The sequence below is a fragment of the Callorhinus ursinus genome, unplaced genomic scaffold (assembly GCF_003265705.2).
Source record: "Callorhinus ursinus isolate GAN/ISIS: 27379988/994484 unplaced genomic scaffold, GSC_fseal_2.0 scaffold4, whole genome shotgun sequence".
Lineage (NCBI taxonomy): Eukaryota > Metazoa > Chordata > Mammalia > Carnivora > Otariidae > Callorhinus > Callorhinus ursinus.
The window spans coordinates 24,414,461-24,486,549 of NW_027397066.1; the positions used below are offsets into that span (position 1 = coordinate 24,414,461).

The window sequence follows — 72,089 nt, forward strand, 5'->3', positions numbered from 1 at the left end:
TTGAGAGAGAGTGATAGAGTGCACAAGTGGGGTAAAGGGCAGAGGAAGAAGCAGACTCCCCACCTCCTCACTGAGCAGGGAGCCCAATGTAGGGTTTGATCCCAGGACTCTGGGATTATGACCAGAGCAAAAGGCAGATGCCTAACCGACTGAGCCACCCAGGTGCCCCTCAAGTCTTAATATTCAACCCAATTTGCAGTTAAACCATGCTCCCAGATGAGAGCCGGGTCAACTGAAATTCTTCTAGGTCCTGCTTCAAGTCCAAAAGATTTTTCTTTTTTTACTTTTCTTTTTATATGAGTATGGTTAACACACACTGTTATATTACTTTCAGGTATACAGCATAGTGATTCAACAGCTCTGTACACTATGCTATGCTCACCACAAATGGAACTAGGATCTGTCACTATACAATGCTATTACAATGTTATTGACTATGTTTTCTAGGCTGTAACTTTCATTTCCATGACATATTCATTCCATAACTCTATCTTTCACTCCCCTGCATCCTTGCATCTCTGAAATAAATTCCACTTGATTGTGGTGAATGATTTTTTTAACGTATTATTGAATTCAGTTTGCCAATATTTTGTTGAGGATTTTGCATCTACGTTCATCAGTGATATTGGTTTTCAGCTTTCTTTTTTTGTAGTATCTTTGCTTGGTTTTTGTAACAGGATAATGCTGGCTTTTTAGAATGTGTTTGGAAGCTTTTCTTCCTCTTCAATTTTTTTTAACAGTTTGAGAAGAATAAGTATTAACTCTTCTTTAAATGTTTGGTAGCATTCACCTGTGAATTCCTCTGGTTCTGAACATTTTTTTGGTAGTTTTTTGATAATGATTCAGTTTTATTACTAGCAATTGCTCTATTCAAATTTTCCATGGAAATAGATTCAGTTTTAGAAGATTGTTTCTAGAAATTTATTTATTTCTTTGAGATTTTCCAGTTTGTTGGCATTAATTTTTTTTTATAATCTTTTGTATTTCTGTGCTTTCAGTTGTAGTTTCTCCTCTTTCATTTCTGGTTTTATTTGAGTCCCCCCCAGAAGATTTTTTTGATATCATCTATAGTTGGGATTTGAGTCAGCCCAATAAATGTCACCTCTATTTCCTACCAAATTTGAAACTAATTGGGAAACACTCAGGATTCAGAAAAAAGTAAATGGAAATGGAATCTTTATTATAGAAAGCACAGAACCAAGGGCTGTTTTGTAAATATGTGGCATCAATTGTCCTCATGGTACCAAATGAAACAATATGTGTCTGATCACAGGCAAGCATGGATAATGACAGACACATCTAGAGGGGTGAGCCTTTTACTTTTTAAATTAACTTTACGACCAAGAAATGTGTGCTCTCTACAGTCAGTTATAATCCAAAACAAGGAAGAAAATGGGTTGAGTATGTATACTCATGACCTGATCCCAAATTACCAAAAGTATCATTTATTTGCCTTCAAGGAATGATTGGGAGAGTAGAGATACACAGGAGTGAGTGTTAATTGATGTCTCTTTGTAAGGAAATATGGAATAAAAAAGAATGGAGACCCATACAAACACTAGACTAAGATTCAGCACTCAAAAAGCTTGTTTTAACTTTCTCCTATGTGTACCCTGAAAAGTATTCCAATTTCTTCTGAGATAATGGACCAACTTCTACAATAAGAGTCTGGTAGCCTTAAATTGTGCCTACTCCCCTCGCTCCAAATTACTAAAGATCCATATACCAGGACAGGGATATTTTGAAAATGGAGCCAAAAATGACTTCAGGCAGATATAGGAGTCAAGAAGAAAAGAAGATGGTGCTGTTACTTTTAAGCTAATTTCCTGGCTGAAGCCAGGGCAGAATCATCCTGGCTACATGGTTAACTACAGAGTGTATAGTTGGAAACACATGGAGTATCTCATCGGTGAGGTTTCACTCTTATAGATGATGTTTATCCATTTTCAGACCTTGAAAAAACATATACATATAATATAAAATATAAAATTCCCTAAGCCCTAAATAGCATTTAATGCGTTCTGTTCTTAAAGCTGTCAGAGGGACAAAGATACGCAGGAGGCTGGGCAATAAAGGAAAAAAATAGGAAAATACTTTGAAGCTCATCTGACTTTTTTTTACTCTCTACAAAACAAAGGTATCAACCCTCTTTGTAGTCAAAACAAAATGGCCCCTGGCTATCTTACTCTTCATTATTTGCATTGAATATTATTTATGATTCATGACATTAGCAGGTAAAAGCTACTTATATCAGAAATAGTTAGCAATTTGAGTTTTTAGGTTTGATTGATTTGGTATTATTCATATTATGAAAAATGCGGTAAGCACATTAAATAGTGGTTCAATTTTCTTCTTCAAAAGATGTGTATTCCAAGACCCATTAAAACAAAAATAATCCATTTTTGTCAAACAGAATTTGTATATTTCATAAGAAATCACAATAAATTTTGACCATTTCAATAAAATACTCTTGTACTGAACAGTTTACTCCTTCCACAAACTGATAGTGCAAAATCTGATCAATTTATTAATAAACTAAGTCTTCTTATGTAACACCTATTTTTTAAAATGTCATAACTGTATTATATGAAATATAAATGTTTTTAGAAAATGTTTTTAGAAAATAATTTCTGAAATAACCAGGTTGTTTTAGATTTTCAGCATAGGTGAAAATAATATTGAGCTTCTTGAAAAATGCAGATACTTTCCATTTCCAGATATTTGATTCAGTGTTTGCAGTGGTGACCAGAAACCTTCAAAATGTTAGCCAGTCCCACAAATGATACTGTCCTTGTTTAAGCTATAAAACTTGCTAAGAGAATGCCACCTCCTTGTCTGGGATAAGATTTTACCAAACCTTCGCTTGGCGTGCTCCTTCTGCCAATCCTCTAAAGGTCACATTAATGCTAACTCTTCCGAGAGGACTTTTCTGACCATTCATGTCACTTTCTATCACATCTCCCTGTTTAGTTTCTTCATAGCTCTTGTCAATAACAATATATTTTTTCCTGTAATGTATATGGTTGAATCCCAGTACCCTTAATAATACCTGGTGTATAATATGAGATCAACAAATATTCATTTGCTGAATAATGAAGTAGAGTACAAGATGATAATTAGAAACACTAATCATTGGATGAGAAAAATTTATCTTTCTTACTAAAAGCCAAACATATCCATTACAAGAACCCTACACTCACATAAATGAAAATACAAAATGGGGATACGAAAGCTTAACAAATCATAACCACACCCCCAAAATGTTTTGGGGTTCTTTTTTATCATTATTATTAAATATCATACATAGTGCTATGTTTTGCTCATTTCTCATTTTATGATTTGGAGCCAATGTCAGTAACTCACCCATGGCCTTTAGAATTTTCAGTGTGTTCTGACCAACTTCTAATTGCCAGTGTTGGCATCAGTGTGCTGAGATGTAAAATTTGGGCATGCAAACCCCAGTTCCCTTGTCCCTCAAGTGGGACATTCTTGAAATATGTTTTACACAATTTATCTTGGGTGCTGTCCGCTATGTCCCTTATTTACCAGATTAATATATAAATGCACAATAACTCTTACCGGTGATTGGCTGGATTGCTGAGTATGAACTGATAACTCATATACAAACTAATAGCTGAATTAGAATAAAGTTCCTCAATGAATTAACCAGAGTTGCTGGATACTGGTGTTCTGGTAATTTTATCAAGCCATGGAATAAGCAATGCTGAAGTGTCTTTTAAATCATGCAATGAAATAGATGCTTGATCCACTTCTAAGTCAATCCCCGTCTATCTTTGAAAATACATCTAATTCCCACCAAACTTTCCTAATTTTTCTAAATCTTTTAAATGTCTTCTCATTTCTCCCTAAAGTATCTCTGTATGAAAAGCAACCTGGGTATCTTTTTTATACTGTTCTAGTACTTACCCAAACACACTTATTTTATTTAGCATTTCTTATCTATATTGCCTAAGGCTGCTTTGTGATTATGTGTATAGTATATAAGACTGTAGAGATCACAAACTTTGATTATGTAAATCACAAAACCCTTCAACTAATTATTCTTTGATTAATAATGTACCATGAAGTAAGTTCTCAATATTTGCTTGTGGTCGACAATTATGAGGACAAGGTAAATATCTGAAGAGTTGACCAGGGTGCTGGGAATATTTAGTAATGAAAATAAGACCCATGTGTCCATGGCCTATCCACAATGCATCAAATTACAGCAATATCTGACACTATGAAGCAGCCCTCCATGACAAAAAAGGTGAATGTAAGCAAATAAATAAGCTTTTCTTTCTATATTTGGGAATATTATGCTTGAACTAATGTTCTTGAAATGTATTTATTAGTGTATCTTGGACCTATAATATGCCTTAAAAATACAGATAATGGTCTACCCTCTGAACATCACTAAGTACATATATATGTGTATATATAATGTACGTATATGTAAGTGTATATATACATACATTTACTTATTTGTACATCCACACAGCCACACTCACAAACACACAAAGGATTCATTATATATATTTATTGACTTATATATAAAACTTCTCTTTTTCATATGGATACCATCATAGTGGTATCCTATTTTTAAACACATTATGCATCTAAGAAAGACTGTGTTACATATATCCATATGTGAGTGCCTAAGTGATTATTGATTGTTTTTTGGAAATAGGACTATTATCCCATGATCTGTTATTTCTAGATAGAGACCATTCTTCCCTACTGTCTTCTGAAGGAGAAAGTAGAGTATGTGTGTTGGTGGGGAAAAGTATATGGCAAGTACTTTTGTAAATTAAAGAATGAAAGTTCATCTTGCTGGTTCCTAGAGAGAGATGTGATGCACAATTTATCCATATTCAGCACGGGAAAACATTGAGGAAAAGCTTTAAATATTCTATAGTTATTTTTGTTAAAGGTAACATGTTATAAGTGACTTTTTTATTATTGTATGCTTTTTGGAAAATGAATTTCCTCATCAAAGAAGTTATCTCTGCCTTGGAAAACAGCTTGCCATCAGGCACATTCCCAGGATACTTACAGGCCTGCTTCATTAAAGAGAAAAGCTCCAAATACCAGGCGTTTTTAAATTTCTTTGGATGAAGCTTGAGAAGGGTTTGATTTATTTCAGATTTTACTTAATGACAAACAGCAGAAAGATTTCATGGTTCCAAATAGGTTTAGGCTCAACAAGAGCAAACTTAAGTCTGCCTGCACTTCCTTAAGTGGTGACCTCAGAGCTCAGTCTTGTTTAAGATGTGATCCTACTATGGGCAAAAAATCTTCTCCAACAACCCCAGAATAATAGGTAGCAGAAATATCTTAATCTACAGAAGACAGCTGTCCTTTGAAGCACATTACTATGTCTAAGAGTTAACGAGTAAACTAGGTGCAAGGTGAGAATATAATATCTTAGAACTAAACTCTGGTTCATGAATATTCAAAGGATGAGAGGATAAAAGCAATGTACAAACTAAAGAGCAGAGAGAGAGAATTATGATGTTTAGACGCCTGGAGAAATACACAAGACAAGAGTATCAACATAATGTAAAAAGGCAGGGCTCCCTTGATCCCATGCCTGTCACTTATAAGTAGCATGACCTTGGGAAAGTAACTTAACTTCTCAATATCTGTATCCTTGGTTGCAAAATTGGGTTAATAACTGAACCTACCTGCCTGATAGGATTATTAAGAAAACTTACCAAGATAAAATATATAAAATTATTAGGATTATCTTTATTATTTCATACTATACTTTTATATTATCATCATCAAAATTATTTTAATATTAGTACTTAAAAGTGATCATTATCTTCACTTCTCAACATATAACTTCAGTTATTAGTCTCTTTTTTATTTCTAATGCCTATTTTAGTTCAGTCTTTTAAGTATAAAGACTAAAATTTTGTGATCCTTTTATTTTTAGTTTTTAATTGAAGTACAGGTGACATACATTATTTCAGATGTACAGCAGTGCTTCAGCAAGTCTATACATTATGCTATGCTCACCAAAAGTGTGGCTACCATCTCTCAGCACACAACACTAATACATACCATTGACTATATTCCCTATGCTGTACCTTTTATTCCTATGGCATTCATTCCATAACTGGAAGCCTGTATCTCCCACTCCTGTTCATACATCTTTCCTCATGCCCCCCAGCCCCCTGCCCTCTGGGAATCAACAGTTGTCTGTATTTATGGATCTGTTTCTGCTTTTTGTTTGTTTATTCATTTGCTTTATTTCTTTTAGATTCCACAAATGAGTGAAATCATATGGTATTTGTCTTTTTCTGACCTAATTCACTCAGCATAATATGCTCTAGGTTTATCCATGTTATCACAAAGAGCAAGAATTTAACCTTTTTTGCAGCTGAGTAATATTTCATTATATATATATATATATATATATATATCTCCACTTCTTTATCCGTTCATCTGTCACTGGTCGCTGGGGTTGCTTCCATGGCTTGGCTAATGTAAATATTGCTGTAATAAACATAGAGGTACATATATCTTTTCCAATTAGTGTTTTCATTTTATTTAGATAAATATCCAGTAGTAAAATTACTGGATCATATGGTATTTCCATTTTTAAATTTTTTGAAGAACTTCTGTTCTGTTTTCCACAGAGGCTGTAAGAGTTTACATTTTTACCAACAGTGCATAAGGTTCATTTTTCTCCACATCCTCACCAACACTTTTGATTCTAGGCATTCTGACAGGTGTGAGGTGATACCTCACTGTGGTTTTGATTTACACTTCCCTGATGATCAGTGATATTGAACATCTTTTCATGTGTCTGTTGGCCATCTGTGTATGTCTTCTTTGGAAAAATATCTATTTAGGTCCTCTGCCCAATCTTCCTTATGATTGTGTTTTTTGGTGTTGAATTATCTAAGTTATTTCTTTATTTTGGATATTAACTTCTAATTGGATATATCATTTCAAATATCTTCTCCCATTAAGTTGGTGCCCTTTCTGTTTTGTTGATGGTTTCCTTTGCTGTGTAAAAGCTTTTTATTTTGATATAGTTCTACTAGTTTATTTTTGTGTTTGTTTCCCTTGCCTGAGGAAACATCTAGAAAAAGGTTACTAAGGCCAATGTCTAAGAGATTACTGCCTATGTTTTCTTCTAGGAGCTTTATGTTTTCCTATCTCACATTTAGGTCTTTAATCCATTTTGAGTTTTGTGAGCATGTGTGTATGTGTGCAGTGTGTGTGTATATGGTGTAAGTGGTCCCATTTCATTCTTAGGCATGTAGCTGTCCAGTGTTCCCAGCACCATTTATCGAAGAGACTGTCTTTTCTTGCCTCCTTTGTTATAGGTTAAATGATCATATAAGCATGGGTTTACTTTGGGGCTCTCTAAAATGTTGCATTATTTTAAAGGGTTAATGGCACATTTCTTGAATAGATACAAATAACCCAGATGAAACGCCTCTTACACTTCTCCCAAATAACCCACTTTTAACAACCTATGAATTATAGAGAATTGGATAAACCTAAAAACTTGCTTTGCTATTTTTTAAATCATATTTAATTAAGTTGAAAGCTAAGATTCTCTAATTCTGAGATAAAGTTGAAAGATCCATGGGAACATATTTGGGTAGTTGAAGACAACTTAGCCATTTTACAAATTATGAAACTTAAATTTTAGGACATTATCTAAGACCTTACAGCTAATAAACTAACATCAGAATTCAAACACTGGCATTTAGGCTACAAATTGCAAAGCAAAGCTAGTATGAGTAAATACCAATGACTTGTCTCACAATAATTTGGTAATTTTTTTTCCAGAGTGTGGCCAAGGATAGAACATTTATCAGAACTTAATTGCAGGGAATATCAGAATTATGTGTTTTTGTGAAATCCATTAATGCAATATAAATGAGATAATCTATAACCACTGATTGATTCAATATTTTCTCTGTCATTTGTTTGTGAATATGGGGGATGGAGAATAAAAGTTAATAAAATTTTATTCATGTAGAAATGCAATACCATTCAGTTTCAATATCCCAAACAAGTGGTTCAAAACAGATTGTCATATAGCAAATTACTGGTAAGTTTGTCTAGGACAATGATTTCTGCTTTTTGTCATCTTAGCAATTATACTCACCCTCAGGACCTTGAGAGGGAGATATGCTTATTTTCCTGCTCCCAAAGACATGTAACAGATTGATTTAAAATCACAGGTATATAGAATCAATATGAGGCTTTTCAATAATACTGAAATTATATATAGTTTTAAAAAGAATTTTGCTCTCACAGGGAACATAGCATTTATGAGATAGAAAACATAGTAATAGAAAGAATACCTTGCATTTATTTGGCATTCTTTTTGGTTATTTAGAAAATATTAACAAAATACTGCTTTTCAAACAATGGTAGCACAAACTAATAATCATGAGAAAGAGGATTGTTTGTTATCCATTATGATTATTGTTTTAGTTAAATATACATACATTAAATAGCTTAACCAAGGGCATATGAGAAATTCCAAATTGAACCATTGTTTAACTTTTGAAGCACCAAAATTATATTTAAAGATATCTTTAGAATTAAATAATTTCATATATTTTGTACTGAATTTTTTTCAAAACAGCAGGCCAGTGATAATTATTTTTGCTTGTTTTAGTTTAAATGGGCTGTTCATTTGAAGAACTCTTGATGGTTTAGGTTATACATTTTAAATATGTCCCTGATTGACAACTATAAGGAAAGGAAAAAATGATCACTTAACTGGAAATTGCACAATAACGTACCATGCCCATATGAAGTGATTTTATTTATTTATTTATTTATTTATTTATTTATTTATTTATTTTTAAGATTTTGTTTATTTATTTGAAAGAGAGAACAAGCATGAGTCAGGGGAAGGACAGAGGGAGATAGAGAAGCAGACTTCCAACCGAGCTAGGAGCCAGACATGGAGCTCAATCCCAGGACCCTGAAATCATGACCTGAGCTGAAGTCAGACGCTTAACTGACAGAGCCACGCAGTCGTCTCTGAGGTGATTTTAAAAGCTGAACATGAGGGTGCCTGGGTGGCTCAGTTGGTTAAGCGACTGCCTTTGGCTCAGGTCATGATCCTGGAGTCCTGGGATTGAGTCCCACATCGGGCTCCCTGATCAGCAGGGAGTCTGCTTCTCCCTCTGACCCTCTTCCCTCTCATGCTCTCTATCTCTCATTCTCTCTCAAATAAATAAATAAAATCTTAAAAAAAATAAAAATAAAAGCTGAACATGAGTTGTTCTGTTTTAAAATCACTGTATGATGGAATTTTTAGAATGATTATTTAATATGTGATGACAGGGATTTCTGCATTTATGGTAGTCATACAAAACACACTTTTATTTCATGAATTTTAAAATTATTTTTTTCTTTGCTATTCAGGGCCTTCTGTGGTTCCATATAAACTTTAGGAGTGTTTTTTCCACTCCTGTTAAAAAAAATTGCCATTGGAATACTGAGAGAGATTATATTACAATAAAGTCATCTGTGTCACTCTTTAGATAGAAAGACATGAATGAGATTGTAGTTGAATCCATAAAATGTCAACACATAAAGCAAAAATCCTAAAACATATGTATTAAAGCTGTGTCTGGGCGCCTGGGTGGCTCAGTCGTTAAGCGTCTGCCTTCAGCTCAGGTCATGGTCCCAGGGTCCTGGGATCAAGTCCCACATCAGGCTCCCTGCTCTGAGGGAAGCCTGCTTCTCCCTCTCCCACTCCCCCTGCTTGTGTTCCTGCTCTCACTGTGTCTCTCTCTGTCAAATAAATAAATAAAATCTTTAAAAAAAAAAGCTGTGTCTGCCATTCTGTAAGATATTCCAGTATCTCTGATATTCTGGGTTACCATGACAGCATGCAATTTGTACATTACTTTGTACTTAAGAATTTATTTTTTTACCCTCATCTGCTTTTTCTAAATATTCAATGATAATCTTTCTCTATTTCAAACAATAAAACTTGTGAACACACTTAAAATTATTTAAAAATTAAATCTAAATATAATTGATAATAAATTATATAATATGGTTATATAGTAATAAGAAATTATATAGTTAACAGAATATATAGTTGTTATATTGTTATTTATTTAATAATTTATTATGATTTAATAAAAAGCAAAAAATTAATAACAAATGTTTTACTTTTATAGAATACTTCTGTATTATTAATAGTATAAATAATTCTAATAGTTAACAATAGCCCCTGATATTTAATAATTTAGTCCCTACACATGTGCACACACACACACACACACACACAATAAAACAGAAACTTGGCACCATTAAATACTCCTTTTAAAAAAAAAATATTTATTTATTTGACAGAGAGAGAGACAGCAAGAGCAGGGAACACAAGCAGGGGGAGTGGGAGAGGGAGAAGCAGACTTCCCGCCGAGCAGGGAGCCCGATGTGGGGCTCGATCCCAGGACTCTGGGATCATGACCTGAGCTGCAGTCAGACGCTTAAAGACTGAGCCACCCAGGCAACCCACCATTAAATATTCTTTAAAAAGAAAATGGCATATCTAGAAACACATCATTATTTGTACATTTATATTATGAATGACATTAGCACATACTCCAATTAATGTAAAATATTAGCAAAGTAGACCAACATTATCAGCAAATTAATACTGTGTTATCTTAAATTTCAACTACCTCAGTCTTTCAAAAGTTTGACATCAGTGTAAGAGAATTTCGAAAGATTTTCATTATTGATCTTTTAGTTTAAAAATCAAAGTTCGTAAAAGATGAGTTTATTTAAAAACAGTGTAAATGTGACTAAATTCATACATTTAATAATTAACTAAGAAAAAATTAAGAAGGAATCCTTGGCCTTAAAAAGTCTGGTAAATCTGAACTTTAACATTCATGTTAATATGAATCTTCATTTAAGTTCTTGGCATAAATTTCACCTCTTCAGAGAGAACTTCCCAAACTACATTTTTATATTTACTTTCATCAGTTTTTATCCACATGCTTTTGTATTTTGTCATTACATTTATGACTTCCAGAAATTATATCACACGTTTATTTATCTATTCCCTATGTTCCTTATTAGAATGTAAGTTCCATAAGATTATGAATTTTCTATTCTCTGTCTTGTTCTCTATGCTATCTTCAGGGCTTATAAGCATTCTTTTTTTTTTAAGATTTTATTTATTTATTTGACAGAGAGACACAGCGAGAGAGGGAACACAAGCAGGGGGAGTGGGAGAGGGAGAAGCAGGCTTCCCGCTGGGCAGGGAGCCTGGTGAGGAGCTCCATCCCAGGGCCCTGGGATCATGACCAGAGCCGAAGGCAGATGTTTAATGACTGAGCCACCCAGGTGCCCCACTTATAACCATTCTTGGTATTCAATAATTCAATAATTATTTTCTATATGCTGTTTTAAATAGTCATTTAAAAAAACTTAAGAAATCTCACCCCAAGTTTTTTGTATATTTGTTGAAAGAATTCTTTTTAAATTTTTTATTTTTCATCTTCACTTAGTCAACATATAGTACATCATTAGTTTTTGATGTAGTGTTCAACGATTCATTAGTTGCATATAACACCCAGTGCTCATCACAACACATGTGGAAGAATTCTTTAGATGTATTTAGTGATGCCATATATTATTCATATGTGCATACAAAAAAAATAGAAGAAAAGCACTTTGGTTAAAGTATTCTTAAATCTTCTTTGCATTCAAAGCTCAACTAGTCTAAATAACTCTTTCTGATGAAGAATGGTCTAGGTTCAGGTTTTTTTCTCACGATATGGTCCTCAGTTCCATCAGGAAGGTGTCTCCACATTTTCTTACACCGTGATGACATTCATTCTGCTAGTATTGATGCTGACATTTTCTGTATTTTCTGTATTTTACCCAAGAGCATCAACGTAGGATTTTCAGATAATAACAACCAGGAATCATATTGCTTTCTCAAAGGATCTTTAAGTGGTTTGTTTGTTCATGAAACTTAAAAAAGTTGTAGATGTCCACTTGTAACACTAGAAATAACAGCTTGGTTTAACCATGAACCAGTGATAAGAAATGACATCAATAACTTTTAATAAGCAAGAACTGTTGTAAGAGATCATCGAGTAAAGTAAACATCCCAGTTTCATAGGTGTTAAAATGTGGAAAACATTTAGCTTACATTAATAAAACATTATAATAATAATATGGCATGTACAATATTGTAGGACTCACCATAGACCACTACGGAGCTATATTTGTTGCTGTATGTATATATTATTTTGCTATATATAGTCTTTTACATATAAATATAAATATATATATATATTCTCATTAAATGCTAATGATATTATTTGGAGGAAGTGGCAACTATCATTGTTGGACAAAAGGTAATGAAGGCCCCGTATTTGCCCAAAACACTTTCATAAGGAAAATGATTGAAAATGTATGGCTAAAAAGCAGGACTTTTTTTCCCCCCAAAAAATTCTTTATAAATGACTTGTACCCACTTGTTCTTATTCTTCATTTTGTTCTGACCAACAAAATCCCTCAGTTATGCTAATTAAAAGTCATAAAATGAATTAAGTGCACCACCGCATAGTGAGTCCAAAAATGAGTTTCCATGTATGGTCATCAGATTTATTCATACAAAAACCTGAAGCAAAACCACTCCAGAAGGAACTCTATCTTCCCAAGCCCAGCCCCTGCAAGGAGAGAAGACTGGGAAAAATAGTATAAAAATGAGTGGTGAAGGTTATTAGAAATCGACCATAATCTTATGTGATGGCCACGGGTAATACTGGCCTTGTTTAGAGCTTTTAAGGATGTATGGGAAACAAAAACAAATAAAAACACTTGGACTATCTCCCAACATCCTGTTCCTCACCCCACTTCTCTGCTAAGAAAATCCTACATATTGTAATAAGGAGTGCCAATGTCCTGAGAGAAGATGACATCCTAAATACAGGGAGTGAAGCTTACTCAGTCAAAATTGCTTCTTTTGCCAGTGATTGGCTTAGAAAAACTATAGGGAGAAAATACTATAGGCTTTGAGAAACAATATTCCTCCTGATAAAAATAGAGAGTAGCAAAATCGATATCTACTCATACTTCTTCCTTGCTACTTTCAGATATTGACTGAGGACAAAATGTTGAAAGTCTAATGACGTCTTATGAACACAGACTAGCCAGCATACTGGGCAGAACAAAAAAGTCCTCATTACATCACTGAAGCACTCTGTGATATTTCCTACTTGTAGAATTTCTGTTAAAGAAAACGTACAAGTGCCTACTGTTTAAGCCAAAATTATTATAGATATGCTGTAACTTGAAAACAATGCATCTTAACTGAATTAGCTGTCCACTTTAAAAATCAGTTCAGGATTCAGTCTGTTACCCTTCTCCATTCCCTCTTTCCACCAGGAAGCAGTTTTTATCCATAAAATCAGAAAGACTTTGAAGCTGTAGGATACATATAAATGATGGCTATAGTCTTTCCTTTCTCTTGTTTGCCCACTTTTAATCTTATCTGGTACCCTTCTTTTCTTTACTTCATTTACTTTCACTGCTTCATTTTCATATCATTTGTCTTTCCTATCAAGTAACAGCAATTTATATCACCATATTTGTTTGTACCAGATAACAAATAGTTACTGGTGCTAACCCAAATAGTAGAAAATTCAACTATCATTGAATACACATGTATGGTATACAATTTTGTGAATTATATTTATCTTTGCAATTATGGTATTTTTGCCATAATATTAACATCACTTAGATCCCTTCTGCCTGTGCCAGTTGAGGACAGAGAGAAGTCAGAGATATATACAAAACATTCAGAGGAAAGCCAGAGCATATCACAAAATGCAATTTATCAAACTAGAAAGTTAATAGGAATCACTTACTCCAATTTCCTTATTCCTTTCACGAGAAGACTAAGGATGAGAAAGGTAAAGTGATGTCAGTAACTGCTAGTAGTAAAGTCAAGAAATCAATCTAGGTTCCTAATTATTGATATGGTCCTATCTAAATTGCATTATACGGCATACTTTCAAACAGAGTATGTTGGTTGCCACTTGTTTTGCCTCGTTGATAAGCCAAAGCAAATAAGCCTTAACCAAGTGAAATACTAAATAAAGAGATGGATGCATAAATGTGGCACAAAATGAGTAACACTCAAAGACCAATTTAATTTAACTCAAAACGGTGCAGGTGAATTTTCTCTAATCTACCCTTCTCATTTTCTTATTTCCATATTTCCTCTCAATGTTATCTTATTTAATTCTAATTGTTGTTAATTTCCTCTGTGTCTATTTCTATTTATTTAACTTTGTTCTCTCTATTCATGTACAAATTTAGCAAATATGTAGGCCAGATATTGTTCTAGGACCTAGGAAAATACCAGTAAATAAATTGACAAATGATTCTTTCTCATGTATCTTTTACCCTAATGAGAAAAATAAATAGTAACAAATACGTAACAATGTTAGGCATTCTCAGTGGGCCAGGCACTGTTCCAAACACTCTAAATAAAATAACATCACTACTATCAGGCGCTATTATTATTTTTATGGTGGAGGGAAGTAAGGCACAGAGTGGCAAGATAAAATTGTTCAAGGTCACAGACCTAGTAAATAATGATACACAGGAAATATGGCTCTAAAATCTGTGCTCTTGAGAGCACTTGGCTTCTTTGAATGAGGTTTGAGTGTTTATTTGTATTCCGGGATTGGGCAGTGGGGAGAAAAGGGGGGAGAAAAATGAGTTTTTATCTTCTTTGTTTTCATATAATCTTAGAAAAGTAGCAAGATACTTGTATTTCAGTCCTTACCTCCTCCATAAATATATCTAAACCAATTTTGACAAATTGAAACTAAGCACCAAATCATTTATCTTATTTTCCAGAAGTTCCCCAGATGAGTAGTGTTGCATTTAGATTAGGATTTATATACATTTTAAATCATAATTTAGCACTCATTCCGTTATACGTGGGGTGATTAGATGCCCTGGTTTGTCTGAGCCTGCCATGGTCAGCAGTGTCTTATTCTGATTTAATTATCAGTAATATCTCCTGTTAAACAACAAAATTCAACTGGAAAAATTTGAAAATTCAGTTGCCTTTATTCAACAATTCATGAATGGGGGAGCCTCCCATCTAGCAAATAGAAAGGAGATCTGAAGAGCTATACAAAATGGAAGGTGTTTATAGGCAGAAAGGGAGTGAGACAAGGAAAAAGTGCAGTGGTTTAGCCACAGTCACCTTAAGAACTGTAAAAAAAAAAAAAAGTAAGTGTGGAAGATTTGGATGGCAAGAGAGGAAGAGTTTCAATGTAAGGCAGAATGGAAAGTAAGAGCATCCTCACAATATGCTAACATTTGAATTTGACCTTGATGAATAGACAGACACTTGCTCAAGGGGGAAAAGAAAAGAATAGGCATGAACATTGATAAAGAAGAAAAGAAAGGTGAAATCAAGAGAATGATTGAAGTTGCCTGACAAATGACTGTTCAGTTCATGCTTTTTTGCTAAACTGCTCCTAAATCTTTTGTTTTTAATATCTTCACAGGCAATGATTCTTTTTTTTTTTTCAGAATGGTTCTTTTTGCCCCCAAAACATTCCAAATTAATGCACTATATAAAGTGATATTTCAACAATATAATTCTAAACAGACATACTCAACAATTAACAGAGGTTTCTAGTGACAAGATGTCTAGCTTGTAGAATATCACTTGGAATACCTTTGAATTGCATACCATGGTTGGATAAGCCCCAAGCAACTCACTTTCCTCCGTCTATGCCAATCAAGACAGGTAAAAACGTAGCATTTTCTGCAACCCTTCCATCTCTTTTGTATATGCATTATTTCCGACTATTCTGAAGGGATCTGTCATTTGGCCTTTATCTTATCTTAAGCATTTTTTTATATGTTGTAACGATATTAAGGGTATTTTTTGTGTCAGAATAATGAAGACACTCTAAAAGACTGAAAGAATAAACAGAAAAGAACATAACTTCCTAAGAGTGATGCCTTGGTTGTTGTTATCCACCAACCACAAGTCATCTATTCTTTTTTTGATGAGTAAATCACACCTTCAGTATACATCATGAACAAAAATGTATAAACATCTAATTAATATTTTGATGCTTTTAACAACTACTGTAGGACCAGCGATTCTTAGCATGAAGAGATGCTAAATACAGAAACTTCTTCCAAAACTATACCTAGGCTTATGGCATCAGTGAAATTATTTTCATGAGGGCATGAGTGTAATGAGCTGAACTGAGTAATTGGGAATTGGAAGGTCTGCACTGGAAAATTATTTTTGTGAAGAAGATTCCTGAAAACAGGGATTTTGTTTTATTAACTGCTGTGTCATGGCATTTAGATAAAAACCTGGCATGTATTAAGCACTAAATAAACCCTGATGAATGAACTCATGAATACCAACCACAACAGTTAATATCTCAAGCCTTCCGTCTCCTCTTCTGAAATGAGGTGGTCAATTCAAAGAGTTCTAATATCTCTGCTACATCCTATATTCTGTATTTGAGCTAACAAAACAATGTTAAATGTTCTTTTTGTTGCCCATTCTTTTTTTCCTCACAGTTTTCTTCTTTCCTTGTCTTCTTTTTCTCTTACCTTGGTTTATCTCCCTCCAACACACACACAAACACACCTATCATTCTTTTCTTTTTTCTTTCTTATTAACAATAAAAGAAAGTAGCTCCATCTTTTACAATTTAAGGGGCATGAGTTATCTTTGCTTGGAAGCAGGAGATAAAGAGTGCCCTAGAAAAGGGGAAACATAGAGTCCTTCCCTGACTTTCAGAGAATGCACAAAATATAGAAAACACTGCTCTTCACATAGGAAAGAAAAAACTATCAGTTCTGAGACACAGGGAGGTTTTGAGATACTATTTTCTCATCTTTTCATTTGCTATTTATTTTTTGTTCCAAAAAGTTCTGGCAAATTTTATGTCTCTTTCATAAATGTGAGCTTTTCCCCTGCCACATGCTGCTATATTTGCCTCATTCTATTACAGCTTTTTAACGCGATAGAACCCTGCAGCTGGGTTTCAGATTATCTTCCTATGTTAGTTTGTCTAGAACGGAATTTACAGCACCATTTCTGTTCCTGTTTTCCCTTACCCCCTGCAAAGTCCAGCAGTTGATGAGATGTACACTTATAATAGGGTACTCAGTTTTTAAGCAGTAAAGTAAAAATTAGTAACCAAAGAAATTAATTGTTAAGAAGGGTTTTAAATTTTTATTGCTATCTCTAATTTTGAGAGAGATCTTGAATAAATCCATTGTATCACTGAAATTATGCCATATGGTAAATGTCTGCTTCTTTGTTTCCTATATAGGGGTATTATTTCAGGCAAAATCAGATATGTGGACCAGTCCTCAACGGTCACAGCATTTAGTTTTCTCTTTCTTATCTATCTTAATGTAATTATTACCAACTTATCTATGCCTTTGAATGCACTTAATACCAGGGCATTTGGACTTAGAAACGACAGAATATTTGAACTGAATTGCATGCAAACAGTTAATGAATAGAGGAAGACCTTAAAACCTCAAATGATGTATCAGAATAAAGGCAAAATAATTTATTGTAGGTGACCACGTGTGACTGACAATTTCTACACCCATTAATTTCCTGCTTTTTTATGTAATTTTGAAAATTTGTATGCTGGTATGCTTTTTTCTTTCTTCCATTTTTTTAATTCAGTAAAAAATTCCTTCACTGTTTTCTTAGAAATAAATAATTCATACAAGTGAGTCATCACAAAAGATGACTCCTCTGCTCTCTTCTGTCATTTTTTAAACATATATTAATATATTCAATGCACTAATGGTGACTATTGCTTGACCCCTCACCCTACCAACGACTTACTGCTAATTTTTTTCTTATTTCCTATTAGCTGTTTTATTTTTTTTTTCTTATTTTACCTTTCTTTACTCTTGTTACTTTAAGTTTGGTTCAAATCCTTCTCCTAATAATTTTACCCAATTGTACTGAATTCCTAAGTGGTCTTCTTTTCTCTAGTATTTCATATTTTCATTCCATCTACCAGTCTACCTCTAGGTTCACCTTTTCCAGTGCTACTCATATTACATCTCCCCACATTCAAAATTCTTTTATACTTACGCATTAAATAAGTCCAACCTTTCAGTTATGTAACTTTTATTAAAGCTATATTTCCAATTTTTCTTATTCGGTTTATTCAGCAGTAGACCTTAAAATAAAGATCGTAGTATAATATTTGAGAAGTGATCAATGAAACAACAGTAGAGAATGAAAAGTGGGACAAAATGGAAGGTGGCCAATAAAGTGTGCATTAGCAAGCAAATTGTCACTGTTTGCAACTGGTATTTATTGATTCAAGGGGAGGACTTTGAGGATTAGTGTAGAATGGGTTCTTCTGTGGTTTTCCAGACAAGGGGCAAGAACAGGGTTTCTTATCCATCGAGTGGATATAATGATAGTAATGATAAATTTAGTCAATAGTTAATCTTTATTTGGCTCTGTTAGGTATACTCATATACATTACTTAATTTAATATCACAGAAAACTGTGAGGTTGTGATAATAGTCCCCATTTCACAATATTTGCAGATGTTGAGTTACTTGTTCAAAGTTAAGTTTCACTTTCAAACTTTAAAGTCAAATCTATTTGTAAACTATTGTTAATATTTCACCACTGTTCACTGTGCACTGCTTTTGCTAATGAGTTTCAGATCTTCACTGGAATCATAAGAAAGTACCATCCGTTTTGTTAATTCATATAACATTCAATGGCTGTGCATGTGATGCCTCAGGTGATTTATTCTCTCCTCTATTTCCAGAATAAGTTTATCAGTCTTAGTTTTGTGTGCTTAAATTGCAAGCTTTCTTGGACAGTGACAATATTCTCCAAATTATTGATAATATACAATTTAGTATGTAATTATTTTCTATGATATTGCTCTATGATATAGATAATAATTAATTTCACCTTTTGTATATTACTGAAAAAGTCAATCTAAGTATCTTTATGGGTCATTTTCAATACAAATTTTTCTTTTTCTTTGAAGATTTTGTTTATTTATTTGAGAGAGAGCATGAGAGACAGAGAAAGAATGAATGGAGTGAGAGGCAGAGGAAGAAGCAGGCTTTTCACTAAGCAGGGAGCCCAATGTGGGGCTCGATCCTGGGACTCCAGGATCATGACCTGGGCTGAAGGCAGATGCTTAACCAACTGAGTCACCCAGGTGCCCCTCAATACAAATTTTTCTAATATTATTATGTCTACTACAATTTTTTTCAATTTTGTATATATTGGATTACATGTTTTCTGTAGTAGTTTTCATTCAACTCAGTGATTCTAGTGTATGTGTATATAAAATATATGCATATATATAATGTTATGCATCTATTTTATTAAATATATCAAGATTAGAGGGCATTCTTAATGGTTTAAAAATTTAAGTGTTATTAAAATATACTAATATTTATTAATGTCAGCAATAATTCACTATGTATCCATGTAGTAGTCATTTTCTACAAGTATAAAGAAGAAATGCAGCAAGAGCATGAAAAGACACATAATCAAATGATTAATAGATATGTGTAAAATTTTTAAAGAACTTGGCTTCTTTCCTCTGTTTAACAATGCTTATGTTATTTATAAGATAATGCAAATATTCCCACATTAATTCACTACACTATCCTTTAAAAATATGAGAAATTGTTAAATGGGGTGAAAAATGCAAGACATTTTTAAATTAAGCTATTATACTAAGTTTATGCAAATATGAATATTGCTAACTAAATAATAATTTTTAACATATTCTTTGAAATGTTCATTTCATCAGCATGCATATTCCTCTAAGAATCCTCCATTTAATATTGTTATTTAGAGATAATGTAGTAATATATTACATATATGCAGTCAGTGCTTCATTTAATGTTATACTTTATCATGAGACATAAGAGAAAGGTTCTCGATTTGGAGCCATTTTCAAATAGTAATAAAATATCCACAATATTTTTTTTTGCATTTGTGCAGTTTAGATGATCAATAAATATTATCATTTAAGTCCTGAAAATAATTGATAATATGGGTTTCCTGTACCAAACCTAATTCCAAGAAGAAATATTTTCAAAGAAAAAGTAGCTGCAAAACAGATTTTCTTTAGCAATGATGTTTGTATATTATCTACTTCATTCCCATCCCCAAAACCTGTTCAGACAGCACAGTGATATGAGCATAATGCTGGAGAGTGAGCTAAAATGTTATCACTATGAAAGCAGGGATTTTACCTAGTTTCTTCATTGTGGCACCCCTAATATCTAAAATACTGACTGAAATATAACAAGTGCCAAATAAATGCTACTGGGTTATTATTCCTTTGAAATGATACATTCACATATATTCATGATCAATATTACTTGACATATCTTCTTTTAAAATTGATTGTCACTAAACGATTTTATACCAATTACTTTTTTTCCTCTCCATTCATGCATTTTTAAGCAATATATTGAGTCTTAACTTTATGTAATGCACTATTGCAATTCCTGGAGATTTAATGCCGATTTAAATTGACAAACACCTCATAGAGTCTAAAATCTATTGCAGGAATATAGACAAAAACAAAACAGAAAAACAAAAAAAAAATCATGGTTGATGATATATCTAGGAAGAAAAATAAAGTTAGAGAAAGGGAGTGCTGGAAATAGATTTCAAGGAAAAATTTTTCGAAAGGCTAGACAAGGTCTAAGAAAGTGACCATTGAATAAATATCGATATGAAATAGGTTGACCCATAGTGATATCTTGGCAAAGAGCACTCCAGATAGAGAGAAAGAGAAAAATATCAAATTCTCAAACATAAACATGTGTGGTGTGTCCAAGGATCAGCCAGAAAAATTCCTGTGGCTGGACTAAAATGAAAAAGGGAGAAGTGGAAGATAGGGCTGACTAGTGATTATACTCTCAAAGCCAGCTATTGATTTGGGAGTTTCAAAAGAATGGACAATTTCATATGCTTAAGCTTCTACAAAAGGGAACAACTGTTTGCTTTCCATAGTGCCATTTTTTGGGTCCAGATGGATGCCAGTAAACATGAAGAAATTTGAAGTGGCAGAGTTGCACTGGTGGTCAAGATTGTAGACTTTGAAATCCCAGGCATGTAATTGGTAGATTAATCTTTCTGTGCTTTGGTTTTTCTCAATTCCAAAATGGAAACAATGATTTTGCCTCGTGAACTGTTGGAGAGTTAAATGAAATAGTCACGTAAAGTTCTCAACACCATGTCTGGCAAATAAATGCTCTAAAAAATATTGACATCTGGTATTATTTTAGAGTTTTAAAAGTAGTAATAATAGAGTAGCAGTTCGAGTAACTTATGGTTGCAGAATTTGTTTGGGTGGCTTCTGAGAGTCATAAAAAATGGTAATGTTGTAAGCCACTAATGCAAATGTTTTATTGATATTCAGAAAAAAATGAAAACAAAAACATTTGGATCTAATTAACTACACCCTATGAAGCATATTGGTGATGCAAAGGGTTTATAGACTTTTGAAAGAGAAAATTATGAGCCCTAGGCAATAGAAAGAGTTGAGTAAGAGCAAGCCATGCTAAATGAACCATGTAACGGAGTTTTTAAACAAAAAGTTCTGAGAGATGCTATAAGAAGTGCATATCTTAATTTTATGGATGTATTTAACTAAAGTAATTGAAGACCATGATATTATCTTTATAAATGAGAAATGTGAGCCTATGAGTAGACTGATAGTCAGGGTTGTCTTAGGTTGGATCACCCGAGAAACATTCTGAGACAGATTTCAGTGAAGGTGGTTTTTCTGGAGATTGTTTGGGGGAATGACAGCTGTAAGGAGTGAGGGTAGCAGGGTTGAGTAGAGGAGGAAATAGAACTCCTGTGATACATTTGCATTCAAGGCCTCGGCCTGATTCCACAAGGAGCTCTGAATCTAGGATGGATGTTCAGGGTTGGTCTGAATTGAGACAAGGAGGTCAGGGCTTTTTAATCCCACTTCAACCAGTCATAGATGTGGGCTGCTCTGGAGGGGAGGTTGTAACCTTGGGACCAGCAGCTCCTTTAGACAAAGGCAGTTCCCAGAGAGAGACTCAGCCTCCTCTGTTACTGAAACCTCTGGAAGCTGAGGAGGTGGGTTGATGAGAGACACGTTTTTAAAGAGCAGATAGTAGAGACAGTCTCACTAATTCCTCCATATGGCCTCCAAGGCTCTGTCTTGGCCTTTTTCCAGCACCTCATTTGTAAAAAGTTCAGATTGCAAAGAGTTCAGATAATCAATCCACCAATCAATCATTAATCAAGGGCATACTACTGTTACAAAAAATGATTATCTTTATAGTTGGCTGCTAAAACTAGTAAAATGACAATTAATAAATGTGAATGCAAAGTGTAATACTTCATTTGAAAAACTAAATTGCAAAAATAAGACAGCTTAATTGCAGAATATAAAACAAAACAAAACCCTGTCTGTATAGGTACTGTATGCCAACTTCTGGCTTACAAATCTTTTTAATTTAATTTTATTATGTTATGTTAGTCACCATACAATACATCATTAGTTGTTGATGTAGTGATCCATGATTCATTGTTTTCATATAACACCCAGTGCCCTTCTTAATACCCATCACCAAGGTAACATATCCCCTTACCCCCCCTCCCCTCTATACCCTCAGTCTGTTTCTCAGAGTCCATAGTCTCTCATGGTTCGTCTCTCCCTCCGAGTCCCCCCCTTCATTTTTCCCTTCCTTCTCCTAATGTCCTCCATGCTGTTCCTTATGTTCCACAAATAAGCGAAACCATATGATAATTGACTTTCTCTGCTTGACTTATTTCACTTAGCATAACCTCCTCCAGTCTTAACCATGTTGGTATAAAAGTTGGGTATTCATCCTTTCTGATGGCTGAGTAATATTCCATTGTATATATGGACCACATCTTCTTTATCCATTCATCTGTTGAAGGGCATCTCAGCTCTTCCCGCAGTTTGGCTATTGTGGACATTGCTGCTATGAACATTGGGGTGCATATGGCCCTTCTTTTCACTACATCTGTGTCTTTGGGGTAAATACCCAGGAGTGAAATTGCTGGGTCATAGGGTAGCTCTATTTTTAATTTTTTTGAGGTACCTCCACACTGTTTTCCAAAGTGGCTGTACCAACTTGCATTCCCACCAATAGTGTAAGAGGGTTTCCCTTTCTCCACAACCTCTCTAACATTTGTTGTTTCTTGCCTTGTCATTTTTTGCCATTCTAACTGGTGTAAGGTGGTATCTCAAAGTGGTTTTGATTTGAATTTCCCCAATGGCTAATGATGATGAACATTTTTTCATGTGTCTATTAACCATTTCTATGTCTTCTTTTGAGAAGTGTCTGTTCATGTCTTCTGCCCATTTTTTGACTTGATTATTTGTTTTTTGGGTGTTGAGTTTGAGAAGTTCTTTATAGATCTTGGATACCAGCCCTTTATCTGTAGTGTCATCTGCAAATACCTTCTCCCATTCTGTGGGTTGCCTCTTTGTTTTGTTGACTGTATCCTTTGCTGTGCAGAAGCATTTTATCTTGATGAAGTCCCAAAAGTTCATTTTTGCTTTTGTTTCACTAGCCTTTGGAGATGAATCTTGAAAGAAGCTGCTGTGGCTGATGTCAAAGAGGTCACTGCCTATGTTCTCCTCTAAGATTTTGATGGGTTCCTGTCTCACATTGATGTCTTTCATCCATTTTGAGTTTATCTTTGTGTATGGTGTTAGAGACTGGTCGAGTTTCATTCCTCTGTATATAGCTGTCCAATTTTCCCAGCACCATTTATTGAAGAGACTGTCTTTTTTCCATTGCATATTTTTTCCTGCTTTGTCAAAGATTATTTGACCATAGAGTTGAGGGTCCATATCTGGGCTCTCTATTCTGTTCCATTGGTCTACATGTCTGTTTTTGTCCCAGTACCATGCTGTCTTGGTGATCACTCCTTTGTAATATAGCTTGAAATTGGGCAACATGATGCCCTCAGCTTTGTTTTGTTTTGTTTTGTTTTGTTTTCAACATTTCCTTGGTGATTCAGGGTCTTTTCTGATTCCATACAAATTTTAAGATTATTTTTTCCAGCACTTTGAAAAATGTCATTGGAATTTTGATCAGGATGGCACTGAAGGCATATATTTCTCTGGGTAGCATAGACATTTTAACAATGTTTATTCTTCCGATCCATGAGCATGGAATGTTTTTCCATCTTTTTGTGTCTTCTTCAATTTCTTTCATGAGTGTTCTGTAATTCTTAGATTATAGATCCTCTACCTCTTTGGTTAGGTTTATTCCAAGGTATCTTATGGTTTTTGGCGCTATTGTAAATGGAATCTTTTCTCTAATTTCTCTTTCTACAGTTGCATTGTTAGTGTATAAGAAAGCAACTGATTTCTGTGCATTGATTTTGTAACCTGTCACATTACTGAATTGCTGTATGAGTTCTAGTAATTTGGGGGGTGGAGTCTTTTGGATTTTCCACATAAATTATCATGCCATCTGTGAAGAGAGAGAGTTTGACTTCTTTGCCAATTTGAATATATTTTATTTCTTTTTGTCGTCTGATTGCTGTTGCTAGGACTTCTAGGACTACATTGAACAATAGTGGTGAGAGTGGTTGACGTGTTCCTGATCTTAAGTGAAAGGTTCTCAGCTTTTCCTCATAGAGGATGATATTCACTGTGGGTTTTGCATAGATGGATTTTACGAACTTGAGGATTGTTTTCTCTGTCACTATACCCTGAAGAGTTTTAATCAGGAAAGGATGCTGTATTTTGTCAAATGCTTTTTCTGCATCAGTTGAGAGGACCATATGTTTCTTCTTTTCCTCTTATTAATGTGCTCTCTCACATTGATTGATTTGTGAATGTTGAGCCACCCTTGCATCCCAAGGATAAATCCCACTTGGTCATGGCAGATAATCCTTTTAATGTATTGTTGGAACCTATTCGCTAGGATTTATTGAGGATTTGGGGATCCATATTCATCGGGGATATCAGTCTGAAGTTCTCCTTTTTGATGAGGTCTTTGCCTGGTTTGGGGATTAAGGTAATCCTGGCCTCATAGAATGAGTCTGGAAGCTTTCCTTCTGTTTCTATTTTTTGAAACAGCTTCAGGAGAATAGGTATTATTTCTTCTTTGAATGTTTGGTAGAATTCCCCAGGGAATCCATCAGGCCCTGGACTCTTGTTTTTCAGGAGTGTTTTGACCACTGCTTCAATTTTGTTACTGGTTATCAGCCTATTCAGGTTGTCAATTTCTTCCTGTTTCAGTCTTGGGAGTTTATGTTTCCAGGAAGTCATCCATTTCATCCAGTTGCTCAATTTACTGGCATATAGTTGTTGATAATAATTTCTAATAATTGTTTCTATTTCCTTGGTGTTAGTCATTATTGCTCCCCTTTCTTTCATAATTTTATTATTTTGGGTCCTTTCTCTTTTCTTTTGGGTAAGTCTGGCCAGTGATTTATCGATCCCATTAATTTTTTCAAAAAACCAGCTTCTAGTTTCATTGATTTGATCTACTGTGTTTTGGGTTTCTAATTCATTGATCTTTGCTCTAATCTTAATTATTTCTCTTCTAATGCGTGACTTAGGTATCGTTTGTTGCTTTTTCTCTAGTTCTTTAAGGTGTAGAGTTAGTTGGTGAATTCAGGATTTTCTATTTTTTTTGAGTGAGGCTTAGATGGCTATGTATTTCCCCCTTAGGACCACCTTTGCAGTATCCCATAGGTTTTGGACAGATGTGTTTTCATCCTCATTGGTTTCCATGAATTGTTTAAGTTCTTTGATTTCCTGGCTGACCCAAACATTCTTGAGCAGAGTGGTCTTTAGCTTCCAAGTGTTTGAATTTCGTCCAAATTTTTCCTTGTGATTGAGTTTCAGTTTTAAAGCATTATGGTTTGAGAATATGCAGGGAATAATCTCAGTCTTTTGGTATCAGTTGAGACCTGATTTGTGACCCAGTATGTGGTCTATTCTGGAGAAAGTTCCATGTGTGCTCGAGAAGAATGAGTATTCTGTTGATTTAGGGTGGAATGTTCTGTATATATCTATGAGGTCCATCTGGTCCAGTGTGTCATTCAAAGCTCTTGTTTCTTTGTTGATTTTCTGCTTAGAAGATCTGTCCATTGGTGAGAGTGGACTATTTAGATCTCCTACAATTAACGTATTGTTATCAATATAACTCTTTATTTTGGTTAACAGCTGACATATGTAGATGGCAGCTCCCATGTTGGGGGCATAGATATTTACAATTGTTAGATCTTCTTGTTGGATAAACCCTTTAAGAATGATATAGAGTCCTTCTGTGTCTCTAACTAGTCTTTAGTTTAAAATCTAATTTGCAATTGCTACCCCAGCTTTCTTTTGAGGTCCGTTAGCATGGAAGATGGATCTCCCTCCCTTCACTTTCAGTCTGGATGTATCTTTAGGTTCAAAATGAGTCTTTTATAGACAACGTATGGATGGATCCTGATTTTTTATCCAATCTGCAATCCTGTGCCATTTTATGGGAACATTTAGGCCATTCACGTGAGAGTGATTATTGAAAGATATGAATTTATTGTCATCATATTGCCTGTGAAGACCTTGTTTTTATAGATTGTCCCTGTACATTTCTGTTCTATATCACTCATGGGGTCTTTCTCCTTTTATAGAACCCCTCTTAATATTTCTTGCAGGGCCGGTTTAGTGGTCACATATTCTTTCAGTTTCTGCCAGTCTTGGAAGCTCTGCTTCTCTCCATCCATTCTAAATGACAACCTTGCCAGGTAAAGTATTCTTGGCTGCATGTTCTTCTCATTTAGTACCTTGAATATGTCTTGCCAGGTCTTTCTGGCTTGCCAGATACCTGTGGATAGGTCTGACCTTATTCTCATGTTCCTCCCTCTGTACATAAGGAATCTCTTCCCCCTAACTGCCCTTAAGATTGTTTCCTTGGTTCTAAGATTTGTGAGTCTTACTATTACATGCTGCGGTGTTGTCCTGTTTTCCTTGATCTTGGGAGGGGTCCTCTCTACCTCTAGGACACGAATGTTTGTTTCATTCCCCAGATTAGGGAAGTTCTCAGCTATGATTTGCTCAAATATATCTTCTAGTCCTCTCTCTCCCCCCACCCCCTCAAGGATTCCAATAATTCTGACATTGGAATGTTTCATGGTGTCAGTTATTTCTCTGATTCTATGTTCATGGATTCTGAGTTGTTTTTCCCTGGACTCCTCTTTTCCTTTCACGTCTATTAATTGGTCTTCTAAATCACTAATTCTTTCTTCTGCCTCACTTACCCTAGCTCTTAGATTAGATTGGATCTCATTGATAGCATTTTTAAGTTCTGACAGTTCAGCTTTCATTTCCGCCCTTAGAGACTCTATGTTGTCATTAATTGATTTCTCCATTCTAGCTATCATCTTCACAATTGCTGCCCTGAATTCCATCTCTGACATCTTGGTCATATCTGAATCCATTTGTAAATCTGTGGCATAAGTCATAGTCTCTGAGTCTTTCCTATTTTGGGTGTTCCTCCTCTTAGTCATTCTGTTGAGGGGTGGTTGAGGGAATGTATAGAGTCCAAATTATTGACCACAACCCAAGCAAGATGCACCTGTTTTCTGGGGGCCTTAGGGTTGCTGGCCTCTTGTTTTCCCATCCTGTCTTCTGGTGGAGGGTCCTGCCATGCTGTTACCTAGGCAATGCTGTTTGGGCAGAGTTGCCCTGCCCCCTGTGGCAGGGGATGGGCTCAGTGAAAAACGTTTTTTGGGGGGCTTTTTTTCTCTGGCGCCTTTCCCTGGTGGCTTTCCATGTGTCTTCTGAGGGTCAGAGCAGAAGAGACCATTTTCAGCCCTCTGCCTCAGAGCAGATAGATTGCAGTCTATTCTTCAGTGAGCTCTCCAAGCCACACTATCTCTGTTTCTGTCTGTGTTGCTATAAACTGCAGTCCTGGGTTATGTGCCTCTCAGCAGTGCTCCCAGTTCTCTCCTCCAGGTCGGGGCATGTCTCTGCCCTTTGTGCTTCTAAAACTGCCAGCCACCCCCAGTTTGCGCACCTGGCCCTGCCGCACAGGGTTTGTGTCTGGGGGACTGCCCTAAAGTCTTTTTCCCGTAGCTACTGGTCTGCAAGTCTGTGCCTGGTCCCCAGTGCAGGAGGATATCACTCCCAGTGGTGTAGGATCCCGATGGCCAGGCCCCCTCCCACTGCCATTTATCTTCCAATATCTGCCTGTGGAATCATGGCTCCCCACTTCGTACCTCGAAACCAACCACCAGCAATATTCTGTTTCTAGAGATCCAGATCTATCTTCTTTCATGTCAGGCTGATTTCATGGATGTTTAGCTGGTAGATATCCAGCTCAATTCCAGGGACCAGTTGGAATAGGGTCCCCTACTCCTCCACCATCTTTTTTAGTCTCCTGGATTACAAATTTATGATGCACAAAGAGCAATGTAACATTCAAATTAAAGAACATCACTCTCTTTATATACTTCTCCTAGTCAGAGCACTTAAGGAATACCCCTTCAGTTTGAAAGGAATAAAATCTAAAACCAAAAAAGTGACTTTAGAGCCTGCACTCTTAACACTAGACCACACTGCCTCTAAATTTGAACAATCCACATCTATAGCCTTCAGTGAATATAACCTTAACCAAATCACCTCTAGACTGATCTAAAATCTTTCCTAAAATTTTTGTTTGTATTCTGCCATGCTCATATTTCTTATTTTGATGAGATGAACTAGGCACTTTAAGTGTACTGGGATTATAATAATTTTATTTTATATTATAATCATTATTATGCTGCTGTAGTAGAGTATATAGAATATATCACATTATATTATTATTATTATATTGGTTTAGTACTGAGTGTGTATATTTTCCTTTTGTCACTTTCCTGTAGACTATGTATATACATTATAAATATTGTCTCATGTGAATATTATGTTTCATGTAAAGGAAGGAAAATAAAATACAAATCAGTAAAACAAAGAAAATATAATTTCCCACAACCCCAGTTTTCAGAGGTAGTCATCATTGGCACTTGGAATAAATCTTTGTGTGTGTGCATAAAAAATATCATGTAGTATAGAGACTTTGTAAATTGATTTTTTTCCCACTTTGCATGCCATGAAATTGTTCTTTTTTTTTTTTCTTTCAAGATTTTATTTAAATTCAAGTTTGGTAATATATAGTGTAATATTAGTTTCAGGGGTAGAAATCAGTGATTCATCACTTGCATATAAAACCCAATGCTCATTACAAGTGCCCTCCTTAATGCCCATCACCCATTTACCCCATCCCTCCACCCACCTCCCCTCCAGTAACCCTCAGTTTGTTCCCTATAGTATGTGAATAAACATTTGGTAACAGTATTATCTTAATGACCTTGAATTTACCATAATATATTAAAAAATGGATGTACCATTTATGCATTCACTACTGCTATATATTTTTTATTTCTACTTTAATGCTTTTACAAGCAATTTTAAAGTTAAAGATTTTTGTGCCTCCCTATTATTTCCTTAGGATACACTCACAGGAATGTAATTGTTGAGTCAAAGTGAATCAATGTTTTCAGGAATTCTTTTTAACATTTCTAGTTGCTGATATTATTGGTAAAATTTGAGCACTCCTGCATTTCTACCAGCATTTTTACTCACTCTTATTTAGTTGAAGTCCACTTAAACTGATAGTTTAATAGCAATACCTAATACTCAATAATTTTAACATCCATTGAATTCTGTAGTTGGTCCCCTGTAGAGCCTCTCAGATCTTCCCGCCAGGATTTCAAGACTAACTCCCCAGCTGCTGGGAATGTTGCCAGCAAGACCTTGTGGCCATTAACCTGTTCAAGGAGTTGCTGGTGGTGGGAGACCCATCTTGCCCAATAGGCTGGTGTGTGTATGTCACAGGAGTAGCCAGCATCTGGTGACTAGCTGATATTGGGGTATCAAATACCACCCCTGCTAGTGTAGTAGGCTGAGGCCCTTTTCTACTACCCATCTTTTGTTTCTCCCACAGGTGTTCATCTTAAAAACACTTCCTAATACGCTTCCTCAATGCTAATCTCTGTCTCAGAGCTGGCTTTCTGGGAGCCCAAACTTCAAAAAGGACCTACAATGTAACAGGTACAGTGTTGTGCTTCACATCCATTCTCTCAATTATTTTTTTTAAGATTTTATTTATTTATTTGACAGAGAGAGAGAGAGCGAGAGCAGGAACACAAGCAGGGGAAGTGGGAGAGGGAGAAGCAGGCCTCCTGCCAAGCTGGGAGCCCGATGTGGGACTCGATCCCAGGACGCTGGGATCATGACCTGAGCTGAAGGCAGATGCTTAACGACTGAGCCACCCAGGCAACCCCCATTCTCTCAATTAAATAACTCAATGAAATAGGTGATACAGTTATTATATTCAATTTACAGGTAAAATAATCCCCAGCTATTTAAACAACTTTTCTGAGGACACGTCTTCCAGCTGCTGGAGCCAGGATTCAAAACTAAAAGAAATCCTTTACAATATTTAAGTAATCTCAAACAATATTTAAATCATTAAAAACTATAGATTGGACTCCAAAGCCCATGTTTTGCACTATGTACTATACTTCCTCCAGACTTAGGGTAAGCAACACAAATTAATAACCTTAGCACATTATGAACAGTGAATAATGTTTGTGCTCCATGTCCTCCAGGCAGATTTAGAGGCTTGCTAGCCTTTACATCTTCCACTTTGATTAAGAGCTAACTATTTACCTATCAGTCACTCTCACCACCTCTCCAGTTCTATAGAGTAGTTAGTAACATCACACCCGATACATAAGGGAGCTCTGTAAGTTAACTGCATGTGAATAAATGAATGAATGCATTTGCACATAGTCAGTTAGACTTATTTGCATTCAACCAGGCCAATGGTCTAGTCTAAACAGAATTCTATCTGGTTTGGCCACCAGGGAACAGGCTGTTAAATAGTCATTCTTTCATGATCTCATCTCAGATAAAAAGTATAGCTATTTTATGACTGAAGAAATTTTATGGATAGTAACTTTTATTGTGTTGCTAAGTTTTGTATAGATTAATATCCCCTCTTTCCTAAACTTTCCACTCTCTAGTTTCAATATAGACTCCTTTATGAAAAATGTGTGCATATCATCTTACCATTTTTCACTTCATGTACTTTGATCATGTCCACTTTCAGCTTTTGTTTTTTAGCTCAGCCATACGACAAATAGATTCCAGCAGTCTGGAAATCACCAGGCACTATATTAACTAACAAGGATTCAAAGTCTTGAAAATTGTGTCCATACTATAAAATATCTTATACTTGCTCTTCTTTTATTGTTTCTTTTTATGCAAATTATTACAACAGATTTTAGAAAATTATGCCTTACATATTGTTATTTTGTTTGCCACCAACTTTTGTTTTGAAGGTACTTAGAATATAATTACCATCTTTTCCAACAGTATATTTCAGAAATATTATTTTAGGGAAAAATATAGTGATAAGTTAGTCTCCATAATTTGGCAATATGCTAATTTGATGATAAGCCCTTTTTATGAGGAAGTTTTTTTTAAGAATTATTTATTTAATTTAGAGAAAGGGGGAAGGGGCAGAGGGATAGGGAAAGAGAATATCAAGCAGACTGTGCTGATTGCAGAGCCAATTTGGGACTTGATCCCACTATGCTGAGATCATGAGCTGAAATCAAGCTGAACAGACTGTGCCACCCAGGTGCCCTTGGAAATAAGATTTTTTAAAATAATTCCATAAATGTGTCATTAAAATTTTTCTGAATGATTTACTACTACTCACAATTTGTAATGACTGTCCAATTGAGGGTATTTACTTATGGAAGAAAAAAACAATTATTATTTGACTATATAGTAAAATTTGACTATAAATAAAATTACTTTTTAAAGAAAATTTGAATGCAAGTTTGAGTTCTCAGAATTTGAGACCGAAACAAACTAAAAAGAGACAAAGGAGCCAATGTAAATCAATAAGTAACAGTGCTGGTCACTAGAACTGGCTTTGCTTGAACAGTTTCCTAGTTGCAATCCTACAACCAGTGCTGTAATCTCCACAAGGATTTGGTGGTTCAATTTTTCACTTTATGCCTGGCCGCATGTCATAGATTCCACTTTTCATTATATCCATGTGTACCTTTTCAATAAATGCCCTGTTAATTTTGGTTATTTTAGTAGACTGTCTTCCTTGTTATCAAAGCAGCACAACAAAGAATGCATGCCATAGTAAGTGCATCATTAAATGCTACAAGCTTAAAATATGATATTTTATTGCAAAGGTAGATTTTACATATAAATAAGCTGTGATAGTGGCAATGGTTGCATGCATACTTTCTATCAAAGAATAAATCTAGGTATGTTAAAGTGAGGTTAGCTTCCATCTGGAATCACACTACTTTCACATCTATGATCTTATCAGTGCTCACTATTGAAGAACGGTCCATCAGTTTCCTGAGGCTGCTGTGACAAATGACCATAAACCAGGTGCCTTAAAACAGCAGAAACATTCTTTCATAGTTCTGGAGCTGGATGTCCGGAATCAAGATGTCAGTAGGGCCATGCTCCCTCCTTAGGCTCTAAGAGGCAATCTTTGATCTTCTCGCTTCTGATGTCTATAGGTATTTTCTGCCTTGTGGCTACATTGTCTCTCCTCTTCTCTCTCCAAAACTCACTTAGCCTCTTTTTTTTTTTTTTTTAACAGTACTTTTAACACTAAAGTATTCTGTTTGTGCTGAAGTATTTGACTTTTCAAATTTCCATCTATCTCTAAGATTCTTAACAAATGATGCTGTTGGTAGGGTGGGTTGGTAAGGTGAGTATGGGTAGCTAAGATAGGAGACTCAAATTCGTAAACCAAAGCATATGTCAATGTGTCATGAATTTATTTCTTTTTTAATGTTCTGGTCAGCCTGAGAGCAAATGACTCAGGATTGCAAATGGGCTTTGGCTTAGAACATATCCTGATTTGAGATAAGTGAAATGACCGCTAGGATTTAAAATAAAACTTATTAGCTAATGCACACTAGTCCACTTGGAATGTTGCCCCATTTCTGAGAATGGCTCTGGATATGTCTTTAATGTTTAAGAAAAATATATCCTTGTTTTCATATATATTAATATCTTTATTGACAGTGTTTCTAGTGAAGTCAATCAGTCAATACAAAGACAATGAGTATGAAAATAATGAGTGCAAGACTTTAGAACTTTCCTTTAAAATAAGATTTGGTATTAAGTATCAATTTTCCCCTTAACTAGCTTAAAACATATATTTTAACAGATAAAATTATACTGTATTTAATATATAACATAAATAATATAAGAAAACTTTCAACTGGGATGATTGATAGCGTTATGAAAAGCCCAGAATTCTTTACTTCATTGTTTTCTTTAGTTTGTTATTTTCCTTCCGTATTCTCTAGCTTTTGATATACTTGGTATTTTTTACTCTTCTGACTAGCTTAAGTGCCCTTGTCAACAGTTCAGTTGTTGAATGAGGCAAAGTGTTAGTTATAGTGTGAAAATCTGGTGTGCTGTCAGAAAAGGGCAAGCCATTAACTTGTGAATTTTGACTTCCAGTGTTCCATAGCTCAGTAATGCCTGAGAGCCTCTCTTGAATTACTATTAAGGGTAACATGGCATATGCATTTATGAAGTTTTGTAATTATGTATGATACAAACCTTCATCATATATAACTGCACTTATAAAGTGTTTGTGGTGGTGTTTTTTACTTTAAAAAAAATGTCAAAGGCCCTGGTAACTATAATACGGATGCTATTTTCAGAGATATAATTAGGGACAAGAATGCATACTGTAAGAAATAACCTAAAATATCCTATGCCATAGAAGGCCATTTTCAAATAATCTAGATAGGTTTTGAAGTTAGGAACAATCAGAGTAAATTATGTTACTGATACAATACATCTAAGTCAAAACCTTTGTATAAATAAAATGCCAGAGTATATGGAGGTTCATGACCTTACTTCAGAATAGAGTGCCTGGAAACTGCATGATCAGTTGTCATCAAAATGGCAAATATTCTATAAGGACAGAGTAATTATGTGTTATTGTTCTGTCTCTTCAACCATGGCATTTTCATTAGACTCCATGGTTATATGGAAATTATTCCAAGAATTTTTAGAAACTTCAAAACATTTGTGGTATATGTAATCTCTGTCATTTAAAGACATTTAAGTACCAAATATTATGTAGTTTTTAGGATTACTTTAAGCTCCTATTTACATAATGTAAGAACGTATGGGGCAAGATTTTTCCATAGAGTTTCCAGTAGAAAATCATAATGATAAATGTTTTAAATTTAACATCAGTGGTCTAATGTTGTGATTCTCAATCTTGGAATTATTGACATTTTGCACTGCATAATTCTTTCTTGTAGGGGATGTCCTGTACATTCCAGGATGTTTAGTAGGAATCTATTCACTAGGACCAGTAGCACTATCCCCTTAACAGTTTTGATGCCAAAAATGTCCCCAGACCTTCTCAAATGTACAACTGTGGTCAAAATCATGTCAGTTGAGAATCTTTGGTCTAAGCAATGTGGGATAAAACTTTTTTTAAAAAAGCTGAAATAAATGTACAGAGAATGTCAATTCTTGTTCAGTTTCTTACTTAAAATATCTTTGCATATGATTTCTCCCTCTTTCTCTCTCTGTTGCTTCACTCGGAAGATAATACTGAACTAGAGCAATGTTTGTCTTTTTTTTTTTTTAAAGATTTATTTATTTATTTGAGAGAGGGAGAATGAGAGAGAGAGTACATGAGAGGGGTGAGGGCCAGAGGGAGAAGCAGGCTCCTTGCCGAGCAGGGAGCCCGATGCAGGACTCGATCCCAGGACTCCGGGATCATGACCTGAGGCGAAGGCAGTTGCTTAACCAACTGAGCCACCCAGGCGCCCTAGAGCAATGTTTTTCAAACTATGCTCTTCAGATGTTCAGAGTTCCCACAAATCTGATTTGAACTTAATTTTAAATATGTTTTTAAGTAATATTAAGTATAAAAGTGAAAAGTGTAGAAAAGATTGATTCCCATATATATCCATAAAGCAAATTTAATATTTTGTAAACATTCATTTATGCCACTGAGTATTTTTGTGCTGCCTTTAGAAATTAGACTTCTTCCCTATCTCTGTGCATATAATACTACTTCTCATAAATATGTAATGGAGAAGAAAGGGTGGCATTTTGTATTCAATTGTTTTAAAGACAGATGACTGTATGCTCAGTCATCTAAACTTGTACTGAGAAGCTCACTGTGAAGCACATGAAAGATTACTAAATTCTCAGGGAATATGTGCTCTTTGCCACTTGTTAGTTGAAATTCACAAGTTTTTTTTCACTATCAATTGATAATATTGGGATATAATTATTCTGCTTATTTGTCAGCTTTGAATATTTTTGTTATGTTATTAAACAGGAATGAGAGGAGTTACTAAATCTTGACATTTAATACAAAAATCTCCTACTTCCATTTCAAACTTCATTTGTTTAAATAAACAGTACCTCAAGGTTGCCAAAAGTACTATGAGAACTACTTCTCTTTGCTCTGACTTGTCTGTGTAGATTCCTGTTTTTCAGTATTGTGTAACTGGAAAAAAAATAAATTGGATCTAAAACTAATATAAAGCTGCAATTGTCACCCATAACAAAAAATACTAACACATATTCATCACAATAGGCTCATTATTTTCACGAATTGACTTTTCATATGCACATAATTTAAACTTAAACTTATAAACTTATTCTAAAGGAACATCCATTTAATCTATTTTTTTATATTATAAGATTACTCAAGTTTGATGTGAAAAATAGTTCTACTTTCAAAGATACTTGAAATCAACCTCTTTAGACTGCATTAGTGCTAAGTTTATTATTTTTGTGTCAAGAGTTTATAAACTGTGAAAGGCATGTGAAGGGAGAAAATTGTACTAAGATCTCAGTTTTATATGATTCACTTATTAAAATAATTATCAAGTATTTTTTTCCCCTGAAATCTTCTGTCATTGTTAAAAAACACAGTATGAAATACAGTTGTCTCATTTTTATCCAACCCAAGGTAGTGAGTCCTTGGGTATGACTGATCCTTTAGATGACAGATAAGTGAATTAGGACCATCTGCCTCATTTCAACCTTCCTTTGCCACAACCAGTAAATACTTACTGTGTCTTCAGAATTTAACTCCCAGCTGTGAAAAAATGCCAAAATAAACCATCATCAGATGTTATATTTGTAAAAGCTATAGCCTATAGCCAAGGATGGTGAGAATTATTTTTCTGCAAGTGCCTTAGCAAGTATAGATGGTGAAATCTACTCCCTGCTCCTCACTTCCTTTTAAAAGAAACACACCCTAGTGAAGTTTTCACCTTAAAATGTCCCTTAGGAATTTGAATAAGTTGGGACTGCCTGAGGGATTGGATTATTGAATTTTTTTTCACAAGATATTAAAAACAAAAAGAATGCTTTCAAGACACGGCAATAAACACTCTTGGTCTCTTAATGGAACACCTATGTGCAGCTGTTATCCCTCATTTTCTATAAAAGACACAAGAAAATAAAAGAGTGAAGCAAAAATAGACATATGTATATGACACCAGGAGATCACTGTGAACTGCTTGAAAAATTATGTAGGTGGCATTGTGTACAGTGGTTCAACATCTAGGCTTTAGAATGAGGCAGATCTGATTTTGTATTCTAGATTCTAGATCCAAGATTTGTTTCTGCTAACCAAGAATAGTACTATCTACATTTTGCTGAGTTCTTAATATGTTTTTGCTCAGGTCTTTGCATTTTCTCATTTACCCCTTACACTCACTTACAAGTTAGGTGTTATTGTTATTACACAGATGATGAACCTGAATGAGTCTCAAAAAGGTTGCCTGATGTGACAAAACTAGCAAATGTGAAATCCAGTTTAGAGCAAACTCTATTACTTTCCCCAAATTTAAGTTGATAAATTCCCAAAACCTAACCAAGGAATGATCAAAATATTTGGAGGAACAAAACACTGAAAATGCTATGGTATAAGCCTCCAATTTTTCAGAACATCAGATTATCTCCCTTACTCCCTTTTTTAGTTCTTTGAATATGTCATTAACTTGTGTATAATAAAATCGAAGACTCTTTTTTTTATTTTTTTATTTTTTTAAAGATTTTTATTTATTTATTGAGAGAGAGAATGGTAGAGAGAGAGCATGAGATGGAGGAAGGTCAGAGGGAGAAGCAGACTCCCTGCTGAGCAGGTAGCCCGATGCGGGACTCGATCCCGGAACCCCAGGATCATGACCTGAGCCGAAAGCAGTCGCTTAACCAACTGAGCCACCCAGGCACCCAAAATCGAAGACTCTTTTTTTTAAAGATTTATTTATTTATTTGAGAGATTGAGAATGAGAGAGAGAGAGAGAGTACATGAGAGGGGGGAGGGTTAGGGAGAGAAGCAGGCTCCCCGCTGGGCGGGGAGCCCGATGCAGGACTCAATCCCGGGACTCCAGGATCATGACCTGAGCCGAAGGCAGTCGCTTAACCAACTGAGCCACCGAGGTGCCCCAAAATTGAAGACTCTTTAGAAACACCAGACTCTAGGGGCACCTGGGTGGCACGGTCGGTTAAGTGTTCGACTCTTGGTTTCAGCTCAGGTCCTGATCTCAGGGTCCTGAGCTTGAGCCCTGTGTCCGGCTCTGTGCTCAGTGTGAGGTCTGCTTGAGATTCTCTCCCTCTTTCCCTCTTCCCCTCCTGCCCCATACTCTCTCTCTCTCTCTCTCTCTCTCTCTCTAAAATAAATAAATAAATAAATATTAAAAAACAAAACAAAACAAAACACCAGACTCTAAACCCTCCCAATACTATTGTAACCTACAGTGATACAATAATTTCTAAAAATCTTATTTCCTGTCTTTAGAAGATGTTAAAACCAAACTAAAGTTAAGATGAAATTAAATGTACAATGCTTTTCATAGTGCCTGGAAATTAGTAAACTCTTTTCAAAAGGTATCAATTACTGAGTACTTATTGGAAAAGATTACTGGGTGTGTTGCTTGGCCCCATCCTTTAAGAGGCTCATTGGGTAGATAACAGTGACCAAGAAATTCAGAGCAAAATCAGTTGTGGAGACTTGATGGAAGAAACGGTCAAATTACTAATCCTCGCAATACAAATTCTCCAGCTCTAATATATAGCTCTGATTTACTCATTTAGCAGGTATATATTGTCATCTATTGTATCCTAAGAAGTAGGGAGTTTAAGTGCATGTTTCTATATAAAAGGGGTTTATTTATATAAAATAAATAAGTCATGGGTATGTCATGCACAGCATGGTGACCATAGCTAATAATACTGCATTGTATGTTTGAAAGTTGCTAATAGAATGTATCTTAAAAATTCTTATCCCAGGGCGCCTGGGTGGCTCAGATGTTTAAGCATGTGCCTTCAGCTCAGGTCATGATCCCAGGGTCCTGGGATTGAGTCCTGCATCGGGCTCCCTGCTCCTTGGGAGCCTGCTTCTCCCTCTGCCTCTCTCTTACTCTCTCTGTCTCTCATGAATAAATAAATAAAATCTTTAAAAAAAAATTCTTATCACAATAAAAACAACATAACCGTGTATGAGGGCAGATATTAACTAGACTTATCTGGTGATCATTCTGCAATATATACAAATGTTTAATCATTATGTTATGGATCTAAAAGTAATATGATGTTATATGCCAATTATACCTCAGTTAAAAATAAGGAGTTCACAATGTGTTAAAGAATGTGGTTTGATATTAATGTTAATAACAGCAGGATCCTGCTCAAGTAGGTTTGTAATGTCCACAAGATTTCAAGACTGGCATGGCCTTAATATTGTGGAGCAGTGTGATGCTAAGTCTCAAGCACCTGCATTTGGACTGGGGAAAATAGTTGAAAAACACAACTGGAAATGCCCCCATATTATGTTAAGCTTCATGAACAAATTCCCATGTTCCTGCCTCAGGCTGTTTACACTTGGTTTTTCATTTATCTAGAACCCTCTTTTCCCTGTAACCCCCCCCACCATGATCCTTCACCATCTTCATGGCTCTACTCAAATAATCTCTTTCCCGATGACTTTTAGTAATTGCATATTTTATTTTATTTAAATTTGACTTAGTTAATATAGAGCATGTTATTGGTTTCAAGTGATTCATCAGTTGCATATAACACCGTATGCTTATAACATCAAGCACCCTCCTTAATGCCTATTACCCAATTCCCCAATCCTCCCACCCACCTCCCCTCCAGCAACAAGGAAAAATAAAATAAGATTAAAAACAGAGAGGGATGGGCGCCTGGGTGGCTCAGTTGGTTAAGCGACTGCCTTCGGCTCAGGTCATGATCCCGGAGTCCTGGGATCGAGTCCCGCATCGGGCTCCCCTTTCTCTGTGGGGATTCTGCTTCTCCCTCTGCCTCTGCCTGCCACTCCCCCTGCTTGTGCTCACTCTGTCTCTCTCTCTATGTCAAATAAAAAAAAAAAAAAAAAAAAAAAAAAAAACAGAGAGGGAGGCGAACCAGAAGAGACTCTTAAACTGTAGGGAACAAACTGAGGTTTGCTGGAGGGGAGTAATTGCTATATTTTAAACAGCACCACTACCATTAAAAACTTCCAGACATACCACTCTCAAAACACATATCCTTATCTACTTAAGTATTTTTCCGTAAGAATTTTTACTCCATAAGGGGAAAATTGTTCATGCTGTTTTACCAGCACCTAGACTAGTTCCTTCGACATTGTTGGTCTTCAATAAATATTTTCAAAGTCAATTTTAAGTTCTAAGAATAGTATGGTCTTGAGGCCTGCTATCCCAGGAGATCATGCCCATATAAACCATTGAGTAGAATCAACAGACTTATTCCCAGTTTCCCCATTTTATTCAAAGAAGAATGAAGGGGTGCCTGGTTGGCTCAGTCAGACGAGCATTGACTCTTGATCTTGGGGTTGTGAGTTTGAGCCCCATATTGTGTGTAGCAATTACTTAAGTAAATAAATAAAAACTTTAAGAAAAGAGAGAATAAAAAGAAAAAAAGAAAGAAAGAAAGAAAAGAAGATAGTAGGAAAGGAAAAATGAAGGGGAGGAAATTGGAGGGGGAGACGAACCATGACAGACTATGGACTCTGAGAAATAAACTGAGGGTTCTAGAGGGGAGGGGGCGGGGGGATGGGTTAGCCTGGTGATTAAGGAGGGCATGTATTGAATAGAGCATTGGGTGTTATACGCAAACAATGAATCATGGAACACTACATCAAAAATAAATAAGTAAAAAAAAAAGTAAAAATAAATAAATAAATAAATAAGTAAGTAAATAAATAAATAAATAGAAAAAATATTAAAAAAGAGAGAGAGAGAGAATGAGAAAAGTCATGTGGAAGCTGTTTAGGTGTACAGTATTACTGGAGAGAGAGAGAGGTAGTCTAGGGACTGCTTTATTCTCTCAAAAGCCAGCAAAATAGAGTCTTTAAGAATCACTTATAAAAATTAGTTGGGCCTGCAACAAATGGAGATTGATATTTGTCTGTTATGTTGTATAACTAACTATTAGTCAAAAGACCTACTGATTTGTTCCTATTCCATTAGAAACTGATAGAAGTAGGGAGACTTCTGGAACTGACAGAGTGGCACAACAGGGCTGCCTGCACCCTCACAATTGGGCATGATTCGGCTGAATGAAGTAGTTATCTGAGCTTGAGCCATGTGACCGGTACCTTACATAACATAATGCTTTATCAGGCAGGATGATCTGGCAGTAAAAGATCACAGGAAAGATAATTGGCCATCAACACTGACTGGAATTCAGCTTAGCAGCACTGAGTCTCACAAATCAGCAGTATTTGTAGTGGGAGGGTGCCTGTTGATCCCCTCTGAACCACCCACACAATCACCACAAAAGATCTGGCATTTTGATACTTATCCCAGAAAGGAAACTGAATACCAGGTAGTGTTAGCAAGAGAAACTGGATGATCAACCAGAAAAGAGGCCTGTCACCTGACCTTGTTTGGTTAAGAAATATTTACCTTGCCCCCACTCTCCTCCTCCCTGTCACTATAAATGAAAGGGCTGTTTATTAGAAGAGAGAGTGAAGTTTGTTTATCTCCCAAGGAACTTTTTTTTCCCTCCAATCCAAATAGCTAAGAATTCCCCTTTGATCTGTAATAAGGAGAGGAGGAAATAAATATCTATAGGGAGATGGAGATAGAAATTATAAATGAAACAAATAAGAGGGCCTTAATTATTATGAGATTTGTGTGATTGGAAAGCTATGCATTCCATTCAGATATCATCATAGAGTTGCCAAGTGTTATTTTATGAACTATAGCGGTAATAATGACAGTTGTTAGAAGAAAGAGACCTTCGATATTTTTAAGTTAATGAGTTCAATAGTGTAGCTACAATGAGATCTATGTATTCTTTCAACACTGATTCTCTCAGTAACAAAATAGTTACTTGCATCTTTGACAGCTATTTTGCTTTTTTTGTCTTTCAAAATGAGACTTAAAATCAAAGTCTGTAACATTGTTTTGGGGCCTAGTTTAAATGATCCCTTTAAAAAGAGAGTAGCCATTTTAATGTTGTTGGATAAAAACACTTACTTCTTTGTTAGTATGCCTCAGAGGATCTAACAAATGCAAAAAAAATAAAAAATAAATAAAATGTAAGTTTACCCTTCAATGAGCCATGTTGTATTTTAAGATGTACTATAGCCCACTGATGATTTGTAGGGAGACCAAAAAGGAAAGTTTCATGGGGTATTTCAGTAAATATTTGTTAATGAAAGAAAGGACTCCATGTCCTTGCATTCTGAATATAGCAAAAAACTACTTTAATTGAAGAAAAGGTAAAAAAAAAAAATACCAGTAGTGACTTTAAGCTTTGTGATTTCCTATAATTAGTGGTACTATTTCCTATGGTCACTCTCCCTGCTGTTGAGGTCACTTAAATCATCAGAATTAGCCCAGAACACCTGGACAGCATGAGAAATTGCCATTCCATCACATTTTTTAAAAAATTGTTTAAAACATAGCAATCATTTAAATGGACACTTTACCCAAAGAATAATTTTAATGCATTAAAAAAATAGAATAGATGGTGAGGGGGAAGTATTGAGTAGTGTAAGTGGAATGCACATTTTTCCTTCTTTCATTTATGGCTCAAATAAATGCACTGTAACTATCTGACATTTCAGTTTTGAAGTTTCAAAATGCATGTCTTCTTTCTGCACAGATACTTTGTTCAAAACAACAGTGAAGATTTCTAAGATTTAAACTCAGTCTTCGATAATGGGCATCTTGTAATCAATGTGTATTTAATAATGGCATTTTATACTTAGCAATCTTTATCAGAAATGATGAAAATGTTTTAACAGATTATATTTATAACATTGTGGGGCAATGGTTGACATTATAATTCTTTTTCTTTAAACTTTGCAAAATACTGAAGTAGAAAGAAAGTAAATCTTTTTAGCTTCTCAGAAAAAAAGGTGGCATGTAAATACACATTATCAATGAGTGATTATTTTTTTAAATTCACAAAATGAGTCAGTAGGGAACACCAGTTAATAGAAATAAAATATTTGATTTTCAACTCTCCGCTTTTATGAAATGAGTTGTCCGTAGCTATTTCTTTGGTAGTAGTAATGGTGATGGTGGTGGTTCTCCCAATTTGGTGAAGTCAACACTTATAAGATAACTTATTACCTTCTTTTCCTTTATTTCAATGAAACATAATTTCTAGAAGAGAATATACAAGGATTTGAAAATTGAAATTAGAATAAATATTGCATATCTATTTTATTTACTCATACTTCTCATTTTATAATAGTAAATTTATTACATATTTTAATAAACAAGGTCTAAATCTGTCAATTCTAAGATTAATTAGTATTGACTATACTTAAAATAAAGGGTCCTTTTATAAAAAGATTTTATTTATTTATTTTTGCAAGAGAGAGAGAGAGAGAGAGCGAGGGAGCACATGAGTTGGGGGAAAAGGCAGAGGGAGAAGCAGGCTCCTGCTGAATAGGGAGCCCAGTATGGGACTGGATCCCTGGACCCTGGGATCATGACCTGAGCCAAAGGCAGACACTTAACGAACTGAGCCACCCAGGCATCCAAAATGGTACTTTTTGAATATTCTTATTATAGACCTCTTTACCCCAGCTATCTCCCATCTTGCTGGATCACACATTTTTTAGTTCTTCACTAAACTTTTGGAGTTTATTTAATTTTCCAGATTTTCCAGTTTCAGTGGAATTATACCAAGAATGCATTTGATAATAAAAGCTAGAGTTAACTCTCAAGTTGGATGAATTATTGTTTAAGGAGAGCAAAGTTGATTAGGGAAAGGGAATGATGGGGGCATCAGTGAAATGGTGGAAGTGCTCTGAATGTGATAAAAGCATATTTATATGACAAGTTTGCTTTAGTTCATTTGTAAACTCTGAAGGGCATTGAAAGATCTTTCTTACCCCCCACTCTGTAGTAATCAGTACAATACCTGGCACCAAATAAATATTTGTTGGGTAAATTGTAAATGAGTTCATACCTATGTAGAAGTAATCTAATAATTCTAGAACTCAGTTACATCTAGCTCTTAACATTCACTAATTCTCTGATTCAAAAGGACTGTACTAGCTAAACCTAGACACCACTGTTCCTGTTTTTGTTTGTAAAGCTCTTAGAGTTCAAATACATAAAAGTGATAGGCATTGTGTAAATCCTTAGTGGATTTGCTTTTCGGTTAATCTATTTAGAACTCTGAAGTTGTAGGAGACTCAACGATGCTATTCCCATTTAAAAATAATAAATAAAATAATATTAGAAAAAATTATATGTTGACTTAGCCAACTTTATTTTTATTCCTCATTTTTACTTTCTAATTTGAGACTTTGACATTTGTGGTAACACATTTCACAAATTTCCATTTATGGAGTAGGAATTTAGAATTAGCACAAGAAGTTAAATAAATTTAACAACTCTGGAAATCATTATAAAGGCAGTAGATACTCCAACTAGAAAATAGCCTAAATTACAGAGGCAATTAACATTTACTACATTAGTATAATATTTAAGAGGGCTTCACTAACAGGAATAGCTAGGTATGTGGTGAGTCTGGTGTACTCCCATGAATATTAATGGATATCAGAGATTCTACTAATTATCAAGTATCGAATATATTTCAAAAATAATATTCAACATTATTTAACCAAAATTTCTTAAAAATATCCATTACATGTAATGAATATTCAGTGTAATTTAGAAACTCATGTAGGGATTAAAGAATTTTGTGGTATGCAGAACAACGTTCCCATCTCCCACTCCACCACTCCAAAGATGTCCACATCCTGTAATCCATGGAACAGTGAATCTGTTACCTTAAATGACAAAAAGGACCCTCAAACTATTATTAACATTAAGGATATTGAGATAGGGAGATTATCTTAGGTTACCCAGTTGGGACCAGTCAAATCACATGATTTCTTAAAAGTAGAGAATCATTCCTGGGTGTAGTCAGAGAAAGACATGTGACTATGGGAAGTCAGGGAATTACAAAGTTGTTCATTTTAAAGATGGAAGGGTCCATGGGCCAAGACATGGAGGCTGCCTCTAAGAAGTTGGAAAAGGCAGGAAAAATTCTACCCTAGAGCTTCCAAAAAGGAACACAGATCCACTGACATTTTTATCTTAGTCTGGAGAAACCGGTGACAGATATCTGGCCTACCAAATGTTAAAGTAATAAATGTGTGTTCTTCTAAACCATAAAGTTCATGGCAATTTGTTACAGCAACATTAGAATTCTGACACGAGCTCCTAAATGGATTGTATAAATTTTTGCTAATTATTAATTATAATTTAATCATTTCATTGAAGACTCAAGTTCAACTCCATGCTTAGCACTAAATGAAAATACATGATCAGGCTTTTTATTTACAGTCAGTATTGCTAGACTGGTATACCTTATGAAATAAAATGAGGAAAAACTGAATTGACAATAATTCCTACTATATGTCTGTTCTGTCAAATGTTACATCATTAATTATAATAATGGTGTTATGGTTTTCCATTCAACAAATGAGGAAAGCGAATCTTGGAAAATTAAGTTGAATTCCTAATCTCCAGAAAGTTAATAGCAGAGTTTACATTCTAAGGCAGATCTTAAATTTACCACTTGATGGTTCTGTAATAATTCCTATTTTAACTATATTTCTTGGATCCATTTCTTCCCACTCAATTTGCTGTTTCTAATCATCTATGGAGCCTGGGCATCAGAAGAACTAATTTTCTTAGAGTTGAATATAAAAATAGAGTAGAGTAATGATAAGGACATAAAGGTCAATCTGAGAATGAAATTCATGAGCTTCAGCAGATGAACTTTTTGTATCCATATTCATGATGACTATGCTAGTTTTTGGACTGGTGTGCACCATTACTATTGTGCCTCTAATGGCAGAGACAAATCCACTGAATAAGCTAAAATTTTGATCATGGGATTGCATGTTTATGTCCCTCCAAAATTCGTATGTTGAAATCCTAGCCTTCAATGTGATACTAGTAGGAAGTGGGGCCTTTGGGAGGTAATTAGGTAATAAGAATGAAATCCTCATGAATGGTATTATTGTCCTTCTCAGAAGAGATATGAGAGCTTATTCTTTTTCTGTTTTCTGCAATGTGAGGATACAAGGAGAAGATAACTCTCTGAAAACTAAGAAAAGAGCTCTCTTCAGACATCAGACATGCCAGTGCATTGATCTTGGACTTCCCAGCTGCCAGAACTGTGAGAAGCAAATGTTTAAGCCACCCAGTCTATGGTATTTTTGTTATTTGTAGCCCAACAGATGAAGACAGTTGTCAACCTCAATAGAGCATATATTAATAAATTTGTGTTCATTGTATGATTGAAGTCAAGGGTTGGTTGGTTTCTTAAGGCTCCATAACAAAGTACCAAAAACTGAGTGAGTTAAAAAAATAAATTTATTGAATCAGAGTATTAAAGGTTAGAATTCCAAAATCAAGGAGTTGCCTGGGCAATTCTGGCTCTGAAACCTCTAGGGAAGGATCTTTCCTTGCCTCCTCCAACTTTTTGTACCTTCAGTTGTTTCTTATCTTGTGTCAGTATAATTCCAATCTCTGCTTCTGTCTTCACATGGCCATCCTCCTTCTGTGTGTGTGTGTCTTCACAGGACATTCTACTCTCTGTGTATATTTATGTCCAAATATAGCTCTTTTATAAGGACACTTGCCATATTGGATTAGGACCCACCCTAATGACCTCATCTTAACTTGATTATATCTGCAAAGAGCTTATTTCCAAATAAAGTCACATTTACAGATATGGAGTTTAAGAATTAAACTTATCTCTTTGGGAAATCAATTCAATCCAAAACAAGGGTGATGGGCAAGTTCCAGGAAAAATTGAGAAGAAATATTTGTAAGATGAACTAGAATGTAAATGGCAAATACTTGAACAGTATTTTGGGAGAATTCCAAAATTCACCATTTGGATGGTGTTTAGATAATGTGGTACTATCCGTGGTCCCTAGATTCCTGATATGGTAGAAAACCTAATGAAAATTTTGGCACTTCATTTTTTTTTTTATTGCTCCTAGTTTTTGTTTTTTGGTTAAATGATCTCTAGACAAGTGGGAGTGACATGTATTTGATTATGACAATAAGAGAGGAGGATGAGTGCCCATTGAACTCAGCTATAAAAAAGAGCCTTAGATTTCTCATAAGAACTGAGGTTGTAATTAGACATTGAATTGATTTTTTCAGAAAAAGAAGGATGGACACAGATGAGTAACAGGAAAGGATTATATCTCTTATGCAAAAAAATAAACCCTAAGCAAAATGAAAGGACCAAGGACAGACAGACATGAGAAAGGAAACTTAGACAAAAACTCTGAATAAAATCCTACATTTTAATTTCAATAATGAATTCATAGATTTTTCATGGAGGACAAATCGTATCTTAGATAATCATTTAACCACTTTGTTATGAAAATATCATTCTGAATTATTAAACCATTAACTCGGCATGAAATATAATCCCCCCAAAATAGCAAGGATTTATGGACATTTGTCACCTTCTTCAAGCCAATAATAATTCTCTAGTGAGTTCTATTTTTACCAACAAAAGGTATATGGAAAAAAATCATAGGACTAAAGACATTTTTAAAAAAGAGAAAGAAGTGACTGAAATTTTGTGTATAAAACCTTGATCAATATTTAGAATACAAAAGAAGTAATATACAATAAAGTTATTTTTGTGATCTCATTTGTACTACTTCAACAAATAAGTCAAAATAAGTATTCTTTTTGTTGTTTCTGTGGATAAATCTCTCAGAAAATAATTGACTATAATTGTTCAGCTCATTCTAATTTTGTGAATTCAGTTTCTACCTATTTCTGTAGATGTTTGCATCTGGAAAACTCTAAATATATTTCTTTTTTTTAAGATTTTATTTATTTATTTGACAGAGAGAGACACAGCGAGAGCAGGGACACAAGCAGGGGGAGTGGGAGAGGGAGAAGCAGGTCTCCCGCTGAGTAGGGAGCCTGCTGTAGGACTCGATCCCAGGACCCTGGGATCATGACCTGAGCCGAAGGCAGACGCTTAACGACTGAGCCACCTAGGCGCCCTCTAAATATATTTCACCTATGAAATTTCTCTCTACAATTCAACATGGGAGCTAAGGAGCTATTTACTTCTATCATGGCTATTAGCCATGTTTATAGCAAAGCCTGTCATTCCCAAATTGCACTATTCTTGATAAGGAAAATCTGTGTCCTAGGATGGCCCACTGAGCCAGCGAGAGACTCCCGGTCCTTGCCCCGGGACTCTTCCCAGTCCTTCTCCCTGCCCCGCTTCCTGCATGCACCAAAAGTGCCAAATATGCAGAAGTAGAATTGTATAAATTGCCCCCTTTGTTTGTGCTCCAGGCTCAGACCTTTGGAGACCACTCTCCTCTGAGCCCGTCGGCATTAAATAAACCTCCAATCCTCCAAGATCTCCAGGTGCCGCTTGGTTCTTCCGTTGGGCGATCCAGTCCAGGTTCGGTAACATTCTTATCTGAAATTTAAAAACTTACAAACTTATTTTCATTTATATTTTCATAATATTCAGTAAATCCTTTTTTTTTTTTCTGCTTAGCATAATAGCTAAACACAGTACCTTAAGTTAGAATGCAGTTTCAATTTGACCTCTAACCCTGTTCTTTCTGCTATGAAATGAGGACAATAATGTTGCTGAACTCACAGGATCCTGGTGGGGATTCAGTAAAGTATTATTTATGAAGCATGTGTACCAGTCCCTGTCACATAATCAGCAGAAAATAAATATCAATTATTAATATTATTGTTAAATATATTTCAGAATTAACCATAATTCCAGTTTCAGAACTTCTAAATAAAAAAATCACTTGTTAAGAAAACAAAATTGAGAAAAAGAAGATAAATAGGAAACCAAGTTCATGAAGGAAAGCAAAACAGATGGAAGAGAATGTAAAAAAGGTTTTTGCAATAAAGCATCACTACTACCATTATGAGCAACAGCTCTTATTTCCTCTAGAATACCCCATGCAATTCCTATGTTCAAAGATACACAACACAGTACCACAAACATACTTTTAAAACAACGCTTATTTGTTTATTTTACATTGTTAAACAACATAAATGTAGCACAGAGTAATATTTTTTAAAATCCATCTTTTTAAAAATTTCCTGCACACGAAACAGATACATACTTACACTTCTTTCTATGAAAAGGATCTCACAACTAGTCTAATTTTTATCATCATAAAAATGTATCTGGCAATAAACAAATCCCCTGTAGGGGAGGGCAGGGGAAGAAACCCAACTGGCAGAACCAGAAGTCCCTTTATTCCACAGAGAAAATGGAAAATATACTCAAACATTACTTATTTTATTCACACTGCATCCAAAACACCATTTTAGAATGTAGAGATAAATACTTAGTTTGCTGTGTCAATCAGGTCTAACCAGATGACATAAACCACCTGAATATGCAGAGTAATGTAGAGGATTGGTTAGTCACGTGAAAGAAAAGCTAAGAATGCAAAATTGGGAGAGTGAATCAGCCCAGAGTTTAGCAATATCAAATAGCTACTATGATCTCCAGGATGGAGGCACAAAGGAAGGAGGGTTTTTTGGAGGGACGCAGACCCAGGATAGACTGAGAGGTAGAATATATGGTTTATCTGGGAACACTTGCAGCCACAGAGGAGACAGAGACAGAACCACTCCCATGTAATGCAAGATAGAGAGGAGGATAAATTCATCTACTCCTCTCTTCCCCAACTGAAGTCTCCCAAAAATGCTTTGCACACATCATCCATAGTTAGAAGTCAACTGACTAGAATCCTTAGGACATATAGCACCAGCTACCCCGTTATACATAGCAGGGTAGAGAAAATCGCGGGGGTAGATGCAGGGTTTCAATCAAGGGCAAACAAGTGCTAAAAAAAAAGCACAATAAATATTAGAGGGCTTGATTATGTGGATTTATTAAAAAAACAATTAAAACTTGGAAGGATGGATAGATGGATGGATAAATTAGAGGAGAAAGAATGAGAGAGAGAGAGAAAGAGAGAAGCAGGCAATTGACCTTGGCTGATAGCAACCATGAATATAAGTTTCAATGAGGTGTTTCTTTGTTTTGATGCAGGCTTAGTAACATTAACTGTTATGTTGACTCATAAATAATAAATACCTGTTCATTGCATGACATTTGTGTTTATTATCATTTCTTTCTGAAAACTTTTCTAATAAAGAATATCAGGTGACTGCTATTGAGTTTTTCCTCACTTAGGGATGATTGTAGAATTAGAGCTATTCTCTCTTATTTTGTAATGTCTTTATTTTTACAAATTATGGTTTCTTTAAAGATAAACAGTACCATCAGCAGCAGCTCTTCAGCTCACCTAAAGACCCAGTTGTAATCCATGTTGTCCTATTTCAATGAATAACATATATTCTTTATTTGTGAAGGAATATAGATCTACTTTTCCGGCTTATTCATTGGAAAGCCAGTCACATTTTCCTTCATAAATATAGTATTTATTCACAGCTTTGAAAATCCAGGTTATTGCAAACCAGGCATTGTAGTTATCTTTTATGATAAAAGAGTTAGGGAGTAGCTTCAGCGTTTCTTCTGTATCTAGAAGTATGGCTGACCATTCAAAGTCATTAGGAATCCACCCCAATATATTGGGATCTCAAACTGATCCTCTGTGTGTTTTCAAGGTAAAAACATTTGTGCTTTTAAGAGAATATTAGTCCAGTTTGGTCACACAGTAAATAATACAAACTAATATAACTATCATTTTAACCTTTGTAAACCTCAGTTTTCTCTCTTCTAATTATTGTCAGTATTAAATATGAAACCATACATATGTGCTCAATCAAAATTTACATCCTCAGATTCTATTTTTTATAGAAAAATATTGAAAGTATCTGAGAAGGCTCTGGATTCTGTGTTATGGCCTTGGCTTTCCTTTTATAATTATCAGACTTTTTTCTTTCATAGCTTCTCTCCACTTTCAACTTATTCTTCCAGTTCTATCATGGATCATGAAATAATTTAACCATGCCAGATTAACATCTAAATAAGAGATGTTAGTTCTGACTGAGGATTGAGGGGTTTGAAAAAAAAATGCATTTAATATGCATCAGTTTTACTACATGGACTTTATGACATTAATTTCAGCTGGTTAGCACCATTTTTTTCACCTTTTTTATACTTGGCTGAAGATCGCATAGTTTAGGCTGTCAAATTAATTATCTTAGTATACAACCTACTACTGTATTTTCTTTATTATCACTAAAAAGTCATAAAATGATGTCATTTCAACATTTTAAAAATAATTCAATTATTAAACATTTTTATCTTGTTTAAACACACTTAATTATAAATGGTTATTTGAATAATTCATTTATTCCTTAATGATGATCTCCTGTAGTTGTATAAATAGTAACAATGCACATGGACAGAATGAGGTAAACATCCAATTATTTTCTGTAATGGTCAGACTATAAATTTGTGGAAGCCACAAGTAATTCTAAATACTGTGTTGATTATTTACCTTTGAATAATGGAGCAAATTAGAAATTGTTAAAAACCGGTTCTTTGTCTCCTCATAGCCTAATCATATGAATTGTTCCTGCTTATAATATAACATTTTATTGGTTTTAAATAACGTTTATACATTCTACATAAAAATGTAAACATTGGTAAAAAAGCAGTGTACATATAAATACATGATTTAATTACTACACCCCATAAATGTTTGGTTGGTATTATATCTGTATGCTTTTGTTGTTGTTCTTATTGCTGTGTAATAATAATGTGCCAATCTCTGATATCAAGAAATGAACACATGATGTTGGAAATAAGCATGCAGATTATTACTGATTTTTAACATGGATTTCACAATTGTTTCCATAGTACCAAGCATTTATGGGGGACAATTTAAGGTGATTTTTAAAGTATGTTAAAGTATTGTCTAAAATAATAATGATTTTTGAAAGCCTGCGCTGTTCATTGCTTTATTCACTGCTGTTGAAATACTCCGCTTTTTCAACTGAATGAAATAATCATATAATGTTAAGGACCTACTATGTGCAAGGTGTTGAGGGATACAAAAATAAGTGATGTTCATAGTAACGTTGTTCATATTTTCACAGTATGAGTACAGTCTTACAAAGGGAAAAAGGAGAAAAAACAGATAATAGCAAACTATAATACATGGCAGCATCTTTAAATATTTATTGATCTCTAAAACTGTGATGGAGGCATAGGGGAAAAATAACTTATTTTGACATTAGAAAAATTTCATGGAGGAGAGAGTAGCTGTTTATGTTCTTCAGGTAAATGAATTTAAGAATTGGAAAATGGGAGACTAGATCTTCTCAGACTAAAACATAAGCATGAGCAAAGATACGGGGTAGGAAAAAGACCCTAGCAAGCAGAAATAACTAAAATATTGGAGAAAAATGCTTGAGTTCAAAACCCTGGGAAAGTCTCTGATGATTAATGTTATATCAACTGGTCATGAAGTACCCAGACTGTTGGTCAAACATTATTCTTAGTGTATCTCTGAGGGTGTTTCTAGATGAGATTAACATTTGAATTGATAGAGTAAAGCCTAATGACCTCCCTAATGTGGGAGACCCTCATCCAATTAAACAGACACCTGAATAGGAGAAAAGGGCTGAATAAGAGGAACTCCTTCTGCCTTACTGCCTGACTGGGGACAGGAATTTTTTCCAGCTTTTGGATTTAAACTGGAAAATCAGCTGCAAAATCTAGCCTACAGGCTTTCAGACTGGAACTTATACCATTGGTTCACATGACTCAGAGGACTTTGGAGTCAGAATAGAACTATAACATTGGCTTTCCTTGGTTTGCAGCTTTCCAAAAGCAGACATTGGGTCTTCTTCACATCCATAATCATGTGTGCCAATTCCTTATTTTATTTATATAAATACATACATACACAAACAGCCCCCCCCTCCACATATATATGCTGGTTTTATTTCTCTGGAGAAGCCTAATACAGATTCTTGGTAGTGAGAATAGTTCTAGAAAAACAGAATTTTAGGAATGAGTTTTCTGAACTGGTTTTGGGCTTTCTGGAATTGGATTTCCAATCTGATTAGAGTTTAAATGCTAATGACTCTATTTCTAGTAGTAAAGAACACTAATTTATCTGTAGCATGATCTAGCAATGGAGCAATATAGCAATATAAAATATCATCATTGGACACTCCAACAACTTGTAAGAAGCAAGAAGCCAGGTGACTTTGTATATGATACTGTCAACTGTCAAAAACAGAAGTACTGTTTTACTTCAAGAGTATATCAAGACTCCAGCTGTATGTCATAATGTATTTTTCAGGGATGCTGATTGCCTTTCCCTTCCACAAGATGTCACACAGTTCCATTGCTTTGATGAAATTATGCTGATTGGACCTAGTGAGCAGGAAGCAGAAACTACTTTAGAGTTATTGGTAAGAAATATACATGCCATGAGATGAAAATTAAATGTGATAAAAGTTTAGAGGTCTTCTACCTCAGTGAAATTTTTAGGGATCTGTTAATATAGGGCATGTTGAGATATCCCTTCTAAATCAAAGGAGAAGTCCTTGCATCTGGCCTTTCCTTAAACAACCAAAAAACAAGCTCAATTCATAGTGGGCTCCTTTGGAATTTGGAGACAACATGTTCCTCTTTTGGGTATATCACTCTGGCCCATTTATTGAAGGGCTTGGAAAGCTACGAGTTTTAAGTGTGACCCAGAAGCGAAGGCTCTGGAATATGTCCAGCCTGAAGTGCAAGCTGTTCTGCCAGTTGGGCCATAAAATCCAGCAGATACAATGGTGCTTAAAGTTCAGTGGCAGGTAGGGATAATTTTATAGTCTACGGCAGGCTCCTGTAGGTAAATCACTGTGCAGGCAATTAGCAAAGCTCTGCCATTCTCCATAAATAGCTATTCTCCTTTTGAGAATCAGCTCTTGGCCTACTGCTGGGCCTTAGAGGGACTAAACACTTAACCATGGACTACCAACTTATCATGTGACCTGAGAGGTCCATCATGAGCCAGGTGTTATCTGACCCAACAAGCCATAAAGTTGGGCATGCCTAACAACACTCTATCACCAAACAGAAGTGGTATGCACATAATTGGGTCCTAGGAAAACCTAAAGGCATAAGTAAATTAGGTGAAGAAGAGACACAAATGCTCATGGTCTCTAATTCTGCTACACTGGTTCTCACTTCCAGGTGGTACATATGGCACCATCGGGAGTTCCCTATGATTGGTTGACAGAAGAAAAGACTTAGGCCTAGTTCATAGATGGTTCTGCATAGTATCCAGGCACCACCAGAAATTGGACAGCTGCAGTGCTACAGACTTTTCCTGGGATATCCATGAAGGAGAGTGGTGAAGGAAAAATCTCCCAATGGGCAGAAGTTCAAGCAGTGCACCTGGTTGTTCACTTTGCTTGGAAAAAGAAATGGCCACATGTATAATTATATACCAATTCTTGTACTGTAGACAAAGGTTTGGCTGGATGGTCAGGGACTTGAATGGAACATGACTGCAAAACTGGTGACAACAAAATTTGGGGAAGACATATAGTTAGATCTCTCAGAATGGGCAGAAAAACATGAAGATATTGTGTTCCATGTGAATGCTCCCAAAAGGGTGACTTTCAGAAGAGGAGGATTTCAATAATCAAGTGAATAGAATGACCTGTTCTGTGGATATCAGTCAGCATCTTTTCCTAATCACTTCTGTCATTGCCGAGTGGGTTCATGAACAAATTGGCCATGGTAGCAGGGATGGAGATAATACATGGGCTGAGCATTATAGTCTTCCACTTACCAAGGACCTTCTGGCTATGCCTACTGCTGAGTGCTCAATATGCCAGCAGCAGAGACCAACACTGAATCCTTTTATGGCACCATTGCCTGGGACATTCAGCCAGTGTGAGGTATGTAGAAACAACACAATATTAGTTCTTTTCTGAATTTTGATATGTGAAAGGAAAGGGAAATGAGAGTTAAGAGTCAAATGTACGTTAAGGTGGCATGTGGGTGGCTCAGTCAGGTAAGCATCTGACTCTTGACCTCAGCTCAGGTTAGGATCTCAGGGTCCTGAGATCCAGGACAAGTGAGGCTCTGTGCTGAGCATTGAGCCTGCTTGGGATTCTCTCTCTCCCTCTCCCTCTGCTCCTACCCCACTGCTCACAAGCAAACTCTCTCTAAAAAAAAAAAAAAAAAAAAAAGAATCAAATGTATGTATGTTTAAAGGTGAAAAACTATTTTAACACAACCACCTGTTTCTCTTCAGTAGTGCTTATTAGTCCTTATGCAAATAGCCACATGTCTTTTAAAACACAAGGCTTTAATTTGTTATTAATCCAAGATGTCTACAGAATAAAGTCATATTCTAAAGGTCAACTTGGAATAAAAATTTATTTATTTATTTATTTATTTATTTTTAAAGATTTTTTTATTCATTTGAGACACAGAGATACAGAGAGAGAGCACACGTAGGGGGAGAGGCAGAGGGAGAAACAGGGAGCCCGACGTGGGGCTCAATCCCAGGACCCTGGGATCATGACCTGAGCCGAAGGCAGACACTTAATGACTGAGCCAACCAGGCACCCCTGGAATACAAATGTAATCATAAAGTTCTCCCTAACTTTTCTAGGGAATGACTCTGGTGCATCATTGTCATCTATAAGAGAGGAAAACAAAAATGTTTGAAAATAGGTAATCAAGAAAAATTCCAACATATCCCAAACAGGATTGTTTAAAATAAATGAATACCTGTATGGCAAGTAGTAATAGTCAAAAATAATCTACAAAACAAAACAAAAAAAACTTACAACTCAACTGATAGTAAATTTTTCAACAGCAACAATGAGAAAGGCAAAGTCAGTAGAAGAATCTATGCAAAATGTTGGAAGAAATGAGTCATCAATTTTCATTTGTGTACCTGGCAAACTCTCTTTCAAGAACAAGGATAAGATAAATAAAACCTGACAAAACTTACCATGAACAGACTCTCCCTAAAATATAGATATCACAGGCATACATATATACATCACAACATATATGATGATTTTCAAAAAAAAATAAAAGATATCTAAAACAGGGAAGCAAGAAAAACTGTCAGGCAAATACAAATTTAAAAAAGATACATAAAATTCTAAGCAAATGTATTAAGAAAATAGTAGTAACATCTAATTGTTAGATCATGATAATGTATAAGCCTATAATGGGGATTATGACTAGCAAAGAATTCCAACATATTTTTGTTGTTCTAGAAAGCAATTGTCTACTTTTTGAAATTAAATAGATTATGGTAAAATTTCAAAAGGAATCACCAAAAAGTTAGAAAGAGAGAATATACATTCCACGTTATTTTAAGGGGAAATTTAGTGAATAAATTTATCATTTTAAAATAACAATAAAAAATAAAACATCAGAATATGTTTTACAGAAGTATTTTACCACATTTCTAAAGAACAGATGCACAAATTTTAAAAGGCATAGAAAAACTGAAAACACCATCTAATTTTAAGAGGCGTTTTATTAACACCAGATTAAAAAAAAAGGCAATAAAAAAGTTATATGCCAATTCACACTTATGATCATGAATATAAAGCATTTAAACAGTGCATTGGAAAAATTAATCAGGGGCGCCTGGGTGGCTCAGTTGGTTGGGTGTCTGCCTTCGGCTCAGGTCATGATCGCAGTGTCCTGGGATTGAGCCCCCACATCAGATTCCCTGCTCGGCAGGGAGTCCGCTTCTCCCTCTCCCTTTGCGGCTCCCCCTGCTTGTGCTCTCTCACTCTAGCTCTCTCTCAAATAAGTAAAATCTTAAAAAAAATCAGCAAAAAAAAAAAAAAGTAAAAGAAAACATAATCAGACTAGGTTTTAAAATCTAAGAGATTATAGCTAATTTAGTTTTATCCCTTATATGTTAGTTTGGATTAAGATTAGAAAAGCTACTAATGTTATCCTTCCATAAAGTGATTAAAGAGATAGAAACTGTGATCAAGCAAATTAAAATAAAGATGATATATCTCATGGAAACTTTTTTTCGTTAACCAACAGTCCTGAACAAGAATATTCACACCAGAATTGTTTTTAATAGGAAGAAACTTGTAACAGCCAAAATGTCCCCCAAATAGAAGAATAGACAAAGAAATTATATATCTGTATGTCAGAATTAGCTACAAAAAAATAAATGAATGAGCCACAATCAAATTAAATGGAACTATCTCAGAAATATGTGTGGCCTGACAGTAACATTGTAATAAATGAATGAATGAATGAATGAATGAGCAAGCAAGCATTTGGTATGGCACCAATTACATAAAAATCAAAAGTATATAAAACTAAAATACATGTATATTAACTTAACAAAACTTCAGTCAACACATTGTTTAAAATTCTGTATTTGTAATTTGCCTACCTGCTACAATTTATTTGTGATCTCAAAAAATCAGTAGTCAGGACACTTTCATGATCATTCTCAGACATGCTCAGAACAGTGAAAAATTTTAGTCACTGAGACGCGTGTTCCCAGTTGAGGTCTAACAAGGTGAAGCTCTGTCTTCTTGTTTCAGCTCTCACAGAAATGGCCAGAAGATGAAGATGACAGTGCTTTGTAGTGCAAGAAAGTCTGACTCTGGAGCCAGCTGGACAGGGACTGCACCCCAACCCTGGCATCTGTTAGGGGGCAGCCTCAGGCAAGTCACGTAACACTTCTGAACCTTGTTTCCTCTTGTGTAAAATAAAATCAAATTTACAAAGTTGAGTTGTTTCTATGGTTAAAGATAGTAATCTATGTGAGATGTGTGTGTGTCCTCATATTTTGCCTAAGAGCGACAGTTCTGTATTTGCTAATTCAGTGTTCACCTCAATTTTATGTAACATAAATACCACAAATAAGAAGGATCAACTGATAAGGAAAACCAAGAAAATAATGTATAGTTAATAATTCTTTTCAGAGAGCAGTGAGAGATGTGGTGGAGGAAGCCGAAAAAGGAAGTCATATAATTTAAAGGGCAACAGAGGGAACTTTAATTGTACTGGTCATGCTCTACTGGATAATTCAGATGTTGAATCCTCAGGTGCTCATTTTATTATTGTTTTACTGTATATAGTGTATGGCATTTATATAACATAAAGTTGCATTTATAAAATATTTCTTAAAATTATCTTAAAACATCAATCTGACTTTCTTTAATGCTGGAATCAGCAAACTATAGTCTACAGGTATTTGTACTGCCTGACACACTCATGTTTCATTACAGGGATAGCCAAACTATGGCTTATGGGCAAAAGCCACCTGTTTTTGTAAAGTTTTATTGAAACACAATCTGCCCATTTGTGTTTGTGTTTTCTATGGCTATATTTTTGAGATATAAGAGCAGAATTGAGTAGTTGTAACGTATACCTTAAGGCCTGCAAAGCTTAAAATACTTATCATTTGGCCCTTTGCTGAAAAAGTTTGCCAAACCCTGGTTCAGGGCAATATCTTGATACCCTTAAGCAATACAAAAACAACCCTGAAGTCATGGCCAAAATGGGCTATGGAGAAAAAACAAGAAGAAAAATTTTCTCCGGGCACCTGTGTGACTCAATCGGTTAAGCCTCAGCCTTTGGCTCAGGTCATGATCTCCAGGTCCTGGGATTGAGCCCCATGGGCTCCCTGTTCAGTGGGGAGTCTGCTTCTCCCTCTTCCCCTTACCCGGCTCATGCTCTCTTTCTCTCTCTCTCTCTTTCTCTCAAATAAATAAATAAAATCTTAAATAAAAAGAAAAGAAAAATTTTCTCTACATGATAAAATGGCAGAAACTTTTAAGATTCTGAGATATCCATAAAACAGCACGTGGGGGGGGGGGCAGAAAAATGTGCCAGCAAACAGAAAGTAGGTCAGCAATAAAACTTGCAAATATTAACTCAGAATTCTCACTATCTCCAGGTAAGTCAACTGAGACACAAATAGAGAAAATCACCCACATTCACAGATGTTGGATCTAGTAGAACCAGAATTCCATACAGCCTGACTTTTGTGCAGAATAATCCACACCCAAACCCAGCATATTCTACTAGAAAGTGATTCTCATGATGAGCTATATGCTGCAAGACAACTCCACTCTCATTAACTCAAAACTTCTTAAACTGTGTTATTTTGGAGAGTGAAGAAGGCAGTGACATATTCAGTATAACTTTTGTACAGGAATATGAAATTCAATGGATTCAGAACATTGACCCTAAAGAGAAATTTAAGTTTCTTGACCAATGATGAAGTTTTTGGGAGATACTGGGTTTCCCATCATATGTAATAAGGAAATATGATAGTTAATATTTAAATATTAAAGAATGAAGTGAGTATGGCATACAAAAGACTTGAAATCACCAAATTGGCTGACATTTGCATTACATTTTATAAATATGATAATCTTTGTTTTGTTTTGCAACAAGTTTATTTACAAAAAGTCAGGATGTCATGGTGAGACCATACCTTATATTTGCTTGCCTTTTTTAACACAGCCATCAAAATGATCTTCACATGGCCAATAGCCACTGAATGCAAGAATCAATACTGCATGAGCACGTGTCTGTTGGCAGAGGAAAATGGTTGAATTCAAAATACCAACAATGAGGTAACATGGATATTTCCCCATTTTCTTATTTAAAATAATAAAGTATACATTTATTTGAAAATGTATACATTTTCAATGTATAAAAAAGTATACATTTATTTGAAAACAAAAATTGTGTTGAAAATTATTAAAAACAATTAGAATACCAAAAAGTATTTTTGAAAAAAATGTGATAAATAATGTGATAAATGTGATTTCACATTACATGTGAATACAAGATATTTTTAAAATTATTTTTTAGTTTAATTGTATTTCTAAAATAAATTTTGCTCTACCACAAGTGAAAGTTCATGGGGAACTTTGTAAGTTGACAGGGAAAAATATCTTTTTTATAATGTTATTTTTTTAGAGTCCATAGATCAAAAAAGGTATAGACCATTGAGAGGTTTGAGAATTAGGTTAAAAGCCTTCTGTGCCCCCAGATAATTGATCTTGCACAGCAATTAAAAGAAATTACCTAAAATTCTTATGTATAATGGCTAAATTTATTATTATTGTTTTCCTTTTTTATGTGGAGCAACACATTTATCATACAGACTTGATGAATTCTGATTTGGATTGAATGAAGCACATATATTACATTGACTCTTTAAAATTATCTGAAATTGGAAAACAAAAGCAATTCTTACAGTCTTATACTTTGAAAATATTATTTTAGCAATATGACATCATTTAATGTTTTTCATTTGTATTCAATTAAGCTTTGATTTATGGTTTCTGAAAGATATAAAGTCAAAGCAATTTACATAATTTGGATATTTTAATGTAATATATTTTGTTACTTACCACAGAGGTTGTCACATTTGTCATCCATTAATTCCTACATCCTTATATAACCCTTTCAAGATTTCTTATGAGCAAAGATCTTTTGTTTATCCCTCATATTTTACCATGAGCTTTTCACCCACTTCATCTGTGTCCCACACCTCATTTACCATCTTATTAGGGTAACATGCCAGGAAACCATTGTAAAACCCTGCTTTGCAGGCCTAGTTGCCTGTCAGGTACTAATTTTTATGTCATTAGGGAAGCCCATGTGTTCCCTATTGATAAACTGCTAGTAGGTGAGCACGCTACTTATAGGATAGGGCCAAAGCAACAATTTACATTTTACAAAATAAAAATAAATAAATGCATGAGAAAATTAGCAGATTTTATTTTCTATGTATTTCAAAGACAAAATCATTAAACACCGTACTCAGTGTTTTCAATGAGACAGGAAAAATTGTAGTGGAGGTCACAGCCAGACATAATGTAAAAGGAATGGCTGTAAAAATGTCTCCAGGAATGCGGCCATGAGGCGCGGGTGGAGGGGAAGTGTTCTGTGGGTCCTATGATTAGGTCTGAGTCTTTAGTGAGCCTATGCTCCCAGACCATACGTTTCAAAAGTGTTCTCAGGTTTTACCTCACCTCTTAGGTGGAACAGAATGACCACAGCTAGCAGGTGGTGGGTATTTTTCTTCTCCCAGGTCAGCTAGGATCTGACAATACCCTAGCAGGTTAAGTTTTGTTCAACTAGTTTTCCCAGGGCAGGCCTTGTTAAGAGTGGAGGGCTCAGGAGTCTTTAAAAATGATTCCTTTTTCCCTCCCCACTCAGGAAGCCTGAGGGGATTTTACACTGCTAGTCACCAGGTTGAGCTCCTGAAGGTAACCCACACAAAACTGTAGGAGCCCTCTTTGGTTGGCGTCCCCCTGGAGATTTTCGCTCTCAGACTTGTCAGAATTGAGCTTCTAGCAATTCATCCATTACAGTTCTGATTTTCCTACCCCAGAACCCTCTCCCTGGAGGGTTTCTGCTTGAGAGTCCCTGCTCTGGTAAGTCCTGATGACTTCTGTTTACCTGTTGGTCTCTTCGGCTTGAGAGGAGCAGTTTGACTTGCATTTTCCCCGCTCTTACAAGTCCCAGAAGAATTGTTGGTTTTTCAGTCTGTTCAGCTTTTTATTTGTTATTAGGACAAAGTGACAACTTCCAAGCTCTTTTTACATGTGAACCCTGAAACCAGAAGTCAAGGTCATTTATTCTAAATCATTTTAGTAAAAGAGGGAGAAACACAATTTTACCTGAGCATATGAAGACCTGATTGTGCTCACAGAAACTAACCATGAATTAATCTCTTATGATCTTCCCTAAAATAGAGAGTGTGTGTGTATGTGTATGTGTGTGCATATGAGTGTGTTTGAGGTGGACACAGGGGTCAGCTGGGCAGTCAGGGCCCTTCCCTCTTCAGACATTTGAAGCCATGCTCAGAGAAACCTCACCACACATTGTATGTCATAATACCTAAATTTGACTTAATAGCATTTCACTAGAACATGAAAAGGATATTTCTGAGAAACCTTTTTAAATGTCTGCCTACATTTTGGAGTTCAAGGTCTTCATCTTCTAAAACAAACCAATTAATTAATGCACAGCATGGTGAGAGAAAAGAAATCTCCAAAAATTTATCAAGAATCCCACTTACTCAGGAGTTAATGGCTGAATTTAACTGTCATTATCAAGATAGTTTCTGGTAAAAAGAGTACCCTTTTCAAAAATACTGTAAGTTGAGGATTAATATTCCTAATATAGGAAGTTGTACAAATGGCTGAAGCTCTCCCTTCATACCCTTGCCCTCCTCCCACTGCCAAGTTCTTTCTCTTCTATTAACATTCAGACTATTGCAGTAGTTTACAAAGCAGTTGCCGAAAGGATGACCTTATCTCATTGGCTTTACTTCTTCATTTGACATTTACTCTCAAACCAGTGAAATCTTGTTTCATCCTCCACTGCTCAGGGTATCAGTAGTCTCTTCCTTAATTTAGTGGATTCTTCTCACAACATATTTGACCAGTGCAGTGTATGATACTGAGGGCAATTTTCTTCATATTTTGCATTCTTGAAACATCTTGATTTCCATGACACAACTTTCTTCAGGTGTTTTCTTATCTTTCTAGTTATCCCTTCATTCCTGAATGAGCTATTTTCCTGTCCTGGCTTCTGAATATTGAGGTTCCAGAGAATCAGTGTCCTATACTTGGGAAAACTCTTCATTTTTTCCCCCTATGATATCTCAGTCACCCTCATAGCTTGACCTGTATATTCAGGACAGATTTTCCCTTGAGCCCCATTCTTACCAATAAATCCAAATCACCTTCTAAGCATCTTCACATAGAATTTCTACAAAACACTTGTTAGTTTCTTGGCTCAACTTGTTGAAACCAAGTTTATTGTATCTCCAACAAACATGTGCCTGTTTTCTCTACCGCAGAAAATGGCACTTTTAACTACATCCTCCTGGATCCATCATAAACCACTTAGGTCTACTTGTTCCTATTGGTGTCAGTAAAGGCCAGAATTGCTTTTTGATTGAAAAGCAATCAAAGCAGAAATCTACCAAATTGGCTAAAATTACAAGCCAATTTATAAAGCTTCAACACCTGGAAAATGAGTTCACTCTTTTCTAGGCTGGCACCACTTAGCAATGATGATGGTCGGACAAGTGAGACTTCATTTAAACACGATAACCCTGTTTGTTTTAAGTAACTGTTACCATGTGCACATGGAGGCAAAGCAGTGCCCCTCACAGAAGTCCTGGCCTCACAAGCTACACATATTAGGCACTTTTATGGCTCTACTTCAAATATCCTATTTGATTACAGCAGCAGTGTAGTGGTCAGCTCGTGCAATACTTGTCCAATCAATTCTCTGTATTACATTCTCTCTGTTAAAATAGCTGGTGTGGTTTCTTTTTTCCTGTCTGAGCCCAACTGACCCAACCAGCAAAGACAGAGAATAAAGATACACACAAATTCAGGGATACACGCTAAAATGACTGTATCTGTCTCTTCAGTGCTCCTCTTACTTTTCACAGAGGCACACCGGAAGTGCAAAGGCCCTAGCCATCTATGTGGCACATGGAGCTGATCACACAGAAGAGAACAAAGGCACAGGCTCATTTTTTTCCCATGCATCCCACTGGAGTGGGAGGTGGGCCCCTGGCATGGGGGGGTGTTACATATCAGCACACAAAGTTCACGTTATTACAATATAAGGAATTTCTTACGCTCCAAAGTTTAATTAAGTCAATTGTTTTTGCACGGTTCGTGGGCCTTTATTGAAACCTCTTTGTGTCAGGTCTGGCCATCACTCAGCCTGTTTGGTGTGGCCCATTCCCTGCATTATAGCTTTCACACATGCAAACTTCAATGCACAAAGTCTACTTCTCTTCCAGCCTGATACCCTCCACAGTGGTATTCTCTCACTTTTTTCTACCTGGATAATTCACACTTATTTTTCAGGAAACATTTATTTCTTCAGGAAAGCATTTCCTTATTACCACTCTCTTGCACTAGTCTATGTTAATTCCTCTAGTATAGACTCTAATACTTTATACATTATCATATAGTTTTGTTGATTAATATTTTATGTCTGTCTCAATTTCAAGAACATAAGCCTGATGAAAGTAGGCACTATATCCATTTATTACTATATCCCTGGAACTAAAGACAGTGCCTGATACATCACAAGGTTTAGTAAAATATTAGTTAATGGTTGAATAAATAAATAAATGATGACTGAAGGTCTATAACAGCCCTGTCCAATATAATTTTCTGTGATTTTTGGAAGCACTTTATATCTGAATGATGCAATATTGAAGATTCTAGACACATGTGCTATTGAACACTTAAAACATGGCTAGGGGTTCTGGGAAACTGAAATTTTAATCTTCTTTAATTTCAATGAATTTAAATTTAATTTTTAATAGCTATATGTGGATAGTTACTAATATATTTGGACAGTGTAGGTCTATGGAATAGAATGCATAGGGATGTCCAGTGAAAGATATGACTGAAAAAAATATGTATACAAGAGACAAATTTTGGAGAATCATAAATCTTATACTGGGCTTCATATATAGAAAGGAGAAGTTGACCAAGTTTTTTTGAACAGGGGACACAAGAACATAAAAAACAGTACTTTGGTTTGGAATGTAGCTCTCCTTTAAGTAAAATAAAGCATAAGTTTCTTATATTTTTTAAACTAGAGATATAATGTGAACAAAATTTGAAAGAAAATAAGTTTTTCAATGTCCTATCTTAGAAAAATATGGAGACTAGATCTCACTAAATGTGCATCCTTTAAGTGTGAATATGCTCCAGCCTCAATCCTTCATTATAACTTTATATACTATCTATAGAGTTCACTAAAATGAAAAATTTGGATATATACTTGGTATAATAATCATTATTGAATCATTTTTCCCATATTGCTTATATAGTGAAATAAGATAGCCTATTGATTATGTTATTAGGACCTATTCACATTTAGATTTTATGATGAAATTTTTGGCATAGTTTGAATCTTTTACACATGTTCATATATACTATATATGTTTTAGTCAACATTGTCTTAATACTTTTTCTTATGGCAGATATTTCTCTCAAAAGTAAATTTGCCCATTTTATTTCAGTTCTTGAACTATCTTCATTAAAATAATATATCTGTTCTTTGCCATTGTATACTTACCACTTCACAGAGTATAAAAGGCTAAGAATGTATAACGCACATTGTCAATACATGTTTGTTTTTCCAAATATAAGATAAGCAAATTTTATATTTTTGTATAAATATAAAGGTATTCTTATAAATTTGGAAATATCTTACATCTTATCTGTACCATCAGCTTAAAAACAATGCTAAATCTAATTCTCTTGTGCCATACAAATGTTCCTAAGTTCTTTGAATGTTCTGTTCCACTTGATTTAATTTTGTTTTTGTAAAGGCTAAACTCATATGATTCCATCTGAATCCAGAGTTACTATTTTGAAATTAAATGACATCTTCTAGATAATATGTATCATAGAGTTATCTTTCCTCTGCCTTGGGAACAGTGATGATGTCATTTATTTCTGATAAGGTAGTACCTATTACTTTGGTTAAAGATGCTTGTGACTTGGGCGCCTGGGTGGCTCAGATGGTTAAGCGTCTGCCTTCGGCTCAGGTCATGATCCCAGGGTCCTGGGATCGAGTCCTGCATCGGGCTTCCTGCTCCTTGGGAGCCTGTTTCTCCCTCTGCTTCTCTCTCTCTCTCTCTCTCTCTGTCTCTCTGTCTCTCATGAATAAATAAATGAAATCTAAAAAAAAATAAAATAAAGATGCTTGTGACTTATTTTTAATTTCAAGATGTGTAGGCATATACTACTTCCCCTAGTCACTTCATACCATCTTTTTCACACTAGAGATCTCAGTCACAACCCAAGGCAAAATAATAGGAAAGCTATTGTCTACTAAATGCAACATTCTAAAATTAGATCAATAATTTGTTTTTTTTCTTTTTTAAAAATTTTAATTCAATTAGCCAACATATAGTACATCATTAGTTAATAATTTGTTTTAGAATCAACTAGTGGTCTAATGTTGCTCTTAACCATGCTCTTGGGTCTTGTTTTCTTAAAACAAATTTCTATCTTAGAAAATAACATACATTTTTGATAGTAGAGAAGAGCTCAGAAGAATTGTTAGTGAAGCTCATCTTCCAGTTGTTCTGAATACCATGTCAGCTTCTCAGAGGGCATTTTGTTGTAACTCTTCTCATTTCCCATATGTATACAAACACACCAGCATAAATGGTACTAAGATATTTTCTCAAGGCTGGCAGGCCAGGAATATAACTTAGCAATAAGTTGTCAATCCAGCTCTCTTTGTGGGCATTATTCGCCACTTCTATTTCTGTGCCCGAGTCTTCACACCAGCAGCAACTTTTCCTTCCACAGGGATGCTTTCCTATATTGTTGTCCATGAAATATTTACCAATTTGGCACCACCTTCCACCAGGACCTATCTGTGCCCACCTACCACTCACCTGCCTGGTGCCCATTTCAACTTCCTGGGGGTGATTAGCCAGTCCTATCTTACCACCCATTTTCTCAGACCAATTCCAATGCCAATTGCATTAATCTTAAGACTCTGATGCAGACCTCTCACCTGTGAAAGGTCAGAGGTAAGAAAGGAGGATTAGATAAGAAGGGTGTTAGAATGCAGAATAGTACCAAGAAAGATGAGACCAGACCAGTGAGCAGTCGTTGAGCGAAAGTTACTTATTGGAGGAATCCCACATCTCACATGGAATAGGCTTTTCTTATTATCCTGATGTGCTCAGTTATTGGCTGGGAGCATCCCCATAGCAAGCATGGCCTCATTATACACCCAGTGGTGCATCCAAAGGGGCAACACCTGTAACTACCAGCCAAATGTGCTTCTGCAAATGCATTTTCATGGCTATCACACTACTCTAACCTCAATCTGTCCCAGTCATTACATAAAAGCAGTGTTTGGGGAGGCCACCTATAATCTCCATATTGTTAAACTGAAGGATAGCAGTGTTTGGGGAGGCCACCTATAACCTCCACATTGTTAAACTGAAGGATTTTTTTCAATTCTTCTCTTTCTTTACATTTCAGCCATGTGTCAAGCATTTGATAGTACTCCAGTCAATCATTTCCTTAAAACACTTTTTTCTCGGGAATCCTCCTACACTGTTGGTGGGAATGCAAGCTGGTGCATCCACTCTGGAAAACAGTACAGAGGTTCCTCAAAAAGTTGAAAATAGAGCTACTCTATGACCCAGGAATTGTGCTACTGTGTATTTACCCCAAATATACAAATGTAGTGATCCAAAGGGGCATGTGCACCCCAATGTTTATAGCAGCAATGTCCACAATAACCAAACTATAGAAAGAGTCTAGATGTCCATCGACAGATGAATGGATAAAGAAGATGTGGTATATATTTATACAATGGAATATTATGCAGCCATCAAAAAAATGAAATCTTGCCACTTGCAATGATGTGGTTAAAACTAGAGGGTATTAGGCTAAGCGAAATAAGTCAATCAGAGAAAGACAGCTATCATATGATCTCAATGATATGAGGAATTTGAGAAACAAGACAGAGGATCATAGGGGAAGGGAGGGAGAAATGAAACAAAATGAAACCAGAGCGGGTGACAAACCATAAGACACTCTTAATCTCAGGAAACACACTGAGGATTGCTGGAGTAGAGGGGAGTGGGAGGGATGGGGTGGCTGGGTGATGGACAGTGGGGAGGGTATGTGTTATGATGAGCCCTGTGAATTGTGTAAGACTGATGAATCACAGACCTGTACCCCTTAAACAAATAATACATTATGTTAATTAAAAAAATCTTTAAAAAATAATAAAGTGGATACTTAGAGTCATAAAAAAGGAAAAAAGACTTTCTTTGACTTCATTGACACCACCCTTTTCTGAAGGACCACATTTTTCTCTGCCTGCTCAGTATGCATCTCATTTGTAAGCTCATCCTCCTTTACTTCATTACTGAATATTTCAGTTTTTCAAACATATGTTGAGATCTCTTTTTCATCATATTCTGTATCCCTTCCATGTTTGACCTCATCTACATTAAAGTCCTCAGTTTCTATTTATATTTCTATTTATATGCAGGTGACTTTCAAGTTTATATATCTATCTCAGATACTTTCCCTGAAATATATGCTCATATATCCAATTTGTCCTTGACATATCATTGATGTTGAAACACACATCAAAGCCACAAATAAAACCTAAATTCATGGATGTCATGCCCTTTAACATGAATAGGTTACTTCTTTCAGGATAACCTGTTATACAAATGGCATCACCATCCTTCTAGTAACATAATAAAATTCCAGGTCATGCATATCATATACCTGTCTGTCACATTCGCATATCCATTCACTCAATTTTGTGGAATTTGCCACATAAATATCTTTAGATTCTGTCTACATTCCTTTCCTCTTCACTTAGAAAATGTCATTTAATTAATCATACCTCAGTACAAACATGTTTTTTCCATGGAAGCTTTCCCTGATATCATAAATTGATGAAAAATCTTTGGTGGATCTTCAAAATACTTCTTACATATTCAATTTCAGATTGTCTTCTGTCAGTTGATTAATATCTCTCTCCCACTATAACAAAATATTTATAATCTTAGATAAGCGGTCTGTATTTTCTTCACATATCTAACATTTATTTTCTTGATATAATTGTCTGCTTAAGATTATGAGTTAAACATGATCTTAAACAAGAAAAATTGTATTGACAAATATTCAATATTAAAAGTTACTGATCTAGGGGCACCTGAGTGGCTCAGTTGGCTAAGCATCTGCCTTTGGCTTGGTTCATGATCCCAGGGTCCTAGGATCAAGCCCCATGTCAGGCTCCTTGCTTAGTTGGAGCCTGCTTCTCCCTCTCCCCCTTCCACTCCCCCTGCTTGTACCCTCTCTTTCTGTCAAATAAATAAATAAAATCTTAAAAGAAAAGTTACTGATCTATAGAAACAAAGGTATAAAAACATGACCAGTAAGCAAAATAATCTGTTTATCCTTAGCATATATTATTAAAACTTCAAAACCTTATTTTTATTATTTTGGATGTTCTTCTTTTGTAAATAATGGGAATTATGAATAAACATAATAATTAAACCTTAAGTAAGGCAAAATTAAGTAAATATAATATTCAGACATCAACAATATTAAGTAGATTAATTTTTTTAGGGGGGAGGAGAGAGTCCAATTTGTAAACAGATTCAAATAGTTTTTTATTGGGTTTAGTAATCAAATTTTCCTCTCAAATTTAATTTTGAATTGTACCTGGAGAAGGTCTAGAGTACTAGCCAGTCTGTCTCTCAGACTTTATTATAAGTCAACTAGAAGAAGAGTCTTCACAGCTACACTCAAGCCCATAACCCATAGTTTTGTAATTGGATACTAAGCTAGAGAATTTCTAAGATAACACACACTTTTTCTTAGAGATTCTTTTCCAACTGGTTGTGACCCATAACAGCATATGTCCTCTGTCTCTCCATTCCCTATATAAATCCTGTTTGTTCCTCAGGTGGCTAAGATTGTCTGAGCCAGTGTTTGGGGTGAAAAAGCTTCCTGAGTTATTTGAACCTATAAAAGGATCAATGTTTTCTGAGAAATGATAAATCTAACTTCACACCTATAGAAGCAATGTTCTAAAGTGATGACATGAGGAATGTTTTCCCAAAATAATAGTCTTTCTGTTTCTTTTGAATGAGAGAAGCATATTATTTTATAATAGATATGAGAAATGCATGAGTAATAGCAAATACAATTTAACTGGATTTCCCATCCTTTGCCTGGAAATATGGAAGACAAGTTCTCATGGAGTGGAGAGGAGTTGACAATACATTTTCAGGATTATTTAAAGTTTGTGAAGCCCCTAAACTCCTGAGATAGAAATTTCATAACTATAGCCATATGACACCTATATAACTAGTTGAAAAGTATTACATTCAATCTAAAGTGGTATTTGGCATCAATTTGATAATAGGTTGTTTGCCTGAATTCAACTTTATTTTGCTGATCTAAGTATGACAGGTTCTCGTGTGTTCAGATGGACTGTGATATATAATTAGAAAAAAGATTTTATGACAACCAGAAACTTACTTAAATTTGTCTCTATTTTATATCATGAATTGAAAATCCATTCTGCAGAAGATCTTATGGAGATGACTTTAGTTCACCCTTCCTTTAGGAAACTACTTTCTTAATGGTTAGAAATAATCTCTTTTCCAATAATTTAAATACATGGTATTCAATCCCTACTTAACTGGCCATCCTGCAAAATATGATTACCTCTCCCTTACTGAAAAACAGCCAAGAGACCTTAGTTTATGTGACCTGGTATTCTCTTGATTCTACTTTGTTGCTTCTTGGCCTCTATGGAAATTATTTTCCCTTTCCTGGCTTTTTTATGTTGCTTTTCCTCAGAGTTCTTTGATCTATGCTTTATTCCATGATTCACTCTATATATTCTACATGAGCAATCAAATTTACTGTGATGGTTCTAAGTACATCTATATATTTATGACTCAAAAGCTTATATTAAATCTGTCTAGAGAAACAGAATCAATATGATTTATATAAATATATAGAAAGATATTTATCGTGAAGGATTGGTTTACACAATTATAAAGGCAGAGAAGTCCCCCAACTTGCCATCTGCAAGCTGGAGATAAAAGGTAGTCTGTGGTTTAGTTCTAGTTCAGACCCAAAGGCCTGAAAACCAGGGGAGCCAATGTGTAAGTCCTAATCCAAGTCTGAAAGCCTGAGAATAAAAAGTACTGATGTACTAAGGCAGGAGATGATAAATGACCAAGCTCAAGCACTCATAAATTCACCCTTCCACCACCTTTGTTCTATTCAAGCCTTCAATGGATTGAATGATTCCCACCCTCATTGGTGAGGGAGATCTTTACTCAGTCTACCAATTCAAATGCTAATCTCTCCCAGAAACACCCTCAAAGATAGAGTAGAAATATGTCTTAACCAGCTACCATCCCTCAGCCCAGTCAAGTTGACACCTAAAACTAACCATTATAAAACTATAATACTATCTCCTATAATTTCAGAGCCTTAACATCCCTATATCCGTACATTCCACTATAGATGAGACAAGTTGTACTTCAAATCAACATAGGGAAGTCTTGAAAATATAGTATTTTCAAAACACACCTTAACTCCTGTGTTTTTTTTTTAATTTATTTTTATTGAAGTAGAATGTATATATACTAAAGTATTTAAATCTTATGTATAAATCTTGCTTAATTTTTACTTATGTATATGATATAAATAACTCAAATATTAAGGTATAACACATTTACAGATCCCTAAATGTGGATTTAGGATCCTAATTTATAAAGGATCCTAAAGAATTCTTTCTGCCCCTTTACATCCAGTACTCCCCAAGGTAACAATTATTTTGACTTCTGCCTATATATATTGGTTTTATTTAATATATTTAAACATTATATGAAAATAATCCTACAATATGTGTTCTTTTTGACGTGGCTTCTTTTATTCATAACTGGACCTGTAGGAAGCACCCATATTATTTTCTGTAGCAGTGCTTTTTTTTTATTGCTGGGTAATATGTCATTGTATAAATAGAAAAGATCTATATATTCTCCCATTGATGGACATTAGGGCAATATATGAGTTATGAATTGCTGTGTAACAAATTATCTCAAAACATAGCTGATTGAGGCAATACTTATCATCTCATTTTTTCTGTGGGTCAGGTATCCATGGGTGGTTTAGTTGCAGTTTGGCTCATGTCCCTCATGAGCTTACCATCAAGCTGTCAGCCAGGTCTTCAGTCACCTCAAGGTTTCTCTGGGGCAAAAAGACCCACATTCAGTTTCATTCACATGGTTGTTGGCAGACCTCGTTCATCATAGGCTGTTGGAGAGCGACTCCAGTTCCTTACCACATGGGACTCTCCTTAAGTTTTGCTTACATTGTGTCAGCTTGCCTCCCCCAGAAATAATGATCCAGGAGGAAAGAATTAGAATCTTCTGATACGTGTTTTTTTTTTTATTTTTTATGTACTGATTTATTTAATTAAGCATAATTATAGATTTCTTTCACTCTGTCATATATAGATGTCTCTAATTTTACCCATTATCCCATATTAAGTGTTATACTAATACCATTTTCTTTGCATCAAATACCAATTTTGCATCAAATTTTTTTTAAAAATTGACCTGTCCCCTGCTTGATTCTTCTAAAGTCACCCCTCTGTCTTTCATGCTCAGTTATTTCATTTCTTTGAAGTTATGAAAGCTCATCCTGTAACTTTTCTTAATACCATTTATCACTAATTTTATTGTATTTTGTATAAAATAGGTGTTCATATATTAATTTTACAAAAATGATAAATAACTCCGACTTTGATATTTTCAACTACTTGTGATAATTACCATGAAATATG

General features: G+C 35.2%; 1 long non-coding RNA gene across 1 annotated transcript; it reads left to right on the forward strand.

The window, feature by feature from the left end:
* The first annotated feature begins 30,125 nt into the window (after positions 1-30,125).
* LOC141372443 (uncharacterized) lies at positions 30,126-57,335 on the forward strand. The gene is made up of 3 exons (XR_012377697.1): positions 30,126-30,170; positions 52,996-53,107; positions 57,242-57,335. It is a non-coding gene; the product is annotated as an uncharacterized lncRNA (long non-coding RNA).
* Positions 57,336-72,089: the final 14,754 nt, after the last annotated feature.